General features: G+C 32.5%; 3 protein-coding genes across 5 annotated transcripts; 1 reads left to right on the top strand and 2 right to left on the bottom strand.

Moving 5' to 3' along the window:
* The first annotated feature begins 5,116 nt into the window (after positions 1-5,116).
* LOC107952747 (uncharacterized) lies at positions 5,117-6,948 on the top strand. Of its 2 annotated transcripts, none has more exons than XM_016887913.2 (4): positions 5,117-5,424; positions 5,526-5,729; positions 6,284-6,445; positions 6,545-6,948. In XM_016887913.2, exons 1-4 carry the CDS (start codon positions 5,419-5,421, stop codon positions 6,596-6,598), a joined length of 426 nt encoding a protein of 141 aa, XP_016743402.1. In that variant the 5' UTR covers positions 5,117-5,418; the 3' UTR covers positions 6,599-6,948. The 2 variants fall into 2 exon arrangements, with proteins under 2 accessions (XP_016743402.1, XP_016743403.1); XM_016887914.2 differs by having other exon boundaries at positions 5,231-5,424; positions 6,548-6,948.
* A 15,035-nt stretch (positions 6,949-21,983) lies between these two features.
* LOC107952746 (AUGMIN subunit 3) lies at positions 21,984-32,371 on the bottom strand. 2 transcript variants are annotated; one of them, XM_016887911.2, is made up of 18 exons: positions 31,867-32,371; positions 31,728-31,764; positions 31,544-31,647; positions 31,040-31,235; positions 30,713-30,779; positions 30,147-30,250; positions 28,701-28,785; positions 27,594-27,651; positions 27,090-27,221; positions 26,530-26,599; positions 25,133-25,190; positions 24,969-25,024; positions 24,353-24,505; positions 23,535-23,646; positions 23,288-23,429; positions 23,070-23,145; positions 22,825-22,920; positions 21,984-22,310 (listed from the first exon to the last, which is right to left on the bottom strand). In XM_016887911.2, the coding sequence occupies exons 1-18, from the start codon at positions 32,040-32,042 to the stop codon at positions 22,179-22,181; spliced, it is 1,854 nt and encodes a 617-aa protein (XP_016743400.2). In that variant the 5' UTR covers positions 32,043-32,371; the 3' UTR covers positions 21,984-22,178. The 2 variants fall into 2 exon arrangements, with proteins under 2 accessions (XP_016743400.2, XP_016743401.2); XM_016887912.2 differs by having other exon boundaries at positions 27,594-27,648; positions 31,867-32,236.
* An 11,407-nt stretch (positions 32,372-43,778) lies between these two features.
* On the bottom strand, positions 43,779-47,596 carry LOC121232282 (abasic site processing protein YoqW). The gene is made up of 7 exons (XM_041117976.1): positions 47,397-47,596; positions 46,775-46,860; positions 46,034-46,146; positions 45,706-45,771; positions 44,798-44,898; positions 44,619-44,684; positions 43,779-44,387 (listed from the first exon to the last, which is right to left on the bottom strand). The coding sequence occupies exons 1-7, from the start codon at positions 47,397-47,399 to the stop codon at positions 43,998-44,000; spliced, it is 825 nt and encodes a 274-aa protein (XP_040973910.1). The 5' UTR covers positions 47,400-47,596; the 3' UTR covers positions 43,779-43,997.
* Positions 47,597-72,089: the final 24,493 nt, after the last annotated feature.

The following is a 72,089-nucleotide window of genomic DNA, read 5'->3' as shown; positions in this document are numbered from 1 at the left end:
GCAATTAATTTTGGGTTTCAACGAGCTAGCGGAGGGACTGATTAGACATATGTAATTAGGGCTTAAATGATTTATAATTAAGTTTTGACTTTTCGCCTATTAATTATAAACTCATTTAGTCACGAAGTCATACCACTATAGTATTGTGACTAAGCTCTCTCTAATCAACATACCATTACGAAAGCAACTATTCAGTGCTCGTCCAATGACCTTGCCATAAATGTGTTACCCTTATAATATATCTTGATCTCTTTGGGATAGTATTCGTTCCCCTAATATGATCTTATTTTAACTCATGGTAACCATTATATATTCCTTAATAAAAATTTAATCACTATCAAATAGTGATCAAGTCATCCATCACAAAGACGATGACCCATGGCCAAGTTTACTTTTCATCAACCATGTAATGCCTATGAGAGAATATCATTTACCCATGTCTCGGGCTATGAATTCCACTATTTTGAATAATGCTACATACTACAGAAGTCGTACACCCAACGCACTAACTTTCAGTTCCTTCTCTATTCGAGCTCAGACTTTTACTTACATCAAAGTATACGAGTCATGCATACATAGTTCACCATCCACTCAGGATTTAGGTATGCCAGACTATGAACGTCACAAGTGAATTGCTCCATAAACGGATTTAGGATATATTCTACTTGGGTCCAGTCTGATGTACTGTTAGTCTAGTTAGTCACATCTATGTCTCTATCTTCGGGGAGTCATCCACTCTGATGCCTAAGACAAAGTATCTACCTAATTAGAGTTGATAGATGACATATTAGTCTTTCAATCGATTTGCTCATTTTCTATTAGACTAAAGACATGTTTAGGTTCGTCTACTAATACAACATGTCTTTCTATATTACGATCCGATCACATAACATTGTTAAATATTATTCAAACAATAAACAACCAGTGAGCAACATTTGCTTCCATTTTGCTTTGCATGCAAAAATCATGTCAGGACAATATACAAAGTATTAATGTAATTCATGAATAGTTTTATTAATCAATCTATTTGAGAAATTACAAGTGTACTTAGGCGAAAATACAAGACTTAGGACACTAGATCCAACACAAAAATCATTGGTTCGACCGGTGATGAGTCGTATCTCAAAAGTTTCCCTTATCTTGTGTTGGTGATATCTTTTCTGACTCAAGATCAAATGGGACTAACTCATTGTTACTCCAAGTTATACACTAAGAAATGCAACCATGACAAACACAAGTAAGGAAAATAACAAAACAAATGCAGAGAGAAGTACAAGAATAAGTAAAACGTTGTATATATAAATCTTACTTTCACTAATTATCTCTCTAGAAATGTATGCAAAAAAGTCAAAACAATTCAACTTATCACACACAAATCTTCCTGACAACGGTTCCAACAACTTGACCACCTCACGTCAGTGTACAAACATCGAGCAGAGATTTAACACAAATATAGATTTAAAAGTGGTTTTAATTGCAAGTGTGATAGGTTAATTGTAATATTTATAAATGTTACAATGGAACACTAAGAGTATTCCAACGATTGAACCCAAGATAGATCAAGTGATAAAGTGGATGGAAAATAATCAAGAATGCAAGTCTAGCTCACTAATAACTAAGTGTTATATTACAAAAATCCATAATTCAAGGTTGATTAAATTAAACTATACCTATAATGACTAAATTGAACAAAAGTCAAAATTAAAAAAGTATTAATTCTATAAAATAGTGGTCAATTGATATCCATGTTGCTAATTAATTATTGAATTAGGGATCTAAATTTTTTAAACTCTTAATTGGTCCAATTTTACCTTTCAAACACCATTTTATCTAATTAGATGATTTAGTCAAATTTATCTCTTGACCTTACCAAAATAAATCAGGAAAATCAAATTTTTTCACAATAGGATCTCCCCTCGATCCCACCTATCTAAATTTTCCCCTAGAACCATCAATCTTAAGTTTTGAAGTTTATTCGATTTAAGTTTAATTTTTATAATTTACTCCCTAACCCTAAAATTAATCATGCAACATCTCAATCAATCAACCACTATAAAGCTTAGTTCCTACTCATCATCAAAGCACAAAGCCCAACCAATTTTAAGCTTAAAATGAATCATCAAATAATTGTAAAAGACATAAGGGTTAAGAAATGTTTAGTGAATCTTGAAGATGTCCTAAATTATTTTTTCCTTATTTTAAGTCTCAAGACAAAAACCTTTTGTCTCGAGACATCTAAACAATAAAGTTAAAATAGGAAAACAAGAGAGGTCTCGAGACATAAAGAACCTTGCCTCAAGACACAATTTCTAATATCTCGAGACATGTTGATTTCAAATCTAAAATTATCAAAAATAAAATAAGGGTTGTCTCGAGACATGAAACCTCTTGTCTCGAGAAACAACATTAAAATTTGAAAAATGAGTTGGATTCGAGTCCTAACTCCGCTTTTGACCCCGTTTAATTCTAAAACACCATTTTTGAGATCATTTGATATGGATTATTCACGCTTGTTCATTAAATTAAGTATGTATGTTATGTAATGTGATTGAATGTCGTTATCATTGTTGAAATAATTTGAAATAGTCTTAGTTGCTTTGACAACGTAGTGTGATATCATGCAGTTAGATCCGTGATCGGATCGGATGCGGGGTGCCACAACACTATTCCTATAACATATACCCATGCAGTGACTTGATATCCCCTACCCATGAGAACATCTTGTCATCAATCAACCACATATTAAGTTCAATGTAATATTATTGTCTTAATCCACAATAATATTCGACTAAAGATAATTTAATAATAATCATATTATTCTAGGGATTTTGCTATTAATCAGTTTATTTAACACTCAAAAATAATGATTGAATATAATTATGGGAATGTCTTCTCAAGATTAGCCTTTGGGCCTAGTTCAACATGATTAGTCTCTTTACCCATCCCTCAAACTTTCTCCTTTATCATACTCTAGCATCTTGGAAAAAAGAGAAGACGTAGTCTATCAAAGCATGAGCCTTTAAAGGATTAAAAGAGAAGACTACTTTAACGATTTCAACTTTAATGATAGGTTGTAAGAGTTGTCAACTTAAACATTTGTTAGAGTGGTGGAAGGAGAGTTTGAGGGTTGGACATCCATTGGGGCTTTATCTTTTGAGGAAGAGAAATTGAAGTGAAATAATCATGAATGATGTGATCCATACTAGTTTTATCAGTCTTCTAACTTCCCTAGCTGTTTGATAATCCTATAATCTTATTAAAACTTTGTCAAGTCAAAGTAGTGAGAAAAAAATCTTTTATCTCTTTCTCCCTTGTTAAGCCAATTCGCCTAGATTTTATAACCCTAGTATCCCCTTTTTGTTTAAAGATGTCTTGATATTCCAAAATAAGGGATTTCTAAAGCTTAATGTTAAATCAAATAGCAAAATAGTTCTTATTAAAAATGTCATCCATTTTTATTATTAAAAATTAGCATGACTGATGGAATAATCAAACACTTGAACATGGTGTGTCACGTGTACATCATGTTGACGTACGGAGACCAATTTTTAATAGCAAAATTTGATGAATTTTTAACAGAATGACTATTTTCTATTTGATTTAACATACATGAACTAATTTATTTATTTTTTTAATAAAAAAATTTAATTCGACTTTTAATATAAAAATCTCTATGATACATTTATTGATAGATTCAAAATAAAATCAACTATTGTACTATATATTTAGTTTCATCTCTAACTTTATTTTTATTTTTATTTTTTGGGTGAAAGTGGAAATTGGGTAGGAAAAATAAACATAAACTAGTCGCTTACATGATTGCATCAAAAGGGAAAAAAAGAACATTAATAGCTTACATCATTAATAGATATATAGTTTTAAAAATTCTGATTCTTAAAGTTGTATGTTAATGTGAAGCAAAGAGTAATGCTAAGTCCTAGGAGCAAGCTTCTTAAATGTTATATTTTTATTTTCCTTATGTCATCAAAAAAGAAAACTTCTGTAATTGGTTATTGGTTTAAACATACCTGTCTGTGTCATATATGCTTTCCTTTTTTTCCCTCACGGTGTAAGAAAAGGATATATAATAGTTTTTTTCACCAAGGGTAAATAACAGAGTGTCTTCACTAAATTATGAAAGACAAAAAGAAAGGAAAATATTAATTAAAAGAGTTAATGAAATAGTAAAAGGTAAGTGGGGGACTTGTCTGCGAAATGCACATGTCCTTTTCCATTCAACTGCTACAACCAAGACGAGATAAATTTATTATTCTATTTCACTTTGTCCTCTGCAATTTTTTAACTTTAAACACTGTTACCTTGTACATAAGTATTGTGTCTTTCTACTATTAAAATTTTAAACTCGTATTAAAGCATGTAAAGAAAAAAAAATGGGTTCAATTTTGAACTTTTTTCATTATCAGTCACACTCTTCTGCACAAAGCACCAGGTTTTACTCGTGTGGGGTTAAAAAGCCCTAAAGAAAATAAATAAAAGAGAAAACAAAAGATTCAAGCATTGGTATATACGTTCATCAGCGACAAACCAGGATTGAAAAGAATTAAAAAAAAAAAGTTAAAAAGAATAATTTAAGGTTAATATGTAATTTGTCCCCTACATTTGTTTAAAATTACTTAATTGGTACCTGAATTGTATTCTGTTATATAAGTTACTACCTTTGCACTAACGCTATTAGTTTATACTGCTGTGGCATTGATAACCTGTCCGTTAATGATACATGTCAACCTCTTAATATACTACATGGTAGATATAAATTTCAAAATTTATAAAAAATTTAAAATATATAAATTAATAAAAATATATTTTTTTCCCACATCAATATTCAATTTAGACAAAAAAAATTATTCTCTTTTTATTAATTTTTTTAATACTAAGAAACTGTTACATGTTACCGTTAGATCGACTATCAATATCGTGTCAGCACATATTAATAGTGTTAGTGTAATAATATTAACTTAAATAACAAAATACAATTTTAAGTACTAAATAAATACAAAAATAATTTAAAAACAAATTAAATACTTTTTAAACAAGTAGACAATAATTTAAAAAACCCATATCAAAAGTAACCCTCACAGTTTCTCTTACTTGTCTTTTTACCTATTTGTCCTTGTGTTGACAACTGTGAAAACTCGTTGTCTGGGTAAATTTTCCTTTTACCCAACGCAAGGTTTTATTGCTTTCGTTTCCCTTACTCTTTTACCCTCTCACTTCTCCTTTTAAATTGGTAGGCAGGCAGGCCAGGCTCCCACGCTCACTCAACAAACAAACAAGGGAAAAAGAAAAGCTCTAATTTAGGTCTCTCTTTGCAGTTCTTGACCCTTTGAAAAATTCAGGTCAACCTTCAACATTCTTCCTATTTCCGACTTCTAACTCACTTTCCACCTCTGTCACAAAATGGATGTAAGTAAATTGAGTTTCTTTTTTGGTTTTGTTTTTGCACCTGCTGTGTTGTTGGTGATGATGAGATAACTTACTTGTTCTGGGTTTTTGTTGATGCACAGGATTACTATAGAAGGAGCCATGTTCCAGCTTTTGGTAGCTGGGATTGGAACAACGACCTCCCTTTCACTCAGTGTTTTGAAACAGCTCGACCAACTGGGATGCTTCGTTACAGCTACTCCGAGGATCGTGACTTGTACGTCGCCGGTGATCTTTATGAGAACGATGTTGTTACCCCTGCCATGATTGTTGTTCCTCGCAGAAGGGTAAACCACTAAGAACCACAAAATTTCTTATTCTTTAATTCCATTTTTTTCTGAGTTTTTCTTTTCCCATTTGTGCATGTGCATTTTAGATGCTTTTCTTCTTTTCTTTCATAATTATCTTTGGTGGTCTTTTTGATGGGAGTGAAAGGCTATTCATTGAATTCTACATGCGTTGTTTATGAAAAGCAGTTTCTGGCTTGCAAACAAAGGTTCGAAAATGTCAAAACGGAAAAAAAATTCATACAAAGAAGCTTACTTTGTGTTAATTTAATATTATTACCATAATCAAGAAAGAAGCTGACCCAAATAAAGTGAGAAATCCAAAATTGGGTATGCTAAATACATAGCAAAAACTGCTTTTTCCAGTGGGGACCATAAACCTTCTTTCTTTCTTTCTTTCATTTTTTTGTCATTTCTAAACTCAAATTAATGCGAGCAGATTCCCCTAATAACGCCATTTCCTTTTTCAAAGCCTAAAAGAAAACCAAAAAAAGATGGAATTGTGATGAGCAAATGATGGTAAAATTGGGTAATAGTGAGTGGAAATTTTGCAGACCAAAGTAGGGCAGACGCATAGTAAAGAGGGCAAAAAGCAAAGGTGGGAAGTGAGTGACGGGAAGGAAGCTCCTGAGCCAAGGCCAAGGCCAACGCCCAAGCCTGTTGATGAAGACCTCTACAAAATCTCCCCTGACCTCCTTTACGCAAAACCCAAAAAGGTACACTCCACTTTCCATTACCATTTAAAAAAAAAAAACCCACATTCAGAAGGCTTTAAAGTTGAAATTTAGCATCCGCTTTCTTTGATTTTGATGCAGAAGAGAGGGTTAAGCTTCTTCTCAAGCTGCCTACTGCCAACCTGCGTATCGTGAATCTTCTGCCATTGCCCATTGACAAGTGCATGCAGCATGTTTTATATATATATATTATGTAAATATTATAGTTTAAAAGAGTTGAAGAAGAGTCAAGGGATGAAGCATGGGATTTGTACTGTTTACCCTTCCCCTTTGTATATTAAGGGGACTATTGGGTTGAGGAGAGAATTAATATACTGATTATCAAGTAGAACAAAGGGGTTTTTTTTTTTTTTTGGTTTGGTAAAACCATTTTTTTCTTGGTAAGGCTATCTTTTGAAAGATCTTACAATGAAAATCGAAAATCTTGGTTTACTTTTGGAACTTGGAAATGGAATGAAAGAGAAAAGGAAAGTAAAATGAGTTTACATTTTGCTTTTTTTAGTTTATTTATAAAATGAGTAAAATAATGTCATCAAATAGTAAAATTTTATTCATTTTGATTGTTAATAATTATGTCACTTTTTACTAATACAAATGAATGAACATTTTAATTAAAATGTTCAATTTAACTTATATAAATTTAATTATTTATTTTTTAAAGTAAAAAAAAAAGCAAAATGTAATAAGAGTTTTAGTAGAAGATATTTTTATGATGCAAAAAAATGAGAAAATACCACTTTCAAGAGTTAGTAAAATAATTCTACTTACCTTATGTTATAGCACATTGGTTTTTTGTTTTAGAAAATATTATTAATGTTCATCATGAGAGATCACGTGGTTCCTTTGATTATTAAATGTATATTTTCAGGGCTTTTATATTTCAGTTTTGGGCAAACTCTTTTACCAGTTTTTACAATTTCAGCAAAAACCCAAGAAAAAGAGTATTGAGAGAGTGGTTGGAACTTGAAAAATATGGACCAACTTTCTCTCTTCTTGGTATATGGTTAGGGTACCATCTTTCACTGTGTATGGGACTCTTCTTTGCAATATTAGTATTATTATGATAAGAATGAGTTCATCACTCTTTGTTTTTCTCCTTTGAATTTTATTGTTTATATGTCTTTTTTTTAAAATAAAATAAAATGCATCAAAATATATATCATTAAATTCTGCTATTAATCTTTATACTTTATAAAAATTATGGATTTAATCACTATTTTTAAATTTGATAAATTTGTCTATGTAAATTAGTTAATTATAGTTTTGACTCATTTTCTCAAATCGCATCATTTTAAATCTCTATACTTTTTTAATATTTAAATTTTAGTCTTGGCAATCATCATTAATCCCTTACTTGAATTTTTAGTAAGTAATATATGAAAATAAAAAAAATAACATGACATGTTATGCTTGCTGCATCAGATTTTAAAAATAGCATAATTTAATTGAACAGATTTAACAATTAAATTTTTATTTAAAAACTAAAAACAACTAAATTATAGAAATTAAATTCATAATTTTTATAAAATACAGGGACTCATAATAGAATTTTAAATTTTTTCCTTGAAACCAAAATGTGCAGCATTGGGGCCGATAACACCGTGGTGTAGGTCCTAAGGTATATTTATTTTCAAGTTAAATGTGATTTGAATTTAAAATATTAAGATTTGCACATTACAATGGTCACAAGTTCTTCTGTTATTATATACCTACATATTGGTATAAAATATATTTTTAGACAAAATTAGAAGTAAAAAAAATTTTAGTTTTTACTAAAAAATATTTTTTTTGACCTAAAAAGACTATACTAAACCATAATAAATTGAAATGGAGAAGTATTCAAATTACTATTTAATTAAAAACAACATTTTACTTAATTTTAATTATAGACCACCCCCACCATTCTTAAATAAGGGGTTTTCGTCAATGTTCGAATCGTCGGCAACAATGCAAATTGGGATGAAAAAAAATAATGGAAAATATATGGATTTTCTGCCATAAATTTAAATCATGGATCTGGTTTGCACAGCATTCTAAACTTGATAAAATCAAATACTAATAATTTCAGGATCCAAGAAAAATGTTTCTTGATAGCATAAATTAGATGAATGAGCTTAAAAGGTCTTAATTCTTACTTTTCTATCATTTCTCCATTAAAATTTTATTTGAAAAATGTCCATTCATTCAATGCACTCCTTTTATCCTCGTCATGCCGTGTTTTATTTATATTTTTATTATTTAAGATCAACTGAAATTATAAACAAATTTATTAGTTTTATAAATTAATAAATATTATTTGGAGGATTTTTTTTTATCTTTTTATATAAAATCCAAAAAATGTGTGCATATCATTTAAACCTAAAACATCATAATCTTCACTATTTTTACTTTACTTTCTTAATTAAAGCTAGTCTTGGTTTGTCATAATCTTTATAATATATTTATATAATTTTTATGCATTAATAATTTATATTATATCTATGTTATTATTTAAATATCTTATTGTGTTAGGATTACGAGTTAACTAAACATCAACTCAATTAGGAAATGGCTAAAATTTATTATTTATACAAATTAAGTTATATTATTATAAGAGTGTTGCAATGCCCAAAAAATCATAGGGTAAGAATTAATAAAATAATCATGAAAGAAGTTTTAGTTTATGTGATTGAAAACTTAGGACATTTCCTAGAGAGCCAAGGTTCAAACCTTACTTTTTTTCATTTTTACCTCTTATTTTTCAGCAACTAGGGAACAAATTCAAACTAGTATATATATTAAATGTGGTAAAAAAATAATTAAGAATGTGTTTGTTGCTTTATTAGTTAAGTCTTAATATATTTCTCCCTTGCACCTAGATTTAAATCATGCCAACTCCTTTTCATTTTTATTAATTTCGACGTAATGGTTTAATTACCAAATCAGCCCTCTAAAGTTTGCTTAACCTAGCCATTTAGTCCATTACTAATCATAGTAGAATTTTGATTATCTTTTTTAACCTTATTTAGTATTTCTTTTCTCTCATTTAAATACGTCTTTTATATTTTATTTCTCACTTTTTCTTTTCATAAATTTCCATATTCTTTTGTAGGAAATTTATTTGTTGAATCCCAAACCCAAATTCCACCCCATTCAAACCGTTCTTCGCATCATTTTAACATAACACCGTCAAAATCCGTTTCTAGCGTAACACCGTCAAAACCCTAGAAATCTTGTATACTATCTTCCTCGCCAATTTTCCAAAATCAATTTTGAATCTTTTAAGAGTTTCCCCGAAAATCTTGTTAAACTCAATAAATTTTGAACATTGATAATAATTCTTGTGTTTTTGTCAATCGAAAGACCCATTGTAGGTATCTTGGATCAGATTTGGATGTAAAGATAGTCGAACAAGACCCCAGAAGTCAGGTATATGTTTCTTTATAAGAAAATCAAGGCAAATTCGAACTCAGTCCAGACCAAATGGGCTGCCACCATTTGAGAAGAAAAGAAAAAAATATGTAAAAGAGTAAGAGCTTCATAAAAATGAAACCACAAACATGAGAGTTGTACCCATAAACAACTTGAAAGAGAGGTAAAGCTCCATAAATATGATACACATAATCAACATGGTATTTGCATCTAAAAACAAACACGAAGAGAGCCAAAGCTCCATAGATATGAGACTTACAATCAACATGGTAGTTGTATAAAAAACAAAGAGAGCTGAAGCTCCCCACATATGAGATTCATAATCAACATGTTAGTTACATTTAAAAACAACATACAAACAACATGTAGATAAAATCCAACATAAAATGAGATAATTAGAATCCAAAAATAATATAGAATAAGTGAAATTGTTAAGGAACTAACATGGCAAAGATGTAATAAAAAGCAACCTAGTAAAAGAAGACCATAAGTTTAAGTCTAAACTTGATTTGTAGAATTTAAGGTCTATGACTACAATATCATGATTGTAGAATCTGAGTTATGTACATAGACTCAAGATTATAGAATTCAAGGTTTGCGGTTGGATAATTGTTACCAAAAAATTAGAGGTTTATGGATGTAGAATAGTGGTTATAGAATCGTTATTATAAAATTTGAGGTTCATGGTTACAAACTCATGACAATAGAGTTTGAGCTTATGGTTATGGAGTCGTGACTATAGAATCTGAGGTGTGTGGATATGGAATCTAGACTATAGAATTTGAGGTACAAAATATGAGTGTTAAAAGAGCTTTAAGAGACCTATAAATGAAAAAAAGTTAATGAAACCCAAAAATGGAGATGAAATGTGTTAGGAAAGCTTATTGAAACCCACAAATAGAGTCAGCTTAAAGAGACCAAAAAATGATAGAAACTTCAAGAATCCAAAATTGAAGAGAAAATTGTTGATAAAACTTCAAGATACCCAAATAATAGAAAAAGTTTCAAGAAAAACATAAAATAGAAAATGTTTCAAGAAATCCAAAAATAAGAAAAGCATCAAGAAATCCCCAAAACTACAGATAAATTTCAAAAATGGAGATAAAATATGTTAAAAAAGTTTTACCCAAATATGGAAGTAAGTTCAACAAATGGAGAAAATGCTAAGTGTAATGACCCGGTTTCCAGTAGTGTTAGAAAATGCAGCTTTGAGACCCCATTTTCGTAAACTGAGTCCTTAAATATTAAATAAGGGTATTTACAGAGTTAGGGTATAGGTGAACTGAAATTTATTTAAGCAATTTAGCTAAAATTGTGTTTAATTTTGGCTTAAGGATTAAATTATAAAAGTTTAATCGCTACAGATTTTTAATTAGATTAAGGCTCAGGAACTTAAATAGCAATTATCGAAAGGACAAAAAAGGCTAATAGCCCAATTTTAAGTGGATAATAGTGGGATGTGATGTTTATTATCATTAGCATAATTCAATTAAGGATTATGGTTTAATTAATTATGATTATGTAAATTAACTAAGTTTAATTAAAATTAATCAAACTATATAAGTTAATTAAATGGGAAAAAGATAACAAAGTAATCATTTTCTTCCCAAAAAACCACCATCCACCATTTGAGAATAAAAGAAAAAGCTTTCAACCTAGTTTCATATTCGACCCTTAATTTCAAGTAAATCTCTTGCCATTTTCCTTTTATTTTTGTAGATTTGAGGTTATGAGAGCTTGATTTAGCTATCCCATGTTTGTAAAACTGTTGAACTTTTTGAAAGTTTCCATCATTGAGAATTGAATGAAATTGGTGTGAAATTGTTAGAAATTAAGCTTAGATTATGAAAATTACTAAATTGTAAAGCTAAATTCTTAGTTTAGGACATTAGGGACCAAATCAAATTAAATAAAAATTTGTTATGAATTATTGGTAGGGATAGAAAATAGAAGGTCCCTAATATGGTGGAATTGGATTCTAATCTGAAGCCTTAAATTGAAAGTTATGCTTGTCCCTATTTTAGGGACTAAATTGAATAAATTGTAAAATATGTGAAATTTGGTATTTGATTCTAATTTGTCTGGAAATTGATAATTTGGTATGTTTTGTGAACAAAAACACCGAACAACTAAGACGGAAAGGAAAAGCAAAAATCGTTGACGCGAAACTTCAGTTTGTACTTTTATGATTTGGGATAAAATATTCGATTATGTATGCATTTTTATTTATTGATGAGTCGTTGGGATGATTCTTTTGTGAAAATATGAAATATTTTAATTGATTTGTTATGGTTGAGATTCAATATCGAAACAGGGACTAAATTGAATAAAATAGAATAAAAAGTAATATAATTTAACTGATATGTGATAATTGGTATGAAATTGTGTTGACATCGAAATACACCTAGACGAGGGGTGAATTGGTGCTTTTTAAAAGGTTTTCGGGAAATGGCAAAAATTAAACGACTCAAGAAATTATAGTGGTTTGACATCAATTGCCTGCATCCACTACCTTAGCTTTTTTCAACTAAGGATTTCCCAAATCCACTAGATTTGAACCTTTAAGGACAAGGTTTAACCTTACAAAATCCTATCTTTTCAAAGATAAGATAGAACCATTTCCTCTTAGGGTTTTTTACCCAAAACCTTAAGTAACACCTCACAAATGAGAGAAAAATAATGATGAATAAGATAATACCTCTAAAAGATAGATAATCAACAATTAAGTACTCTCACACAAAGTTACAACACTTGAAAGGATGATAAAAAAACTTAACCCACAAGTGTGTCTAAGAAATATTTAGTGAAAGATTGATAAAGATTGGAAAATTGAGTTCTTGGAGGTTAGGTACTTGTTTCTTGTCTTTGTTGACTTCAATGGGGAGCCTTGACCTTGTATTTAAGTCCTCTAACAACCTTGTGGACGTTAATAGCTGTTAGAAACAAAATAAAGTCGTTGCAACCATAAAAACCAATATTAAATGCAGTTTGCAACTTCGTTGTATCAGTAGAATGATTCTTGTATAGGTAGAAGTCTTTCCAAAATATTATCGTTGGGCTTGTTCTATCAGTGTAAGTTCCCTTATATCAGTAGAACTCTAAAGGTTTCATTTGATATCAGTAGAACCAATCAGAGTATCAGTAGAAATGCAGGGGATACTGAACTTTGGTTGCTGTCTTGACTTGTTTCGGTAGAAGTCCTCAAGGTATCGGTAGAACTCTGGTGATTTCAACTCGTATCGGTAGAAGACATCAGAGTTTCAATAGAAATGCAGGATAGGTTGAACCTTGACTACTGTTTTGACTTTTTACGGTGAAAGTCTTCAAGGTAATGGTAGAACTTTGAGGATATAGTAGATCTAACCAGGGTATAGATAGAAGTCCCAGGCCAAAACTACCTTGCTTACTGGAGTGTGTTCTATCGATAAAAGTCCAAGCTATATCAGTAGAACACAGAGTTGTTTTGGTAGAACTTCCAGTTCTACCGGTAGATTTCTATAGCCTTTTCAAGGTCATTTTCATCTTGATTTCTATCGACACTTGTCCACCTAAGTATCGGTAGAAGTCCTTCTGACTTTAAAAAAAACTTGTTAAAAATCAAGTTAATTCAAGGCTTTTTAAAAGTTTATTTTGTCGAACACTTTGAAAATAATTTTCAGGACTTATAAACAATTTTTACAGATTTAAGTAGGGGATTTTTAATTTTCTTTTTGTTATATCAAAATACTTGAAAAACTAGAGTTAACAAATTGAGTTGAAATATGTTAATGTTACATGATAGATTGATGATGAATAGTGAATAATGTAATGTGAATTGAACATTAATACCCTATTAACTAGTCAAGCTGAGCCGGATATAGTTGGCATGTCATAAGATTAGGTTTTATATGAGTTTATGTGCTTATGTGCTAGGATACACTTCATGTGTAACACCCATAACCCATTTCCGTCATCACAATAGGGTTACGCAGTATTACCATACAATTCGAAACATTCCATAACAAATAGCTTCCAAATCATCAAATTAATTAACAATATTCATAAATAATTCAGAATGAAGCAAGACATACATTCATGGGGTCTTAAATCAAGCCTACGAGGCCTTAAAAATAGTTTAGGAATAATCAGAGACCAACTCGAAACAAAACAATAGATTTAGGACAAAAATGAAAAATTTCAAAACAGGGGTTACACCGCCATGTGTCCAGGCCGTATGATAGAGCCCAGACTATGTAGCTCAAGACATGGCCATGTGGCTACTCCACACACCCGTGTACTCACCCATGTAACTCACTAATTTGGGTCAGGCGACTGTGTCGCAGGCCGTGTGCCAGCCCATGTGAACCCTACATCTAACACGCCTATGTGAGTTGCCCGTGTGTGGCACACAATCGTGTGTTAGCCTGTGTCCCAAGACGTGTATGCTAAAAAATGACTGAAAATAACTTGCATTCAATTCTAACATACCTTGCTTAATTCATATCAAAATTACCATTCCATACTTGACCACTCATGCTTAAACTTGGAACTTAACAAGCATACCACACTAGTTACTCTTTCCACTACATCAAAAGCACAACACATAACACATTGCAAAAAAAATTGTGAACCATACAATCATGACTAAATGATCATATTACATGCCATATAAGCCAAGTTAAATTCAAAATCTACCAAAGAGGTCCTCGGATAGTGTGATTCTTTGAGTTGTTTCGATCTCCCAATTTCCACAAAAATGTAATCTACAAAGAAGAAGACAAGGACACGAGTAAGCTTTCATAAAGCTTAGTAAGTTCGTCGATTAAATAATAAAGCTTACCAAATCAAACATAAAATACAAATAACAAGATTAATTAACATAGTTCCTGTCAACAAGGTTATAAACAGAATTCCTATCAATCACAGCTCTCAACAAGTGAGTAATGCTCAAAAATAAAGACAAATCAATTTTCCACATTTCAATAACATTTAGTAATATTAGACAATGCCCGATAAACGATATACAGATATGAGTATACTGTTAACCATCCAGAACACACTAAATGCTCATATGAGCTAATCCAACCGAAAAACACCCCTCAACACTAAGTGTCTAACTCGTAGGCCAACACCCACCCTCGTAACACATCAGAAACACTGTAATATAACTCAATAGTCCGCAATAAATGCAAGACTTCAGTATATTCAGTGAACAGAGGATAAATAGAAGTCATCATCACATCTCATACCAATCCTGTACCACGTGTAAATAACCTATTGACATGCCAGTCATACTTTATCCTATGTTATCTGGCTCAGGATTTATAAACAGAAAATAGTGCCATCGTTTCATCCCATTAGCTCTCATTTATAAGAAAAAAATTTGTATTAATCAACATTCAACAATTTAATTTCGTCTAATATACATTTAAAAATGAATTAGAATTAAACCGGTCGAACTTACCTGACTAAACTACAACACAATAAGGTACAGAGACTATTCCGCAATTTTCTATTTTCTGTGATTATCAGCTCATTCTTGATCTAATATGAAACCAAATCTTGACCAAAGTTTTCAAGCCCTAACATAAAAATGGCTATTTGGTTCTTTCCACAAGAAGAAGAAAGGAAAAATGATGATATTTACGTCAATTTTTTAATTTTAACCTACCATTTAATTATTTACAACTTTAACCTTTTAATTTTAACTTAATAATGTACTAAGACATGTCCATAAATGTCCACTATAATTACCTAGGGTATAGTTACCATTTAAGGAGGGTTTAATTGCACAATTAATTTTTCAATTATTTTAAATTAACAAAATAAGCTTAATTTCAATTTAACCATAAATTAATTAGGACTTAATAAGGAAATAGCCCAAAAGCTATTGGATCAATCATATCCACCACCGCTTGGACTTTTTGACCATGATTTAATAACCATTTTAGCCCTTTTACTATTTTAAATCTATAGCGACTAACTTTTACCTCTTTTACAATTTAATCCTTTTTAATTAATTAATTATCTAAACGATAAAATTTCTTAACCATAATTTAATATGATACTAATGACTTCGTAAATATTAAATACTTAGTATTTACAAGCTGACACGTCAGAGTTGTGGTCCCGAAACCACTTTTTTTGACACAAATGAAAAATAAGTTGTTACATCGTGTGCCAATATGCACTTTACGTTCTAGTTTCCCTTACTCGATTTTTCTGTTAATGCACTTCAGTGTCATTTGGTTGGATGATCCGTGTATTCGTCCAATTCCGAGTTAGGTTAATAGGGGTCATTAATGATAAGTTTGATAACTTATACCGAAATGAATTAATATGTTGCTTGATATTTTGAATATGTTCATATATGAATTGAATTGAGAAGTATGTATCTTATTATGTAAAGCAAGTGAAATCAAGCCCTAAGAGCCGAATCGAATGTGAATGAGTCAGTAGACTCTAGAATCGATAAAATGGTAAGTATAAGGTAAGCGAATTGAATTAGTTATACAAATTTGATAGAAGTGATGCCATTGCCATAGATGTATTGATGTTAATTAATGATTGTATAGAAGTTCTAAATGGTAGAGGAAAGGGAAGATGAATAGATTCGTTATGAACTTGTTTGAAATAATGTCAATGTTATTTATGCATATGTATTGAAATTTTATTTGAGTATAAGCACAAAATGTTCACTTGAAAAGTATGTAACAAATGATGGAAATAGTATGATTGATGAATGTCTAGTTAGGTTGATTTGTTAATTGGTATATGCATTATGTTGTAACAATGCAGCTATGTTCTTATATCTTGAATCATGAAAGTACTACTAATCCCTAGTGCTTATTGTATGGTTTGTTGTCTTCGTGTGCAGATGCAAGTTCTCTCAAAGTCCCAAAAAGGTGAAGTCAGCATCCAAACCACATCTATCGACTCAATATAGTTTGTATAGTTCTCATCTTTTAATCTAAGGGCATGTACTTAGGCTTTTATTGTTCAAAGGTTATAAATGGTCAAAATTGTATTATAGTGTTTTAGATATAATGTGATGGTTGATGTTTATGCATATTTGGCTTGGTTGTAAATGATAGATCGTTGAATTAGTTGTAAAGAAAGGGAGTATACATGTTTTTAGGTCGCCCAAACTTATACAAGTTGATTTCTCTAGAAACAGTTTGTCATGCCGCGACGTCAAATGATTGTCTTTGCAATGAGACCAGGTTTTCATGCCACAGTGCGACGTTGAATATTAAACGTTTTGACAAGGCTTACTCAGTATGTTGTATCGTGATGAGGAACCCCCTAATGTCGCGATTTCAACTTGATGTTTTAGAATTTTTAGAATTTGGTATTATTTCGGCCCTAGGTTAGAAAAAGAACTTTCGTAAGCTCAAATAAGACCCGAAATTGATACCATATTGTATTATACACATAATTTACTTATATTAAATGTATAATGACGTTGGTTTGAATATGATTGGTTATAGTTGCTCTTGCAATGAATATGATACCTTGTGACTCGGACCCAACGATAGGATCAAGAATTGGGGTGTTACATTAAGAAACCCAAAAATGGAGCAACAAAATTAGGGATGGAAAAATAACATAAAAGATCGATGAATTCTGACCAAATTTTACTCCATAGGGTTGGGTATTTTTTTTGTTGCTAAAATTGAGTTCAGGTTGAGTTGGGTTAATTTTAAAAACTAGTCGAGTTAGATTTAGGATAAACCTGCTCCACCTTGCCTCGAGAAATTTATAAAATTAACTCTATTTTAATTTTTAATTATAATTTAGCCCCAATCCAATTTTAATAGGAAAACTTTTTTGGTTGGATCGGGACCATTTCTGCCACCTCAGTTTTTCTTTACTCTGAAATGGTGATTTTCCCATCGAATCACCATCTCTGCTAAATAATCAACAAGTGAGTTCAATCCCCCCCCCCCTTTTTTTTCCCAATACCCATAAGATAAATGCATGAGAAATTGGGTTGGTAACTATAAATAAAAAATTGCCATACAAATTCCTTGTGTAATAGAACGAAGTACAAACGAAAGATTTGGTGTTTCTATAGAAATTTTCAAGAGCCTATTTGGTGTTTTATTATGATTCCTAGGGAATCAAAATAGACAGTCAACAATGTCATGCTTTAGATGTTGGCGACCATCTCTTATTTTCAAATTTTGGCAGCAACAAAAGTAGCAGAAAAGGTTAAAAAAAATTGTTTGATGTGATAAAACTGAAATAAGTTTGGGTGGGGTTGATTCAGTTCGGGATAGGGTATGGAATAAAATTTGGGGTTTGGGAATCGGGGTGGGTTTATTCTTCTAATGTCGGGTCGATTCGAGAGTCATGGGTCGGATATGAAAGTTCGGGTTGGAGTTGAGGTGAGCAAAAATTCATCCCGCCCCCGTTACCATCCCTAAATATAACAAACCCAATAATAAAATGAGAAAGATGGAAGAGGTTTGAGAGAATTAAGCCATGGGTTTTTACTAGATTCCCACAAACGACAAAAGCTTATTATGGATGGAGTTTAGAGATGGTGTTGAAGGAAGGTGAGATGCTCCTAGTTTCCCAAAAGACGAAGGTGAAATAAGGGGTGTTAAAAGTCAATTAGGTGTTTGGTTAGTAAAAAAGATGAATGTGAGAAAGGTATAATATGTTTAATACTAGGAATTTCTCTCTAACAAAACAAATAAAAGATGGAAAAAGGACTTTTGACTTTTCTACTTTGTGTTAAGTACATAAAAAGAACAGAATCATTTCAATATAAATTTAGTGTTTTAAAAACTACTGTAATATATCACAATATATATTCCTAATTACTACCTTCATTGCTTTATTTCATTCAAAATAACTCTCATATCAAATGAATAACATTTAAAATTTCGTTTTCGGAATAAGTTGTAAGCCTTCATTTGAATAACATAACGTATATGTGTATATAAGTAAAAAGAAAAAAGAAAAAAAGTGAGAACATTTTATATTGAAGGAAAAAGATTTGAATTGAAATGTCTTTGAAATTATGCATATATATATAAATTTGTGAAAAACTTGAAAAACTAATAAAGTGATTTTTTAGTTACGAGAAGTTATTTGAACAAGAAGTTTAAATAAGATTGATTTTTAAGTGGGTATTTTCTTTTTTTTAGAAATGTGGATAGATTTTTCTTTTAGAAGTAAATAGTTTGTTTTATATAAATTTCAAAGGAGATGGAAAAGTTTTTAATTGTCGGTTAAGTTGTCGTGAATAGGGACTTACAAAAATAATTTTAGATTGAAAAAGTAACAATTAATATAGATAATTGATTACGTAGTTTGAATCTAATCTAATTTTTATTAGATTTTATTTAGAGAGAAATCCAATTTTACTTTTTAAAGGCCTTAATCAAAGTAGAATCCACTATAATCTTCATAGTACAAAAAATATTTTAAGCTCAATGATGCTCGTATTCTTTATAGCTTCATTCCTATACTATTATAATGAAATAACCTTCCCACTAAAACTTTCCGCCCACAAATAAATAACACAGTTTGTATATATATATATAGTACTTTCACTTACTAATATTCCCCACACTAAATAGACTAAACTCTCTTAATTCCACACTTAAAATAGTGTGATCAAAATAGGTTTCAATCACATATTATGGAAAAGAATAATGTAGAGATATTGATCTGTAAACCTTTTCGATCCCATTCTCATAAAGAAAGAGAATCACACTTAATTTCACTTTGTTGCACGTGGTTATTATTATCTAAGGTTTTTTTTTTTTACTATAATTTGACTCATCACATTAAATTTAATGAAGTCTTTTATTATAATATTAAAAATCTTATCACATGCATATATATATATATGAAAACCACATATTTAGAATATAAATTTGTGTTTAAAAATAATATACAATAAATAATGAAATGTATGATTTGAAATTAATTAATTATAATAACATATGAAATATGTACAATATTAAAATAAAAAAATTATATTAAATTGTGAGTAAAATGAAATTTAAATACATAACTACATCACCTTAAAAAAAATACAAAAAATACATCATATTAACAATACTAAATGCACTACAATTGTTTATCATGGTATTGACATCAACCGTGAGTTAGTGTCAAGTTGACTTATTGCACCAACTCAATTAACAATATTATTAATATATATACAACTAATAGAGATAATAAATTGTGCATATTAAAATAAATATATTAAAATTAAGTTTTGGTTATGTGGTAAATTAAAGGTTTTAAAAATTCAATTGGTGTGGGTTCAAATTAGGACATATAAATATTTTAATTTTTATTGATTTTTGTTAAAATAAAAAGACTAAAGTACCATCAAATAATATAACTTAATTTAGTTACAGAATGACATTTTTTATAATTTATTTAATCGAGTTGATGTAGAGTTGACTCGTGATTCCAACTCAATTAGGGATTTGAAAAAAAATATAAATATATTAGTGTTGATAGTATAAAATAATAGAAACTTGTAAGGATTATGATTTTAATATTTTAATTTCATGAATTTGTTTAACTTTTATTGAACTTATAATAAATTTAATGTTCTGGATTATACCTTCACTAAACAAAAATTCTGGTTTATATTAAGGGTGAGTGTTTGAATAAATTAAGTGAAAAAATTTTGAGTTAGTCGAGTTGACGAGTTTTATTTTATCATCTAAATTCGATTTGAAATTTTTTCATGTCGAGTCGAACCGAGTGAAATTGTTTGAGTTAAATTAAAAAAAAATTAAACATATCAAAATATCTTGATAGAATATAACTAATTCCATATTAGAGCACATAAATTTAAAACAATATATATTTGAAAACTATTTCAAAGTAAAATAAGAGAAAATAAGATACTTTAGTATTATAAACTTGAATTGGTTATTTACTTGTTTATATATATATTTTTTTTTCAGAATTTTTAAATTATGAAATTTTGGAAATTTTTTTTTATAAATATTTGTATTTTTGAAAATTTGAAATTTATTTTGAACTTTTTTTGCATTTTTTTTTGTTGAAAGAGACCAACTTGTTCATTTTGGAAATTGAAAAGGACCAAAGAGATATTTACACCAATCCGTTATTCAAGTAATTTGAAATGTAAAATTCAACTTGACTCAAACTCAAAAAACCGAATTACTTATTCGAATTGACTCGAAAAAACCAAATAACTTGATTAACTCAAAATTCATAGTTTTTTTCAATTTTTTTAAGTTGAATCAAGTTTTACTCACCCTAATTAATACAAAAGGGAAGTTTAGGGAAAAAATTGTTTGCATATTCTTTCAACCACGTAGATAGAATTTGTGGCAAAAAGTTCAAAAAAGAAAGTAATTATAATTTACAAGGTCAGTACTTCTATCAAAGAATATGGCACCAGTATTGATTTTGGCTCAAAATTAGTCTGCTAAATTGACTCAAGTTTTTTTCCCTCCTTTTTCGTCAAGGTTTGTCAACATTTTATTGAACCAAGAAAAAGAATTTAGACATCTAACAATTTTGAAGTTCCGACCTGAAAATCTATAATTACTTTGCTCACCTCATTTGAAGATTCAATAAATGATCTTACCCAGACGAGAAGGTATGTGAGACCAATGACATGTGACTGCTTAAATGTGCTTTAAGTTGTAACTGTAATTGAGTAGTCACTAGGCATATTTAATGAAAATTCAGAGTGCAGCAGTAAATTAAATACAGAACGTAAGTGATATGCTTCTTCGGGCATTGAGTGTCAATAAATGTGGTGTTTTACCTCCCACGCCCACTCTAAATCTATTGAAGAACAGAGTGTCCAGCAAATCAGGGAGAAAAAATGGCAACTCAAAAGTCAAAACTGAGTCTGCAACAGTGCAACTCAGATCTAAGTCTCTTTGTCTGGTGGCCATCTACATCATTCCTGGTTGTAAAATAGCAACTGCTGCTCAATGCTCATTCTGTACATTCTTTTATTGAAGGATAAATTTGTCACAACACTTTTATTAGAAATTGAAATTTGGTACTATTATCTTCTTGTACTTTTGAGACTAGAACAATAAAATAATTATAATCAGAAAATAGATTTGTTATTGTAGAAGTAAAACTTTTTCTAAAGCCTTGCATATGAAAGTAACTATAATCACATATAAATTTTCAGATACAACATAGTTTCCTTTAAAAAAGGAAAAAGACTCAGTGATCATAAAATTCAAACCAAAAGGTGGTAAACTAAACATAGCAATCAAATTTTTACTACTCAAATTCTCATAAAAACCAAATATTATTCTTCATCTCAAATGCACCTTATAAGAGAAAAGGATTAGGAATCTTGAAAAGCTCGAACCCGAGCAGTCAATTCTCTTACTTGGCTCCTCAATCGCTCCGGATTGCAAAAGAAGTCCACAAACACCCTCCTTTGAAGTCCAACCTCTTGGGAATGATGTTTTACAATCTGCATTTCCCACCCATAAATTGATAAAAAGTAGATAATGGCTTGGGTTGGTATGTTTCAAGCTGAATGTTTGGAATGTTATGCCATAAAACATTTTATTAAAATAAGCTACATGCCTAACACGGATTTGCTCAATCTTTTTATATCTCTATATCTATTTCAGAATGTGATATACATAAGTGTTGGACTTAACCAATGCATATGATACTAAAATTTTCAGAGCTGCATATAATTGAGTTTAGCAAACAGCTGCATTTAAATTTTGGTGCATATGCAATACGACCACACAAATAAAACTTTCATTCAATAGGTTTTTGGTGCCAGCCTAAATCTTCAGACCATTGTCTGCCATCATGTGAATCTGGTCTATATGTTAAACTCACGTAACACTAACCTCAAAATGATTATATATTCTTGAGTAGATTGGAATGGGAACTGAAAAATGGTTGTAATCATATGAAGTGATATGCAAGAATTCATCCATGAGGAAAACTGCTTTAATAACTCCAATTACCTCATTCTTCTTGCAATGCTCAAGTGTAACTTCCTCTACTGCAGCAGAGAGTTTTGCATTTATCTTTTCCATTTCATCCAGCTCTTTCATTAGAGGCTAAAAGAGGGAATCAAAATGTTAGCAAAGCACGTTAATTTCATCATCAAATGAAAGACATAACAACACTATGATAATAACAGAACCATGCTTCAAGTGGAAATGAAGGGGAAAATGGACACAGCTTTTGCAGTAATTGTTGGATATACCCGAGGTGTCAATATTGGTTGAGCGGTTGTTGAAGATGCAAATAATAATTGCTGCAGACTTTGAATCAGAGTGCACCTGGCACAATAAAGAAAAGTTATGACTACCAGAAACTCAAGATTCATCAAACACAATTCTAATTCAGAATGTATTTAATTGTGTTTCCAATAGTAATGTTGAAGACAAATTCTAAAATACAAGCAAAAATAGAGCAACTCACAGCTCATTGATACATCTATTTCTGTCCTCTGGTAGAGAATTCTCAAGGTCAGATTGAAGAGCCATCAAGTCTGAATGCAGACCAGATATTTGCTGTACAATGCCAGGAGCAGATACGTATGTTGATAAACCAGCCTGTGCATCTAAAGGAAATGCCAAAAGCAACCACAAATCAAAATCCTCTCACTAAACAAAACCCCATATAAAAACAATAATCTGGTCTAAATATGTAAGGATGGGGACATTACTTGAATGGATACTTAAAAGATCTCTAACACCATGCAGAAAAGTGTCTCGATCATCCACGGCACCTTGCTCTTGGACCTCAGAGGCAGCTTGAATTAGTGCCAAGCAACGCCCCTAAATGATAATAAACAGCTTTCTAATGTTAGGATTTCCAAGGAAATCTCAAACAGTATCCTGGAAATAATACTATTCCATGTAGCTTTGAATCAGGATGCAAAGCAAATGGATCCAAATAGAACATCTGAAAAAACAGTCTCTAGATTCAATATCAAAGAACTTTTTAACTAGTAGCTGAGAATTAGCCTCGTTAGCAACACCTGTAGTGTACTAAATGAGAATGTCCAAAGTACTAATCTCCCTTCAAAACAGTAATAAAACTAAAGACAAGAAAAACAGAGGAAAACAACCAATTGACCAAGAAGCTAAGCACCGTATAGGAATTTTAATGAAACACCTTTTTCTTAATTCCGTCTTCATAATAATGCTAAATAATTTGGAGCTGATAGTGCTCTTTCCGTTTTTCTTTCGAATATCAGTCAAAGTAAAAAATTAACTTACCCTGTCGGTAGAATTTCAACCCAGTATGGACCAACAAATAGAGATTTCAATTCAACCTCTATCACTCAAGGTTAGACACTAACATGGATCAATAGTGTAACATCGCAATTAGTAGAATTGCAAAGTAGGAGAGCAGGAAGTTAGAAGTGATAGATGTATTCCCTTTGGAAATCATGATATATATACGCATACATATGAACACTGATGGAAATATAAGGTGCACATAAACAAAACACAGACCACCACATAAGTTCCAACATACCACCCGGCCTTTGGTTGCTGACAGGTATGCCTGAAGCTCTGACTCGATAACTTTAAGCAATGAATATGCTCCAAGCATATTCTTCTTTTCCAATTGACAAGCTATTTTTAAGAGCTGATGCCTTGTAAGATGATTGATCAGATGATTGATAAACTGCAAAAGGAAATTAAGAATGCTATAAATTTGGTGATGAACTTAAAGTTTGAAAATTTTCATTACTTCAAAAACCATGTATAACTAAAAAGAGTGAGGAGGGATGGGCCAGCTTTAAACAACTCATGATAGTTGCTTCAAGTGGTTGTGACGCTAGTAAAAACCTGAACTTTATACTCGTCTGTTATCACAGTAACATTTCAAATCTAACCCAACAGTTGACATGATTGAACGCCACTGACATGTCAAAGGAACATTTTCTTTTGTTAACAGGCACTGTAAAATGGTGATTATTCTACATGAATGTTCTTAGTTTCTCACCTTGCTAAATGCATTATATCTCAAATAAAAACTAAGAAGCATGAGATCCATGGCCATAAAAATTTGGGTTATGCCTTTTTATGGAAAAAAGTCGAAGCAAGATATAATTAAATTAAAACCTTTGCAGAGTAGCCAAACATACCGCCTTTTGTCTGCTAATATAGAACTCTTGCCGCATAACCTTTAGATCATAATCACCTAAAAGCGGATAAATTTACCACAATATTAATCGACAGGGTGATCACAGTGACGCAACCGTTTACCTTCTGCTTTCAGTTCTCAAAAAGAAAGGCAAGGAAACTATACCTTGCAAAATGTATGTGTCCTGGAGTTGCGCCAGCTCCCAGCAAAGATCTGGAATAGTCTGGATAAGGAAGGTGGAAATGAAAAATAAGAGTCGACTTAAGTAAATACCTGAACTCCAACAAAGTGATTAGCACATATAGAATATATATAACATCATCTATCTTTTACCAGTACAACACCATATTTTAGCTCATGTTCTTGAACATCTCAAATGGGGCACACTAATATCACACAAGATTTAAGTCTATATATAATTAAGCATCAATATAATACCAACAGGCAACACAAAGCGGCCAAACTTGATTATAAAGTCACAACCAGCCCAAAACATATCTGATGACAGATAACACCACTTAACATCTCATGAAACCCCATATTCTGAAACCACTGCCACCAACACCAAAAACACTACTGATCTTGACATCCTTCTCATCATTACCAAAGAACCATTACTTGAAGTTTTATTAAACCCTTCAGCACTACCTTAAAACACCAAAACCCTGTTTCCAAAACCAGTCAAAAAACACTTGCTAACATATTAATCATCATTTCTACTGGATGCATCATTACTATCCTAAATTTCATAACTTGCCATTCCATCAGACCGTAAAGACTATTCTCCTAGTCTTGCATACAATCATAATAGTTGCATAAGCCAATGCAGAAACAATAATCAGAGTAATAGCAACTTTCCTATTGGTCTCTTACCAAAATACAGTTTCCCCAGAACCAGTTTCCATCTCTAGCAACCACAAAACAGACCATTAATTTTTATTCCATAACAGTCAAGCCTCACATTTCTGATTCCATGCTCAGGAATGGACATTGCCATAATCCTAAATTTCTAAACTCCACATGCAATTAAAAAGACAAGAAGAAAACCATCCTTTCATCTAGCATTCTGCCTCTATAAGGATTTCTCTAAATCAGCTCAGATTAATAAGTATCAAGTACATCAAGAAAAAGCACAAATCAAACTTAAATCTTCATTTATTAGGGTTTTTAGTAGCATAGGACGTTTAATATATTTATTGGATAAGGATTTTGTTTATAACACCAAAACACATTTTAAATCTAGTGTTTTCAGGAAAGCAGCATGACTAGACAATCCCACAAAAAGGTCCTTGATGAAAACATTAATAAATGCCTTAATACATTCCAAAGTCAACTAAGGGTGTTTTGCGGATAATATTTTGGTATCAGCATCATGAAAAATTTTAATGGAGAATTCATGTAATGAAATTGGAATAAACATGAGTGAAAACTTGACAAAAATGTACTCTAACCAATGTTATTCATTGGGAACACAGGTATGGCAGGGAACAACTACTTATGTAAAAGATTTAGGTAAAGTGAAGAAATGCAAAAAAAAGGGAAATAAAAATACACAAACAAACCTCAGTTAATAACTTCTCTTCTTTGTGATAAAGGTTTGAAACCTCTCCCACCAATTCAGCATGCTTTCTTCTGCATATCATAATCAACATAACATAAGAGTACGTAGCATCATAATAAGTAGGAACATTTCTATAACTCCTTCCAGGGATGATGACCCACAGCCTTAAGAAACTTAAGCTTTTAGAAGCAAAGCTACTTTTAAAAAGGAGAATATTTCTTAGCCGTATGATAATAAAGTAATTAAGTCCATATAAACATTTGATTATAATTTTAGGGTTGGGATGGATAGTTTAGGACAAAATTTCTTTTTAAATGATTTTCTTTTTTACCAAATCTTGCCGTGACCAGCATCTGGATTCCCTTAAAACAGATCAAAGGCATTTCTCAGTGCAACAAAGTTCATTTGAAGACAACAAAGGTGTTGTTTTACAAGGTCACTTGCACAGCATGATGGATGCACTAATCAATAATTATGGTTAATGAGAACACAAAGTTCTGTAATTTGTACACTATGCTTCTATAAAAATAATGAATTAACTCATGAAATGTAAAAGCTTACCTAAGGGAATGAAGATCAAGATGAATATGAGCTTCATCTGATGATATTTGAGATTTAAGCACCATGAGAATGGCTTGCTGCTTGGCATTCTCAACCTGGGCTTCTACCCATTGTCTTTCACTTGTTCCGAATCTGTCAAATAATGACCAATAAAATTAAATTAACATCACTGCCACATCAATATGACATGCTACTGAAGAGCTCATCTCAACTGCTATAACCAAACTTGTTTTTATCTGTTTATGCTTTTTAACCTCTATATAACTTGGTGCAAGTGTAAGAAAATAATTTGTCGCAATAATCATTCTACTTTTTATTGTAGTAAGAGCAAATGCAATATGGAGAGGAAAAAAAAATTCCCCTAACTCCTATGAACCAAAATTTCCTCCAGCAATCGCTAACATTCAAATAATTAAATTAGTTGAACAGCAACAAGTTAAAAATCAAGATTAAAAAAGAATATTTAGAAAGCTATAAGGCTTAAAGAAAAAGGAAAGGGCATACATGGAGCGAAGCCTCTGCAATTCAGATACACGTTGATGATGGGACTTTTCTAGATCTGCTGCATTTAGATAATAATAGAAAAAAGTCAAAAAACTTGTAAGTTCACCAGTTCATGTGTTACTAAATAAAACTAAGACTACATAATCTGGCACAGCTACATTAAGTCAATACACTGCTATCTTTAACATATAGTATGTGTGCATGACATCATTTTCTTCATACCTTTGCATGTACATCATTTTCTCAAAAGTTAAAAGTACAATCTAAAAACATAAGCTAGTACATTTAGCATGACTTGCAAAGCACATAACAGAATACTATCAAATTCTTCCTTTAATTAAGCTTTTGCATCAAATCATGTATAAGAAATTGAAAGAGGCTTCCAAATGTTCTACTTAGATGAGTAGCACAGGGAATAATACAACAAACAAGCAAGATGTTAGAAATAACAGATGTGTATATATACATTCAATGAATCATATTCCTCTAACAGAAAGTTTAAGTTAAAACAGAAAAATAACTGAAGGAAATTTTTAAGAAGGTAGAACCTTAAGTTACATATATAACCCCCACCCTTTTTTAAGAAGAAGCAAGCCATTTCACAAAGCCGGTTGTTACTGTTTGTACAATGCTTTTGCTTATTTTGTAATGAGATACTTATAAGTTTTACCACTCAAAGAGACTTTAAAAAAGCAGCAGCTGATACTCATTATAAACATTAGTCTTTTTAACAGAAAAAGGATATGCTTCATCATTTCAAATAAATACTAGGAACATACAGTAAAAAGAAAGACCCCTCTGGTGAGATGAGTAAAGACAAAAGAAACAAGAAGACAAGGACAAACGAATTAGATTAAAGGCACTACAAGACAAGAGAAAGACTTTCCCATTTTCCACTAGAAAGATTATCCAGGAACAGGTTCTGATGATTATTCATTCAACAATAAATTTATGTAATAGCAGTGAATAGACAAATAAGAATAAACAAAAGAAATACTTATTCCTTGAATCTAAAGTAAACCATTGCTGTTGGCCTAAAAAAATGAGCATACCATTTGCTAAAAGGAAACCAAAGAGCTTTACTCTAAGAGCAACAGTACGGAGTACCTCTTACTAAGCTGTTTGAGACATCATCAAGACTAACCCAGGAGCATTTTGATTTACCCTCTTCAGCAACTAATCGAAAAGGAACCTGAGTTTAATTACTAATTGAGTCAACAAAATTAATAGAATAAAAATATAGAGGCCTCCATATCTAAAGACAAGATAAACTGTTGCAAAAACCCTTGGTAAGCCACAGTTTAACTTATATTAGTTGGAGGATTAAGCATTGCTAGGAAAATGAAACTTAGTTACAAAAAAGCATATAAAGCCACAGTCAATGACTACCAAGAATCCAATGGTATTCCATAATATGATAAAAAAAATGCAAGAAAACTTAAACCCAAGTAAAGACATAAAAAGTAGCAAGACACCTCACAGAGATAGTAACCCACAAAAAGAGCTGTAGAGGAAATATTGCGTTGCTAGAATTGAAATGAGGGCAGAGGTCCATAGTATCAAAAATTGAAGTCACTAATGCCCAATCCTAGGGCAGCTCCAATGCCTAATGAAGGAGACGAAGAGAGGATTTCTAACATATTAGATGTTTGCTATCCCATTCTCCACAACTTTGGGTTTAGCTCTTCTAATGTGCACATCAGATAAATTTTAGACCAAATAGTTTACCAAATGAATTATTATCACAAGTAGCAGCATGAAGACTGAATACAGCCAGTCAGCCCTCAAGACCAAAAGTAATAAAAACTATCAGCAGCTTCGATGCCCTCTGACCACTACAAGCTCACGAGAATGAGTGATGCATTCTAAGAAACTAAACTCCTGTAAATTAGCAACCGATGCTTTGCCATATTCACTAATCAACTCCTAGTGCAAATGCTTCAGAAACAAGAAGGTAACCAGCACTAATTTGGCATAAGCGCGAAAGGTAGGGATACATCATATTTATATGCAGGTGGCCAGAAATAATAAAGTCTAAAGTACAAACTAGAACTTTTTTTGCCATAAGGAGACAAGAGGCTGATGGAAATGTATATGCAAGCGTTTCAGTTTGTGAGCTGCCCCACTATATACTTCACAGAGCTGTGTCCATGTACATATATTAGAGGAATTAAAATTAACATCATTGCTATAGAACGTGAGAAAACTCGTGATAATCAGATATTGAGTAAGCATAGTCACATGAGTAAGCTTACAGTATAGTAAAATGCTTGGGTGAACTATTAAATACAATCTAAATAATCTGGTAATATATATGCAATCTGCTCAAAATGCCACATTTTGTTACTCTCCTTTGGGGTGAGATTTCTTTTCTGCCTCAAACTTTTACATTATCTCTCCCAAAATCTTTTTCAAAGAAATTTCTTCCCCTTAGTTTTATACTTTAGGTAAAAATTGGTGCTTAACAGAAACTCTTAAAGGTCAATGATAAAATTATTGAAGACTCTGCAGCAGAAAGAAACGAGATTTAAAAATGGCGTTTCCAGATCATACCGTGTCTAGTTGCTTAGCAAACCACTGGTTTAACTCCATTATGCAGGATGAATCTCCAACCAAGTACGGATGGAAGTCAGAATAAGCTAAGTAGATGCCTTCCTCTGCATGTACACATCATGAGTAAATGTTCATCAACAAGGTGCAAGCAACTAAGAAAAGTTTCCCTCCACTGTTACATTCCCCTAATGCTAGGCACACATTACCTCAGGCTCCTATATCTATTTGTTATTTGACATAGTTTTTGAGAACCAACAAAGGCTAACGTTCATTTATCACCATGGAAAGAACCAAATACACACCAAAAGTTACAAACCTAATGCAGCAGGCTAATGATATTCAAAGTAACCCATGCAAAATGATAGGATTCCAAAATGGGAAAAGGGGAACAGGGAGGAGGTTATTGACTAGGCTGGTTTAAGATCAGTCTTTCTTCATCCAAGTCAAACCCAAAGCTGGCTAACCCTCTTACACAATTGGGTAAAAAGAAATGCATTGTTTTGAAAAAGAACATAACAGCATAGAATCTAACATCTCAGATGGAAAGAAAAGAATAAAAACAGTACCATCTCCAGAATGGTAATGCGCCAGCTCTTGTGCTGTAGATGCTATTTTTCCAAGAACTTCGTTCATCTAAATCACACACACAAAAAGAAGACCACTCCTTCGATGTTAAAGCAGATAAACAGTATCCTCCAAGAAGAAAGCAATGTAAATAAAAGGACAGCTTTTGATATTAAATTTTCATGTTATTCCTTTTATACTTGGTGCTGTGCAGCCATGTAATGCAGCATAAACAACTCAGAGAAATACCTTCCACCTCACTTTGATCAAATTTGAACATAACATGTTTCAAACATTTAAAGAATTAGAGATTCCCTAGATTTACTTACCTGCAAGTTCCTTCCCGAGAGACTATCATCTATGGTTGTAAGGTGTCCATTAGCAGCAGATGTTGCTGCAACCCGTGCTCGTCTGCCTTGGATCAAAGCTGAAGCCTGACCTGTAAGCATGTCAAACTGAGACTGCAAATGCCTAAGTTGTTTCTGTAGCTCTAAAGCTTCAGCTTTATATGCTACAGTTGCATCCCTAAAGACAAAAAAGAAATCCATCAGTATAACATGCACCATAATTAAAGAATTCTTTCGCTTCCTGGAGTATGCACATAGAATCCTCTCTAAAAAAGCTATATCAAGAATGATGCATTCAGACTATCCAAAAATATCACACAAACACTATTCCCTAGCTAAACGTTTTCAGGGTTGTCAGCTTAAGCTTGAGTTGTATTATGCTTAACCTCTTTAAATAACAGGGAAAAAAAAGGATGCTAAGGAAACAACAATAATGAGGCAATGTGAAGCATGTGTGCAGTGCAGAGAGAGAAAGTGAAAGAATACCTAATATCTTTCAATCCTTCTTCAGCTCCAAAAACCGCCTCCTGGTTGTCCCTCCTCGACGAGAAGGCCGAAATGCTATCATAAGCAAAGTCCAAGTCTTCCCCCTATTTCATTATAATAAACCGATATTAATGGCTAAGCCCGAAATTTGCAGAAAAAGAAGAGGAAATGAAGCAAAATTTACCTCCAACAGCTTCCCTTCTTGTACGATTTGCTCATACCTGCACAAATTGAAATTGATCCCGTGAATGATAACCTAAAAGAAGGTTTAATCAATCGATGCTTATTCCTAAAGAAAAAGGAGAAATATAAAGGGAACTGACAGGGAGAGTTGAGAGAGGGAGAGGACATTGGAAGGGCAGAGGGAGGAGCAGATCCAGTCAAGAATGGTGCGGGTGTCGTCGTATTGGAAAGGCCATTCGAAGCTATCGGGGTCCAATTTCTCTGCCCCTTCGTATCCCAAATCCGCAAGTAATGTGCATAGTCTCGCCCCACTCATTTTCACTTCCTCTCTCACACTCTCAGATCTTTATCTTCATTTCAAAAATGTTGTTAGTTTCAAACATTCCTTTAGTGAGAAAGAGAGAGAAGGGTTGTTTTGGCGCCGGCCTCACTGAAAATCCTAAAAATAAAAATAAAATGAGAACCATTTTAGGCTGTAAGAAAGCATTTTTTTTTTAATCCCCACTCGCATACTCATTTTTATGAAACATATTACGTTATTACTTTATAGAAATTTTATATAATTTTATATAATTTTATGTTAATTAAATAATTACTTATTTAGTTGAATTATCTTTTCATTCTTCTTGTTATAGAGATATACCAGCAGTTAAGCTAGTTGGTTACGCTTACATTTAGCTTGTACATGAGTTCATGATAGTATCAATTTCTCAGCTTCATTCTTGTTCATCTTTAGTTGTTTTCTTTATGCCATTCTTTGTTATTGTTTGAGGTTCTTGTTATTCCTTTTTCTTTTGAATTAGGTAATTCTACATTATATCTTGTTTCTTTTTTTTCTTCATTTATTTTCAATTTTGTTTTTAACTTTTTATTTCAAACTTGTATTATATTTATTTTTTAAGGCATTTTAATTGTTTACTCATTCGATTAAATTGTTAATTAATTTAAGGTGTAATATATTTATTTTTATATTCTCGATGTTGCGTTATATATGTTCTTGAATGTGCATATTGATTTTTTTTTTAATTTTACATTTATGTATTAGATGAAATTAAAATAGTAATCTACACATGTTGGTATGAAGTCTACATTTTTAATATTTGTACATAATACCTCTTGTAGTTATTCATCATTATTTTTTTATTTATTTTTCGAATGGTCATTTCGATAATCCTGAACCTTTTATAAGCTCTTGAATATTTTTAGTGCTAACTTTTATACATTTTAGTAATTAAGTTTTATTTATTGAAATTTTATTAACTATGTAATGTTTCATATTCTAAATATTGCTGTTGTATATTAGGTTGAATCTTGCCAAAACCTTATTTGTGATTCTTGATATCTTAGCTAAAAATTATTTGTCATGAGTATTGGGTGCCGAAATTTATCCAGATGCTAAAGGCTCAAGGAATACAATTTTAGAATATGAAAAGGGCATCTAATCAAGATAACTAAAAAGCAAATGGATTTTATCTGTCATTGACCTCCTCCAAACATGTGAACATTTAGGCTCCGTTTGTTTGCAGGTAAAATGTTTTCTGGAAAATGATTTCTGGAAAATAATTTCTTGAAAAATGATTTCTGGAAAATGATTTACTTTTCTGGTGTTTAGATGAATTTGTGTAAAATATTTTCTGTTGTTTGGTAGATTTCCTGAAAATATTTTCCTGAAAAGCTGTTTTAATAAAAATTTATATATTTAAGAATTTATTATCTTTTCCTTATTTGATTGAGTTTACTTTATATATATATATTAATAAATTTATATTTTAAATTGTTTTTACATGTATTGCAATAATTTATTTATAAATAAATAAATCATTTTAAATATATAATAATACTCAATTATTAAATTAGAATATTAACCGTCATAAATTGAAAACAACCAAAGTCAAATAAATTATTTGTAATTGTGTTATAAAAAAATAAAAAATAAAGATTGAATAATTATAAATTAGCTTCCAAACTACAATTAATACTAGAAATTAATAATATTATCCAAATACATAATTAGTATTACACCACATGATAACAACAACATTATCCAAATACAATTTTAGAATATGAAAAGGGCATCTAATCAAGATAACTAAAAAGCAAATGGATTTTATCTGTCATTGACCTCCTCCAAACATGTGAACATTTAGAGTAAAAATTGTGTAAATAAAAATATAAATATTTAAGTGCGGTATCTACAATCGTACATGTTAAATTATAATATAGATTTATGTTACAACGGAACATCGTTAAGTATTCCGAAGATTATTACCAATGGATTGCATATTGGAGAAACTATTATTAAATTAATTATAGAAAATAATTACTAATCTAATCAAGTCACGAATTAGTAATGTGAATCAAAATTAATATTTTAATTAAACTAATTAAATTAATATACCTAAACTAACCTAATGGAATTTCCTATTCCTAGTGTTGACAATGCAAGCCTTTAGCCTAAGATTGATTAAATCCCTAATTATCTAATTAAATAATTACTTATCCTCGATTAAGTTATTTATCACCCTTAGTTAAGAATACCTTTCCGGCCTCATCTTCACTAAAGATTACCACCTAAGTTACCCTTCTGGTCTCTTCCTAGGCATACGAATACCCTCTCTATCTCACCACTTGGCACAAGTTATACATGACAAGGCACTCTACCAGTTTCACCTATCTAAATATTCTATCAGGGGGCATCACTCCCTAATATACTAAGTACTCTTAACTAAATACCTAATTTCAGATCAATAATTACTTAACAGATAAATTAGTTTGTTAACCGAAACATGCAAGATATAAATAAAGCGCAAGAAATTATTCAAACATTCATATAAATGTTAATTGATCAGGTTAACGAAATATAAAAAAAGAAAGATATAAGAGAATGCTTGTGAATATATGTTGAAGCGCGGGCTCGAAGGAAACTCCGCTCGTAAATGTCTTCACATTGGCATAGAGAAATTCCGACTAAGCGAACATAAAAAAAATTCAAAGAAAACTGAATAGTAAAAATTGTCTGTCTAAGTCTGTACCCCCAATTTCGATGACCCTAAGGTTACTTATGTAAGCTGCGGGTTACTTAGTGCCTAGATACATTTAGATACTAATTAATACAATATACTCTTAAAGTTTTAGGGTCTAAATATGGAAATATCCCAATAGTGTTGTCCAAAGAGTCAACTCATTTTGGCCTACCTTCGTCATGTCATCATGACGTGGAAAGACTCCTCATCACGACGTTGCCACCGTGAACTCATTCCTATAATCACTGCGTCGTCATGACTAGAGGAAGTTCCTCGTCATGACGTTAAGTGATTTTCTAGCCTTGGCAGCTTTGTTGATCTATTTTGCAACATGGCCTTCCTTGTATTGTGGCCCGACGATCATTTTTTGTATTCTTGGACCTGAATTGACATCCTACACACTTAACTACCCCATTAGTCACTCTCGATCAAGTTGGCCTTCCGGGTCATCAAAACAGCAAAAAATGTGTAAAAACACTTATTTTATTAATATTTCATTCCCAACCTACTAATATAAAAAATGTAATAATTAATTATAAAATGCCAAGAAAACAATCTCGTTAAATACAGATAAAATTTTAACGATTTTACCCTATGTAAAATTTCGAGAAAATCCATTCAATATGTCACAACTCAACATGTTCACTATGACCAAATGATTTATTTTCATTTAATGGCTTCAAAACAGTCCAAAAACATAAACTCATTCTTTCATCGTTTTTTAAGTAATCCTATATAGGATTGCAAGTTCCCATTTTTATTTTCATTTCTATTTTCATTTTTGGAAACCTACATTCATTTCCAAATGATTCCATTTCTCCATTTCAGAGAAAACATAATCATTCATGAATGTTTCCCATTTCTTTTTTTCTATTCATTTCGTTCATGTCTATTTAGATACGCAAATCATTTATGGTTTTAACAAGCTAATGGAAGGACTGATTGGACATATATAGTTGATGCTCAAATGATTTATAATTAACTTCCAACTTTTTGCCTATTAATTATAGACTCATTTAGTCACGAAGTTATTCCACTATAATACCGTGACTTAGCTCTCTTCAACGACATACCATTACTAAAGTAACTATTCAGTGCTCGCCCAATAACCTTGTCATAAGTGGGTTACCCTCATAGGATACCCTTAATCTCTTTGGGATAATATCCGATCTCCCAATATGATCCTATTTTATCTTATGGTAACCATTACATCTTCTTCCTTGAAAAGCCAATCACTATCAAATAGTGATCAAGTCATCCATCATAAAGACGGACGACCTGTGGCCACGTTTACTTTTCATCAACCATTTAATGCTAATGAGAAGATATCATTTACCCAATATACTTTTTGGTGGACAAGTCGGTTTTTCAGGATCAATTACAGCACCAGCCCTCCGGCACATCTTCGTGATTAGGTGCGAGTATGTGATTCCTCGTGTATGCCCTTCGGCACATTGTCGCATGTTCACGAAGATCTAGTCTCCCATGTTGACCTACTAGCCTTGCAAGATAACGTACAAAAAAAGAGCATGATTACGGATAACTTCTATGATGTGCTGAGTAGGGAATAATTTTGTGCCAATAAAATACATCCACATATTGGCTTCCAAGGTCATAATTGATTGTTGAAATCGTAATGGCTCCTAGGTCACCTATTTTCGGACCCAATGGTCTCAACCCTCAGTTAAAAATTTAATTATTGCATCATAATCTACCTCGTCTTCATTTAAATTTTAGTAAAAATCAACAGCATAGTGAGGTGTCTTATGAACAACCTCAACTGCTATTTGAAAGATGTCTATGCACACGCTTTTCACAAAGACTTTGTTCTCTTGGGTTTTAAGAAAATTTGCGTATAGTTCCTGAACGATTGATATTACAATCGATTTGAGTGGTTGTCGGCAGAATGTATTCCACCATAATCGATTGACCTTTGTAATTATTGGGTCGTGAAATGACTGCGTGGTGAAATCGAAGCCACATTTTGGGATCAATAGTTTGTTGAAATTTTTTATTCAAGCAACAACATTATTGGAGACGAACTGTCTCCTTGGTTCATTCAGGACATCGCGTTCCTCAATTTTTCAAGATGCTAGTCATTTATAATGGCAACGAATACAATTCTCACAATCAATCAGACAAATTAATTTCAAAAATCCAGGTTCTCTAATCCATCGTTCAAAATTCAACAATAAAGTAAACAAATTAGAGAAAGATGTCACCAGGCTTTTCTTATTGCCGATATGTCTATTTTTCCTCAGCCATCGTGTTTGACTTTGTTAGAGATTGATTGCCCTTTAGAGGAGAGTTTTCGAGTGGGAGAAAAGGAAAAAAAATTGAAAAATTAATGTCTAAAAATATGAAATACACAGAGTAGTGGTTGATTGAGGCATTGGAATAGAGGAAAATGATGGAAAATGGAAAAGGAAATCGTTTGGGTGCAGTTGAATTAAGGCTCGTCATGACGAGGGCCCTTTTATAATCATCACCTCATCACAACGTGGCTTTTTGGTTCGTTACAATGTTGCATCGACGTTACAATTCCCAAGGTCGTTACATGTACGTTTCTTCTCATTGCGACGTGGGGCCTCACATTGTGGCAACGCGATGCTTCTCGCCGTAACGACACAGGCTGTTTGTTTCCTTATTGTGAAGTTGTAGAACCACGTTGGGATGTGGTTGGTACCGTCAGGATGATGCGATTTTTCCCATCATGACAAAGATGGCTCATTGTGAAATCCCGATGGTGCTCGTCACGACGCCTCGACTATTTTGGCCTCCTTTTTACGCGAAATTCCACATTCTCAATTCTTCTATTTCCCCCTCCCCCTATTTTGAGCTTAAAAACCATTAGTAAAACACATAAAAATACCTTAATTAAAGATTAAACTCAATAATTAAAATATTTAAATGAAAAAAAGAATTTAAAATTAAAAGAATTTTAAATAAAGTATTTTTTTATTAGGACGATCCGTATTTCAGCTAGCCTTTGAGACTTTGATATGTATTTTTTCCCTCCATCGAGATATGTAAACCAACACCTTCTGCCAATACCATTGTCGTTGCCTTATCTTTCACTGGCGTGACATCCATATTACAAGTCAGTGCCGAATCCGAGCTAACCCTAAAGTATTTTTCATGGTATTATTGTCTCGAGCTTCCTCCCATCCATGTCACAAGAAGCTTTGGTTTCCCGAGCTTTATATTTATCGACAAACGAGAATGAGATGAACTCGTCTATTTCTTTGGTTGGCACCTTCTCGGTTATGGCTAAAAAATATATCGTCTCGTCTACACTTTTATTCAGAAACGATTGAAGCTCCTCTACCTCTAATTCTATTGCTAAATCTACTACTACATCTATATCTAGGTTAGTTGGATCAGAGGCATCTACGATTATATTCAATTCATTCTCGTCTCAGTTTCAAACTCTTGTTGACTTTTAAAATTTAATTTCGGATTGTTGTTGGTAATGCATTGGTCCTTTGGATCAGAATTGGGGACATCATGTTCAACCACTTTCAATGGAGTACTTGCTTTATATCTTTTCTGGAAGAATTCCTCTAGTTGATCCAACTATTTTTGGATTCTCTTTTATTTAGCTTGGAATTCTCACTCACAGCTTTCTTGTTCGGACATATGGTCATACAAATCACAAGGAGTTTTGGTTAAATACTCGGATACCCCTAAAGGTTGCTCATGTATCTCTTCCATTGTTTTATTTCTTTATTAAAGCAGTTCTATCATAAGCGATATTTGGTTCTCCATGATCTCCCTTTGATTGTGTACTCCTTCCTCGTATACTTCGTCTTCCTTCCATGGGTTCGTCGAAGCTCCATCCGTTTCAGATGTATACTTGTTTGAATTTTGTGGGAGCTTTTTCTAATACTGAGGCTACTCATATTACTAATCGTAAATCCATTGGTTTGTCGAAGCTCCGTACCACCAATTCGATTGAGCTTGTTTATACACATCCCAAAAAAAAATCACCATCCATGATTAAATTTGATAACCAACAAGATAAATAAATAAAATTTAAAATAAAAATACTTAATTAACTAAAAAAATTCAAAATAAAATTATTTAATTATGTACAAAAAAATTAGAACACTATCTAGCTCGTTCTTCTTTCGACTAATATTTATTCTACAATAATCAATCTAACAAAAGTTTCACTATCACAATCCCCGGCAACGGCGCCAAGAACTTGACTGTCTCCAAACATGCGAATGTTTAGAGTAAAAATCATGCAAATAAAAATATTAATATTTAAGTGTGGTATCTGCAAGCATATGGGTCAAATTGTAATATAAATTTATGTTACAACAGAATATTGGTAAATATTCTAAGGATCGTACCCAAAGATTGCATATTGCAAAAACTATTATTAAATTAATTAAAGAAAATAATTACTAATCTAATTGAGTCACGAAGTAGTAATGTAACACCCCTAACTCGATGGGAGGATGTGGCGTATACCATTCAGCCAGATAGTCCCCCAAAAACACTGAGGCGTTACTGCCAGTTTAAAAACCCTTTAACTTAGATTAAAATTTTTAGAATGATAGATTTAAAGAGTTCTCTTTACGTTAAATTCTATTATTTTTCTTTCCTTTTTGTAATATATTCTTTTTTTTTAAAGAAGGTTACGATTTATAAAAGAAGAATCTGTTATCCATCTATTGTTCAACTATGGTACATACATATAGGTGTTAAAACTTCATAATCAACAAATCACTAAAATTATTCATGCACGTCCAGAGTGAGGGTAATTCACTTTTAAAATAGAAATGACAAAGTTAATTACAAAATTTAAATTCAATATGCATGTATGTGCCATCCTCCAAATTCCCATGCATGATACAAAAATAAATAGGTGGCTCACTCGCAAACACAGCTCTGGCGTTGCCCCCTTCAATTGATCATTCTTCCACTATCAAAATGCCTAAGAATGAAAAGTAACGAAGTAAGTTCAATTGAATTTAGTGAGTTTCAAAAGTAGACACAATAAATTTTACAAGAATTTCGATAATCAATAAGCATCAGTACTCGTAAGAAAAGAACAACAGAATTTTTCGTGAGACTTTGTCACGCAGACATAATACATCAACTTATACACATAAAATACTCAGATTTTTCAAAATTGGTGTTGGGTGTATTTTTTAAAAATTTTCTCATCAACTTTTTATAATCTTGTTCAAGCCTTCTTCTCTAATGTCAAACTCAAACATGTTGAGTCTAACAATATCGTTATTGCCATCACATCCTTTTTTATGAACATCCCCATTCGTCTTATGTTGGAAGAGTTTGGAAATTTGCTTCATTTGCCTCTCGGAGGTAACTCCGATGAAAAGGGGTTGTTCAATTCCACTTTCTTTATTGAGTTTGGACATTCAAACTCAATATCTATGATCATGTTCTCTATCTAATTATCATTTGAAATTTGCGTCCTATCAAGAAACATGCCAAGCTTCATCACACCGATTATTAATGGCTTGATTCTACCCATTCCGATAAGAATCCTGACCTAGCCCTTATTATGTACAATGACATAACTAAGGCTATCGAGAGGGCGATGTCTCAAACCTCACCCTTCCCCATGGCACTTATTTGTCATATATTTTTAGGAAGTTAGGGATTAGTACCCTTGGAGACACCCCCATTTCCTTTAATTAGCCTATTAGTTATGGGGCACTTCACCATGCCGGTTATCATTATGATGCCAACTCCGGTGAATGGATCAAGAGTGGTCATCTGAATGCAAATGAAAATGACAATGTCAAAGGCGCATTTGAAGATATTCTGGCATCCAAGCATGTTCCTCCTCTGGGTACTTTATCTCAGGTTGTTCAACCTTCTTCAGATATTAATATTGTCATCCTTTATGCTCTACACTCTTTGAGTAACGATGTTCAAAGAATTAGATATGAGGTTAGATCTCATAGAGATGAGGTTAGCTCTCGACTATTGACTTTAGATATGCAAATGGCATCACTTTTAGCACATCACCCCCGACTCCTCTATTTTCCCCTAGTGATGAAGATTAGGATAGCTTTGATACATTCATATCATTTTCATGACACTTGCATTACTATTTTTATTGCTTTCTATGTTTATGGTTTATTGCACCTTATTGCTTAATCAATATTTAAAGAAACTTTGATTTTTTTATTTTTTATTTTTGAAAATATTAGTTCATTCTTTCTTTAGTTTTATATATAATCTTAAACTAACCGTCTTTTTCTCCTAAAGCTTTATTTTGATTTTTTTTATATCACAAAAATGGGGGAAAGTAAAGGTAAATTTATTGATATTGTGCTAAATTAAATTAACTTTATGCAAATTATTTGTCCATTCTTTTCAAAGTAAAAATGAATGCCAAATTTTTTATTTTATATCAATTTTTTATTTAGAACTTAAATTGAAAATGAATTTTATTAAGGGGGAGCAATTTATTCAAAAACAAATTTACCGAATGTTTAAGTTAAAGTTGAACAAAATTAATAAAATGATTTCTCAAATGAAGTCTAAGAAATAAAATTTTGAATCTTTTCTTTGAACTCTTAGAAAATTTTTGAATCAAATTTAAAATCAAGTTAAAATTATTTTAGTCAAGTAAGAATTCTTTCAACTAGTCAAATTATTTTTAAAACAAGTCAGTATAACTCTAGGCTAAAAAGTACCGATACTTTTTGGCCAAGTATCGATAGTTTTTAAAATATTCTCTAGTATCAATCCGGTATCAATACTTTTTCATATGGTATCGATAAAATGTTCTCTGGTATCAATATCTTTAGCTCCAAAAGTCATTGAATTCTGCATTTAATGCAAAAATTACTAATACATTTTTAGCAGGTATCGATACTCGCGGTTGCAAGTGGATTAAATGCACTGGTTTTCACATCACTAACGGCTCTATTCGTATCTCCAACAACCACAACAGTTGGAAATCAATTAGGGGTATAAATACTTGCTTCCAAAGATCCTACAACAACAAGAGAGATAATTCAAGCCTAAAAGATCAATCAATCAACCTTTGTGCTCAACCTTCCTACTTTTCTTGTACACACTTGTGAGCTTTCATTGTTATTCTTTTAGCTCAAATGTATTCTTGTTTATTAGTGCTTAATTGGCAAATAATTCAATCTTGTAAGGATTTCTTCTTAGTTTGCTATTTGTATTTACTCTTTGAGAGGGTTTGTATCTTAAGGTTCGGGTGGAAACCTTAAGGGAGTTTGTAAGGTTAAAATTTGTCTTCAAAGGTTATCAAATTAGTGAATTTGGAAAAATTCTTAGTTGTGGAAAGCTAAGGTAGTGGAGTAGGAAATTGGGGTCGAACCACTATAAATCGAAATGTTCATTGTCTCTATCTTTCTTTTTAGCAACATAAGGGTCATTGTCTCGAGATGATTGACAAATTGTTTCGAGACATTCAAACATCAAAGATAAAATAGTTTTTCAAGAGAAGCATGTCTTGAGACATGAATCCATTCTCTCGAGACATGGTGTGCAACTTAATAGTTTGGCCCAAGGTTCGTGTCTTAGCCCCGAACTTTCACAAGTAGGCCAATTGATCATGTCCACATTCAATTGCATAGGATTACTCAATTATCTTTGAAATTCCATGGCATGATTGTTGTCTATTGCTTGATTGAGTTCCTCTAGCAACGAATGTGGTATCTTGCATTCAAATCCACCAACCAGTTTAAGTAAAAGGTGTTATAGAAAAAAAATGTAGTCAAAATCATCCTTCAAAGTTATTGAAAACTTATGCTATTAATATGGTATGAAGGGGCATTTGTCACGTGCCTGACATACATCTAAGCATCTAGTGAAATTTATCAAGCATCCATTAAATGGAATGATAGAATATTGAGATAAAATTTTGCATTCCAAAATGATGAAATGAAAGCTAATTTTTCTGCAAAAAAAGTAGAGTTTTACTACGATGCTAAAGCTAACCATGCTTCTAATAATTATGATTTTCATGAGATTTCTTTGAAGATCATAATGTGAAAAATTAGAATATTTGATATTATCTTAAAATTATGTTTTTCTTGTTTTTATGTTTTAAGTATTGTTTTATTTTTCTTTCTCAGTTATATATATATTTTTTATGACTATTTTCAATATTTCTTATAGTGTATTTTATTTATTCATCATAATTTTATTGAATTAAAGATTGATGGAGACATGTCTTGCAAGTAAGTGCCACCACACATACTATACTGAAAGATAAGAAATTAGCCTATTTATTTTGCATCGCTAGTAAGGTGGTTAATGAAAAATGTAAGCTTCCTTTTCGAAAGTTTACAAGTACAAATACACATCCAAGTAACCTCCAAGTGTAAAATCAAACTATTACAACACAAACAAAAATGGCTTGAGAACTGGAATAACGAATCAAACTACTCCAACACAAACAAGCTACGAATTGAAACAATCTGGACTATGAATTGATTAAACCTACACATGGCACTAGCATATGACACACTTTGTGTATGGTGGGTCTCGAACCTAGGCACTTAAGACCCAAGACCTCTACTTTTTCCAATGGCGATTAAATTTATTTACTCATAGATTCTAGTACAAACAAACACATTTTCTAAATCAATTTTTCCATCACACCCTTTTGCAATGATCTCTACAATACTTATTTGAATATGTTTAGGAACATAATTCCACGAATTTTCGATACCTTGGATGTTAGTAAAGGAATGTATAGTTTGCTTAGAATTACATGGCAAGGAGAGCAAGAAATGATAATTCAAGTTTTAGTTCTACATACATTTTCTATTTAGGTTATTCAAAATTTTTCTTCTTGGTATTATTCATGTTATGGTTGCAAATATATATATATATATTCGCTGATTTATTTGAATGCTCTGCTCTGTTTCGGTGAAAATATATGAACCATGAAGATGTCTGTTCTTATTGAACTCTGGGATTGTTAGAATGAGAATTTCTTTTTCACATTTTGTGATGGGAATTGAGATCGAGTGGACTAAATGCATTTCGGATTAAGCTACTGAAAAGAAATATAATCATCTTAGCCAATTCTGAAGTTAAAGAGTCCTACATCCATTCCCCAGGCAAAACAAAGAGCTGAGGGAACCTCCAAACTACAATTGCAAAATGCAGATTAGTATTTGCCACAAATCCTACATGCAGAACCTGCCGAGCATTCAAAACACAACCTAGACTTCCTATATACACATGCAGTTGCCATATCGATACTCAAGCAGTAGCTATTTTTTCCCGAAGTACGAAAATAGTGTTGGCTGCTTATCACCACCACCTTTGATGTTTCCCTTTTTCCTTGCAGGGCTTGTTTCGATTTTATCTTTAGATGGCTTGGTATCAGCTAAAAGCTCCTCGTAGTCCCTTTTAACTTGGCTCTTCCCTACATCCCCAAGGGATGGAACAGGAACATTAGACTTTGAATCATGGTCCTTATCTATTAAGGATGCAAGTCTATCATCTGTGCTTCTAGGATCCTCCTTTAAGTTATTCAGCAAATTTGTTTTGACAGATTCATCACACACACTTTGCTCCATGTTTGATTCTTGTTCCTTTTCAACTTTCCTTGTTGAGAAGAACTTTGAGATAGAATTCTTTTCTTGTGTCTTCAGTGGTACCTACGAACATAGTTGAAGAAGTAATTAGTGGATTTCTTGGAATAAACCCTGACGCCATGAAATTTTAGTTAAATGCAACCATTTTTCTGTAAAAAAGCTAAGCAGAGCTAGACAATGAATCCAAGTTAAAAATCATTGAAACCAAACAGAAACTCATTCTTGGAGTTGTATCTAGACCAATGATATCCCTAGATTATGAAACCAAATAACATAAATTCCTGCTGGCACTACCTCTTTAACGCACTCAGGTCCTTCAAAAGACAGCTTACCAATTGCAGGCGTTACTGGATACCACACCTGAAAGTCAAATGTTAGCATATAAGAAAAACAAACTCATATCTTCATTATCATTCAGCATATCTAAAATGCAGTTGTACCCTTGTGATTTCTCAGATTCAGAAAGCTCTTACCAAATCTGGATTTTCATACGGTTTAAGCAGCATATCAGTTTTAGAACCATTTAGCCATGCATCTGTTGATCCCTTGTCACCCAAAATTACCGGCATCCTGTCTACATAGACATTAATTGAATGTGTTAATACAAGGATTCTTAAATTTCCAACGATTAATGGCAGGAAAATCAAATTATTCAAGAACATATTAACATAAACGGAAACAGATAAAAAGACGGCCAAAACACTGGCAAACCTGCATCTGAAAACTGATCCGACTAAACAAATTTCCTCATGTAGTGCTTAGCAGCATATAGCAACTCACTATCATCAAAATATATTCGCATATGCAAATCTCAAGAACTTATCATGATTCTTTGGAATATCAAATAGTAATCATACATTTGAGCCTTTTTCTTTATTCAGGTCATTAACATAACTTACTATTCTCACATTATTGTAGATGAGACATAAGCATATTCATCTATAGTCTCCAATTAGGTGATGCTTGCATCCAAGCAGATTCTAGGAGATGGTGGTAGCTAGTGGAATAAATTATGTACAGATGGAAAGAAAACAATATCTTCCTCCGACTTAATAATACTCCTCATTGATTGCTTATCTTAATTTTGACATTGATTTAGGGGAAAAATTAAGGGAATACAACTTCACAGCAATAGCTCAATGTGACAAACCTTATATGGAAAATTTTACTCCTAAAAAGGACCACCTCATATTTATTAAAAAGAAAGAGGGCCTATAACTGTCAGAGTTAAGGAATATTGCACTGCTGAAACTAATAAACAAATAATTCAACAAACGAAGTTTCACACGGAAAATATTTGACTACATGGGTCATATGTTCATAGTTCAATATGTTGCTGAAAAACTCATTAAGCACAAAATAAATTTACAGTATAACTCACCATGAAGCCACTGAAAAGTTGACGACGCGGAAGTAGTAAGTATGGTAAAAGTGTGAAGTTTCTCACCTGCAGGAAGACAATACACTAATGTGTTATTCACTCTAATTATAATTTCAGAAGAAAAAAGAAAACCACATCTTGAATCTTAACAAGAGGTATCTTATTTCATCATTACTAAATTTAAATCAGCATAGCCCAAAATAAGTCATTGTCTAACCTAAATGAACAAGCAGGGAACCCATTAAATTAGCAGAGATAATAAAAATAGGGGAGGAGAAATTTAGTTACTTCAAATTATAAAGACCGGAATATGAAGAAAGGGCTTCACCTTCAGAGTTCTCCCAAGAATCATAAAGAGCAGCAAACACTAGAGGCCTACCATCCTTGAAATGAATGTAGTATGGCTGTTTCTTCGAAACATCTTTCTTCCACTCATAGAACCTGACAAGAGTAACTGCTTCTTTATTGAACAAGATGGAAATAAAAACAAGAAGGAAATTAGGAAATAATGACACAAAGGATGAAAGAGTAAGTTCTTCTGGTAAGATCACTTGCACAACTACAAGAACAGAGCCTTCATGAAAATAGACCAACTTCAGATGAAGGGAAAAGAAATACCACAGTAATCTTTTTTTTTTTTGGCCAGAGTAATCATTTAACTTAGAATTACTAATTTCCTTTTAGAAAAAGTTTTTTTACCCATACAGTCTTACAATGTGGCATAAAATCAAATACATTTTCTATTTTCTCTGCTTAGAAAACAACCAACAAGAATTAGTTACTCTAATTTCTAACAAGCAACTACAGGAGCTTAATCTCATCTATCACACCATGGAAGATATCATAAAGAAACAGAGAAATTCTATTCTGTAACATCTAGTATCAATTCTCAGTTCAGTTTTCAGAAGCACGCGAGGTATTATTGCAGTTTTCAGGCTTCAGCTACGGCATCTTCATAAATAAATCAAAGGGCTTCAAAATCTGAATTTTCAGAGCATAAGAACAAATGCAGCAACAAAATATGTGAATTTTTCATAAATAGATCAATGTACCATTCTTAGTTCCATACCCTTCAACTGCCACTAAGCACCGGCTTTTGGGAAGGAGGCGCCGGAAAGAAGCCTTTTCACATACTGATTCTGATCGAGCGTTGAACTGTGGATTTGAAAAGACTCACTTAGCAGAAAAGATTTCCCCACTTTGTGATGTCAGAAGGTATATAGAACTGTACTTGTTAAAACTGGTAGCAATTTTTGAGCAAGGATAGACATTTAAAGGCAAAATTAACTTAAAGCAGCAGTGACAGTATCATCGGAAGATTTCGGTAAAATGTTTTTTAGGTGTGTCTGGTTGTTTCTTTTAAAAATGTATTGGTTTTTACTTCTTCAGAAGTTCAAAACTAAAAGTAGAATCATATCAATGAAATAGGTAAAATACAGAAATATAACAAAACATTCAATCATATTTATTCCCACATAAGAGAAATATGCATTCTTCGACATATTTTCATAAACCTTCAACCTAAGCTCTTTCTTTCAAAAGCAAATTGCAAATAAAAAAGATGTTTGAAACGAACGCCTAAATAAATAACAAGAGAAACTGTCAATAAATTCAAAAATGGATTTAAATTGAAGACTATGCAAAGTTGAACACACTTATTGGAATAAGAGAAGCTTAAATAAAAAGATTACCATCTTGAAAATGTCAGGCTTATCGGATTTCTTAGTGAAACTAGGGATTAGTTGATAAAGGGACGCACGCGGACCAAGATCGAGTTGCCAAGTCACGAGAAACTCTTACGAAAGATCCTAGACGAACAGATCTGAAATCAAAAACAAAGAACAAGATTAAACCGAATCAGATTTGAATTTAAAATTCCCAAATTCAATTAAAAGAGCAGCAAGAAGAAAAGAAATAGAATCGATGAATCAAACGAAATTGAGAAGAAAGAAAAGATGCGAATCTGCCAAGGGATTGATTCGGCCAAGAATGCCCAATTTCCAGCAATCAATTGATTCCCAAATTGAAAGAAATCCAATCGGCCAAACCCTAGGAATTGGGGATTTTTGGGTTCGAATGGGTGCTGCCAATAGAAGAACAACTTAAACGATGAGATCTTGAGTTTAATCAATGCTGGAAAACAAACAAGAACAGCAAAATATTAGATATAGATTCGGCATCAACAGAAATAAAGAAAAGAAATTGAACAGCAAAAATTAAAGGATAAGTCCTAAAGATCCTTGAAATCCCGAAAGATTTCACAAATCTCTTCAAACGGCTCTAATCTCCCCTCCAAAGAATATCGATGGCAAGAAGAAGGTTGAAGATGGCTCCCACAATCAAAAGATTGTTAAAACAACTTCTAAAGAAAGCTCAAGAGAGAATTCTTGGAGAAAACCCCAAAGAAAATTTTGCACTCTAACAAACTGAAATTTAATATATTGAATGATAATAAGATGTTTTTACAAAGGGTGGCTGGCCAATGCTTATATAGGCTTCCAACAAATCCTAATCTCACAAGTAACTAATAAAAATTAAACCTAATTAATAAAATAACAAGGTAAATTCAGCCATGCACTTATATGGGCTGTTTTGGGCCGAATTTTACATGTAATGCTCCTAAAGATTAAAAAATTAAATTAAACAAGTAAGATGTTTACAAATTGGGCCCTTTGACATTTTGACCTGATTTTCAACTAAGTATGAAGAAATTTCTTGATTGGGCTGGATTTTGGTTATTGGGCCTCGCCTTCAAGAATTTGGGCTCGTGATCCATCTCCTACCAAAATTGGGTCGTTGACGCTCGTAATGGAGATCCAATGCGTTTTGGCTGCAAGATTTGGTTTCTTGGGCCAAGATTTCCAAGATTTGAAATCTTGATTTTCTCTTCGAACAGCAAAATTGGGCCAAGATTCGATTTCTTGATTTTCTTGAAAACAAGAAAGTGAATCTTGATTTTCTTGTTCTCTCGTGTATGCATCTAAGGCCTTGCTAACAAGCTCTTGAATGGTCCCATTTAGTTTGGACCGCATTTGTCGGGCCTTTGATCTCGTTATTGGGCCTTGTGGCAATTTGAGCCCATCACGTTCTTGAACTTGGATTGGGCCTTTATGACTCGTATCATTCCCCCTTCCTTAAAAAGATTCGTCCTCGAATCTAAAAAATCAAATGGGGACAAGTCCGCCACATTAAAAGTAGAACTTACATTGTACTTACCAGGTAGATCAATTTTATAGGCATTATCGTTGATCCGCTCGAGTACTTGGAAAGGCCCATCGCCCCTTGGGTCCAACTTAGTCTTCCTTTTTGTAGGAAATCGTTCTTTCCTCAAATGGACCCAAACCCAATCTCCGGGTTCTAGTACAAGCCGTTTGTGCCATTTGTTTGCTTTGTTGGTGTTGGCGTCATTTGTTTTGGCTATTCGCTGTCTAGCCTTCTCATGTAAGGATTTCACCAACTCAGCTTTCTGTTCGCCATCTAAATTCATAACGTGTTCAAGAGCTAATGACGCAAGATCAAGTACTGTTAGTGGGTTAAAACCATAAACAAGTTCAAATGGGGAATAACCAGTTGTAGAATGAATAGATCTATTATATGCAAATTCAACAAATGGTAGGCATTCTTCCCAATTTCTAATGTTCTTTCCCAGAACAGCTCGTAATAAAGTCCCTAAGATTCGATTAACTACTTCAGTTTGACCATCAGTTTGGGGGTGACATGTAGTAGAATAAAGCAATTTAGTACCAAGCTTACCCCACAATACCTTCCAAAAGTGGCTAAGGAATTTGACATCTCTATCAGAAACAATTGTTTTAGGGATGCCATGAAGTCTTACCACTTCTTTAAAGAATAAGTCTGCCACATGTGTAGCATCATCTATTTTGTGACAAGGAATAAAATGTGACATCTTTGAAAACCTGTCAACAACAACAAATATACTATCTCTTCCTTTTTTTGTTCGAGGCAAACCTAAAATAAAATCCATGGATAAATCTACCCAAGGTGAAGTAGGAATCGGTAGAGGAGTGTAAAGGCCATGAGGCATTACCTTAGATTTTGCTTGTTTGCATGTAATGCACTTGGAACATACCTTTTCCACATCCTTCTTCATATGTGGCCAATGGAAGTGTTCTTGCAATATGTCTAGTGTTTTGGCCACTCCAAAATGTCCCATTAATCCCCCACTATGGGCTTCATGAATCAACAATTCTCTCATGGAACACTTTGGTATGCATAACCTGTTTAAACGAAAAAGAAAGCCATCGACAAGATAAAATTTTTCAAAATCAGTATGTCCACAATTCTTATAGATATGGCTGAAATCAGTATCATCATCATATAACTCTTTAATATGTTCAAACCCTAAGACTTTAGCATTCAATGTAGTTATTAAAGTATATCGTCTAGACAAAGCATCTGCGACTACATTATCTTTACCTGTTTTATATTGAATCACATAAGGGAATGTTTCAATGAATTCTACCCATCGGGCATGTCTTTTACTCAACTTACCTTGTCCCTTTAACCATTTAAGAGACTCATGATCTGTATGTACGACAAACTCATTAGGCAACAAATAATGTTGCCATACTTGAAGTGCACGAACTAATACCAATAGTTCTTTGTCATAAGTCGAGTAATTTAACTGTGCACCGTTCAATTTCTCACTAAAATAAGCAATAGGTTGCTTATCTTGCATTAAAACGGCGCCGATTCCAATTCCTGAAGCATCACACTCAAGTTCAAAAGTTTTAGCAAAATCAGGTAATTTAAGCAAAGGAGCAGAACATAACTTAGCTTTTAGAGTTTGAAAAGCTTTTTCTTGGGTTTCACCCCATTTGAAACCCACTGATTTCTTTATAACTTCAGTCAATGGGGTAGCAATAGTAGAGAAATCTTTCACAAATCGTCTATAAAAACTGGCTAAACCATGGAAAGATCTCACCTCAGTTACCGATTTAGGAGTCGGCCACTCCTTAATTGCCTTAACTTTGTCCTCGTCGACATGAATACCTTGAGCACTAACTATGAAACCTAAGAATATTAGTTTATCACAACAGAATGTGCATTTATCAAGGTTGGCAAATAATCTTTCAGTTCCTAGAATATCCAAAACGGTTCGAACATGGAAAACATGATCATCTAATGACTTTGAGTAAATTAAAATATCATCAAAGTAAACTACTACAAATTTACCCAAATGTAGCCTCAAAACATGATTCATTAATCTCATAAATGTACTAGGTGCATTAGTAAGGCCGAAAGGCATAACTAACCATTCATACAATCCAAATTTTGTTTTAAAGGCTGTTTTCCATTCATCCCCTTCCCTCATTCGAATTTGATGATAACCGCTTTTTAAATCAATTTTTGTAAATATTATTGAACCATGTAATTCATCAAGAATATCATCAAGTCTAGGGATTGGGTGTCGATACTTTACCGTTATCTTGTTGATTGGGCGACAATCAACACACATACGAAACGTACCATCTTTCTTTGGCACCAATAAGACAGGAACAGCACAAGGACTTAGGCTCTCACGAATGTACCCTTTGTCTAGTAATTCCTCAACTTGCCTTTGCAATTCCTTTGTCTCCTCGGGATTGCATCTATAGGCTGGTCGATTTGGGATTGAAGCTCCCGGTACTAAGTCAATTTGATGTTCTATCCCTCGTAAAGGTGGTAAACCTTTAGGGGCCTCACTAAAAACATCCTCATAATCCTGCAAAAGAGATTGAAGCACACTAGGCAAATTTTCGTTAATGTTAGATAAAGATAAATAATTTTGCCTAAACCTCACAAGGATACAAGGCTGTTTATTAAGTAGGGCTCTCTTCACATCTTTTTTTGTTGCCAAAAGATTTTTTCCGCTCATTTTACCACTAGAGGATTCACTCACCTTTGGGCTTTTTAAATTTTGACTTTTTCCACTACTATTAGCCTCTTTTCTCTCTGTCTTTTGTACTTGCTCTTTCTCCCTTACCCCCTCACAAAATTTTATCATCCTCAATTGATCTTTATATACATCAGTAGGATTTAAAGGAGAAAAAGTGAATTTCTTGCCTTTAAATACAAGGGAGTATCGATTAAGTTTACCTTGGTGTGTAACATCGCGATCAAATTGCCAAGGTCGTCCCAGGAGCAAGTGTGCCGCATGCATGGGGACTACATCACACCATACGTCATCCTCATAATTGCCGAGTTTAAAAGTGACCAAGGACTGTTTCGTAACTTTAACTTCGGAACATTCATTAAGCCATTGAAGGTGATATGGCTTAGGGTGTTTGGTACAAGGCAACTTTAAAGAATCCACCAAATAACTACTCACTACATTCGAGCAACTCCCACTATCAATAATGAGTGAACATAAGTTACCTTTAATAAAACACCGAGAATGGAAAATATTGGTCCTTTGGCTCTCATCATCTTTCATTTGAATGTTAAGGGTTCGATGAACTACAAAGCAATGGAAATTAGCAAAGTCCCCTTTTTTGGTGGTTCGACCAACTCTTCGCCATTATCACTGTCATCCACAAGTTCTGGCATATCTGGATCTGTTTTATCAGAGTCGGAAGTGTACTCACCATTATCTTTCAGAAGAAGTAATCTCGTGTTAGGGCATTCCCTACTATAATGACCACGCCCTTTGCACTTAAAGCACTCAATCTCACGAGTCCTCTTCGCACTCGAATCTCCTAAATTGGGCTGCTTAGAAGGTGTTTGCGTTTTAACAGGAGCCCCTTTTTTCCAATCTGATTGCTTGCTTCCATTACTCAAAGAAGGCTTGTTAGTAACGAAAGGTGATTTTGAGCTCTTAAAATCAGAATTGGAATTGTTACCTCGGTAATATTGCGAAGGCGAGAAGGAACCAAACCTTTGTTCCTTTAGTTGTTGCTCGATCTCAATGGCTTTATGAACTGCTTCTTCCAAATCAATGTAAGTTTGTAGCCTCAATGTATTAGCTATCGGCCTGTTCAAACCATCAATAAATCGAACCATAGTTGTTTCTTCATCCTCCTCCACATTAGCTCTCTGAATGAGCATCTCCATCTCTTTAAAATATTCATCCACTGTCCTACTACCTTGGATAAGTCTTCTCAACTTTGTTTTAATTTCTCTATAGTAGTGAGGTGGAATAAACCTTTTACGCATAATCTGTTTCAACTCATCCCATGTCGAAATCTCACCTTCATAATTCCAATGGCGGTTTACCCCAAGTTGAGTCCACCAACTTAATGCATAATCAGAAAATTCCAATGTTGCTAACGCTACCTTTTCATCATCCGGACATTTATAATACCGAAACATAAGTTCAATCTTAGATTCCCATTCACAATAAGCGTCAGGATCATTCTTACCACGAAATTGGGGAATTGTGAATTTCGGTTTTGCCAAAGAAGGTTGCCCACGATCATGAAAATCATCATCCATTCTAGTGACACGTCGAGGGCCGCGCCTCTGGGGTTGGTTATCCCTATCTTCTTTGATTGGATCTCGATATTGAGGTTCTTGATTCAATCGCACCTCATTGATGGTAGCAGTCAAAGCTCGAAGAGCAGCAGCCTGTTCATCCAACTGTTGTTGGAATTTTTTAAATATGTCACTATTATTATCACCTGTAGACATTTTTTTTAAAACCTGCAAAACACTCAACACTCAAAAATAAAAGTTATCAAACCTCACCGTTAATCACTCAAAAGAAAAAATCAAATTCTCAATGAGGTCGAATTCAATCTTGTGAGTTCTTTATCAGAGTTTATATCAACCAATTAGAGAGTGTGAACCAAACTACCAAAGAATCCTAATTTGCACTAGGATGCCAAAAACTGACGAGACACCAATTGATTCGTGTTGCACCGAGGAAGAAGTTGTGCACACGTTTAAATCCTACTAACACAAGAAACAAGAAGGTGTTAGATAACGTAAAGGAAGAATAAAGGTAAACAAATGAAAACCTACAGCTAAGAATCAATAAAAATTGCTGAAAACAGAAAACCTGAAAAACTGCGGAGTAACTTGACAACTTCGTTCGAGGTGTTACCGATCTCCAAAAATCACGAAATTAAATCTGGAGTGTCCTTATATATTTAATTTTTGATCTGGAAATTTTGGGCACCAAATTCAACCCGCTGAATCTTTTTTTAAATTTTTATTGAATTTTGTATTTTTTTGATTTTTTTGACTTTTTTGACTGATTTTTTTGCGGGAATAATTTTTTATATTCAATCACAGTGCCAAAAATATGTATGTAAAATTTCAGATCAATAGGACAACGTTTACCCACTCAAATGAATTTTTTTTGAACAATTTTTCTGGGTAAAACTGCTGTTTATGCTTTAAAAAATAGAGATCAGTTTAGAAATCAACCAAGAACACCCAAAACGCCCAAAATCTGATATCAAATGATAAAGGGACGCACGCGGACCAAGATCGAGTTGCCAAGTCACGAGAAACTCCTACGAAAGATCCTAGACGAACAGATCTGAAATCAAAAACAAAGAACAAGATTAAACCGAATCAGATTTGAATTTAAAATTCCCAAATTCAATTAAAAGAGCAGCAAGAAGAAAAGAAATAGAATCGATGAATCAAACGAAATTGAGAAGAAAGAAAAGATGCGAATCTGCCAAGGGATTGATTCGGCCAAGAATGCCCAATTTCCAGCAATCAATTGATTCCCAAATTGAAAGAAATCCAATCGGCCAAACCCTAGGAATTGGGGATTTTTGGGTTCGAATGGGTGCTGCCAATAGGAGAACAACTTAAACGATGAGATCTTGAGTTTAATCAATGCTGGAAAACAAACAAGAACATCAAAATATTAGATATAGATTCGGCATCAACAGAAATAAAGAAAAGAAATTGAACAGCAAAAATTAAAGGATAAGTCCTAAAGATCCTTGAAATCCCGAAAGATTTCACAAATCTCTTCAAACGGCTCTAATCTCCCCTCCAAAGAATATCGATGGCAAGAAGAAGGTTGAAGATGGCTCCCACAATCAAAAGATTGTTAAAACAACTTCTAAAGAAAGCTCAAGAGAGAATTCTTGGAGAAAACCCCAAAGAAAATTCTGCACTCTAACAAACTGAAATTTAATATATTGAATGATAATAAGATGTTTTTACAAAGGGTGGCTGGCCAATGCTTATATAGGCTTCCAACAAATCCTAATCTCACAAGTAACTAATAAAAAATTAAACCTAATTAATAAAATAACAAGGTAAATTCGGCCATGCACTTATATGGGCTGTTTTGGGCCGAATTTTACATGTAATGCTCCTAAAGATTAAAAAATTAAATTAAACAAGTAAGATGTTTACAAATTGGGCCCTTTGTAATTTTGACCTAATTTTCAACTAAGTATGAAGAAATTTCTTGATTGGGCTGGATTTTGGTTATTGGGCCTCGCCTTCAAGAATTTGGGCTCGTGATCCATCTCCTACCAAAATTGGGTCGTTGACGCTCGTAATGGAGATCCAATGCGTTTTGGTTGCAAGATTTGGTTTCTTGGGCCAAGATTTCCAAGATTTGAAATCTTGATTTTCTCTTCGAACAGCAAAATTGGGCCAAGATTCGATTTCTTGATTTTCTTGAAAACAAGAAAGTGAATCTTGATTTTCTTGTTCTCTCGTGTATGCATCTAAGGCCTTGCTAACAAGCTCTTGAATGGTCCCATTTAGTTTGGACCGCATTTGTCGGGCCTTTGATCTCGTTATTGGGCCTTGTGGCAATTTGAGCCCATCACGTTCTTGAACTTGGATTGGGCCTTTATGACTCGTATCATTAGTCCCCATTTCATGCAGTGAAGAACGACTCCTGCTACATCGGTATTAGATCCATCGTCCCGTCGAACAACAGGAATATTCATTCCCGGGCCAACATTATATGACGGACGGTACCTATATGGTTTTCAAATCAAATTCCAAAATCGGAAAAAAACAGAACGCACCCGCGAGAGGTAGGGAGGAAAAAAAAGTAGAAAAATATTAAAATAGAGAACATTACCGGTCCATGTTAACATGGCGGATGGGGCCATCATTGCGATGGCAAGCTCTGGGAATGTCATCGGCGCGAAGAGTACAACGAGCTCTTCCGCACATCTCTGTTTGCTTTGAATTAGACTTGTGTGAATTTTTTTTTTTAAGTGATGAATTATTGCTAATATTTTTATGGGCGGGTAGCAAGTGCGGGAGTGAGTGGGAGTGGCCAGTGGGGGTGTGTTTTCTCTTTATTTTTTACCGCTTTCAAGCGAATGTTGGAGAAACCTTGTCAGAACCGTTGGATCTCTGGGTGCCTAGAGATTGGTGGTTCTAGTCCAACCAAATTCCTTTCTGGTTTTGGTAAACTACAATTAATAACTTATGTTTTATCATTTAGTTTTAAAGTTACAAAATGGTAATTATTGAATTAAGTAAATGTTTTCATTAAAATAATTAAATTAGTGGAAAATTTTTATTTAAAACATTGAAATGTTAAAGTTTTTTTTATTCTAAATCATTTAAACAACTTCAAGCAACGATGGAATGATCAGTACGGTAGATTAATACTTATCGACAAATAGAAGAACATATTTTAGATTTAAGTCGATGTGACGGTCAATACCGAAAATCAAAGAAGAAAACTGTTTGGATTTTGCTTCGTAGATTCGTGACATTTGTAGATTGACGCAGGCTGTACGAGCAGAAAATGTTATAAAACAATAATTTTAATAATTCAGTGACTTAAATAATTTTTTTTGAATAATTTAATAACCATTTTATAACTTTTTAAGTTAAAGGACTAAAATGTATTTACTAATAGTTTAATCACATAGTTTTTTTTCAATTGTGTTGTTTTCGTATTTCTTTCTTTTTATACACGTTTTCTCATATTTCAAATTCTCTTTAGGGTAAATTGTATAAATGGCCATTCAATTATGTTTGCATTTCTATTTTGTTCACTTAACTTTAAAACTTTTCAATTTAGGCACTAATGTGCCTTTTTATAACTGGTATAATAACACAATTAGTCCTTAATACTTAAATATTCTACCAATTTGATCCTAATTCTAAATAATTCAATAAATTTAACCCTTCACATTTTCAAGTTCCATCAAAATGATCCTCAAACTTCCTAACCAAAGGTTTCAACTTAAAAAAAAAAGCATTTCACATCTATAAACTAAGAGATTATTATGTGTTCTATTTTTTAAATTTTTAAATTCACAATAGATAATATGTATCACTAATAATCTGATTTAGTGTCAAATCATTTACCGAATTAATTAAAAACTAAAATTATGTCCGTCAGAGTGAAAAATATTTTTAAAAATATTAAATTGTTTATATAATTTTATTATATATTATATTTTTAAAATTTGTATTTTTTTATTATTTTTAATGGTGTTTAATTAATTTCTAACACTAACTTCTTAAAAATATAAACAAGGGTTATGTACCGAATTGGATAATTTCAACCATAAATAAAATAATTAGTAGATGTGGAATGCTTTTTTTTTTAAGTTGAAAGCTTTGGTTAGGAAGATTTGGGATCAAATTGATAGAATTTGTAGATGTGAAGGTTAAATTTATTTGAATTATTTAGAACTAGGATCAAATTGATGGAATATGTAAATATTGAAGACTACATGTGTTATTATACCAATTAAAAAATAATTTCTGTTATCAATTTAATAACATATGACTAAAATAGGCCGGATTCAATGTTAGTGTCTAAATTAAAAAAAAATAAATTAAATAACCAAAACATGAAGCTGCGCATAGTTGGGTGGTGATTTAGTTTACCCTTCTTTTTATAATATCATTAAGCCAAATTAAATAGACAGTACTTATAAAGTAAATTTAAAAGTAGATTATCTTTATGGTTATATAGTTAAAATTTTATATAAAAGATAATGAAAAATAAACGTGAAAAAAAATATTAATTTCCTTTCAATGGTATGTTTTAACTTTTTAATTACATGAATAATTTTTCACAAAAGACTCATATTTAAGGGAAATTAAATCTCAAATAAAAGTTGAGAATTGAGTTTTAATTTGATTAGTATGAGTACTATTATCAATGTAGGAGGACGTAGGTTTGAGTGCATTGAAGCACATTATCCTCTTATTTATGGGTTAGGGAGGGACTATAAGTAGTTCTAAATATTGTGTAAAAAAAAAGAATAAGAGATATGATCAGAACTTATAATGAAATTGTTTAAAAAAAATTTCAAATAAAAATTAATACTTTTTATGGTACCAAATATAGAAATCATTTTTCCACAACTTCCCAAAAAATAAATAAAATTTCCATCTATTTTCAGGATTATTTGGCATTTGTGTAAACTTTATGATCCTCATGCTACAAACCTATAATATATTATTAAGAGATTTGAATTTCAGTAAAATATATTGAAAATTAAGTCAGGTGTTTAGCTTATAGAATGAAAAAAATTATTTTTGGCAACAAGATTATTTAGTTGGTAATGAAATTATTAAAATATAAGATTATTTATCACATTATCAAAAATGTTCCATTATTCTATTTGAGCTGAATTTATAAAATTGTCGTTCACCTGAATTTGCTTTTCTTTTTAGTGTATAGTAGGATATTTTAAAATGTTAAATGCAAATATCACCAAAACATAGATATTTTAAATTTTATCTTAATTATTAAAACAACTGTAATATTTATCCACTCAAAAATAAGAGAAACACAATTTTTTTTCTTTTTAATAAAAATTATTTTTTATTTGGTCTAAAGGATAAAATTGACTAAAACTAAAAAAAATAAGGATAAAATAGTCATAAAATGAAGATTATTCTCAAAATTTAAGATTACCTAACACATGATATTGAGATTATCCTTCTATATTATTAATAAAATTCTTGATTGAGTTAGTGTCATGGGCTAATGGGTACTATCTTGTTTAGTGAATGACTAATAAACCATTTTATTAAATAACTACTACTATTACTTTAATGACCTTTTTGTCTTTCCATACTTTTATATAGTTTTTGAATGAAAGAACTTTGTTTCATTGAAAACTTCTTTCGAAAAATAATTTCTAAAAAATAGTATGATTTCTTGAAAAATTTTGTATTTTTTAGTGTTTGGATGGTTCTAAGTAAAATATTTTCTTATATTTGGTAATTTTTTCTAAACTCATTCGAAAGTTGTTTTAAGATAAACAAACAAATTAAAAATGTTTTATAATCGAAAAATGATTTTTAGTAGTAAAAAATAATTTTAAGTGAATTAACATTGTTTTAGAAAAACAATAATTTGAAATTTTTTTGTAAGAATTTCATTGAAATATATACGCATAATAATAAATTTAGCCCCTACCATTTACTCATTTTGTCATTTTGGCCTTCAATTTTTAAAATTTAATCAAATTGCTTGCTTTTAGGTGAAAAAACATACTAACTGTTAAAATTTTAACAAAATTGATGTGGCCACCAGTGTGTAGTCCACGTATAATTCATAAAATTTTAAAAAAATAAAAATATTTAAAAAATCAACAAAGTTCATAAAAAAATTTTAGAAAATTTATCCATGACAACAGCAAAGTATACATAAAATGCCACGTGAGCTATCACATTAATGTCATTTAAAATTTTAATAGTTCAATCAGTTTTTCTATAAAAAAACAAGCAACTTGACTAAAATTTAAAGGTTAAGGGCCAAAATGACCCTAATAAAAGGAACAGATGTATCATCCCTAATGCCCCTGAGATGAGAATAATGTTATTTCAAGATTTACACATGTTAGAATTTTTGAAGTATATAAAATAGGAATAATTAGTGTTAGTAGTGTAACAGCCCGAGTTTGGAGCTAGTCGGAATAGTGGTCTCGGAACCACAAATCTAAAGTCAAATAAATTATTTTATTATTATTTTTGAGTCATTGCATGTTTATAAGAGAGCATGAAAAATTTAATGGTCTAACTTTAGCGTTTATAAGCCCAATTGTGAAAAAGGACTAAATCGCATAAAGTGCAAAATTCTTGAATTGATAGCTAAAGGTGTTAAATAGTTAGAGAGCTAAAATTAGGTGTCTTTAAAAGGAAAATAGACCCTTGGAAGAAGGCATAGCTGGCTATAGAGTCAAAGAGGAGACAAATTTGTCAAAATTAGGTGAGTTGGTGACCAATTTTGACTAGATTAAAAATAAAATAAAGGGAAATGATATCATATTTTTTTTCCATCTTCTTCTCCACTTAATTTTCAGAAAAATTAATGGTTTGAAAGCTTGAATTTTTTCAGCAACTTGAAGCACTCACAAGTAAGTGATTTTAATTAGTTTCTTGAAGATTTTTATATTTTTGGACCCCTTGAAGCATGAGCTTTCAAATGAGGGTACTATTTTGCAAAATGGTTGAAAGTATAGGGTTTTTCCATAAGATCATCTAGGGTGTTTTCTGAAATTTTATGGAAGAATATGAGTCTTGGGTGTGATATAAACAACTTTTGTGAAAGGTGTTAGCATGAAAACACCTAAAGGGACCATTTTGCATAAGTTGTAAAATAGGTGAAAAATGTGTGAAATAGTCGGATTTTGGAGTTACTATAAAGTAAAAAGGTTCGGCTAGGCTTAAGGTGTGAAGAAATTTGATAAAAATCAATTTTCAAGCTTAGGGGTAAAATGGTCATTTTGCAAAAGTCTAGGGGCAAATTGGTCATTTTGCCCAATTATGAATTGTAAAGTGCCTAGATTGATAAAGTGACTAAATAAGTGCATTTTTTATTATAGATCAAGAAATACTGAATCCAAATCCAAACTAGGGGAAAGCCAAGCAAATCGACTAAATTGACTAGTCGCCACATTTTATAATTCGAGGTAAGTTGTAGGTAAATAATACAACTACAATGTTAATGTATGTGTTGAATTGTATTTGAGATTAATATAGCATGAATTTCTTGATTGTGAAATTGAGAAAGCATGATAGTAATAGAGATAGTAGAGTTCTCATTTGAATTTAGGAAATAAATCGGATATTCATGTCATAACATATGGATTATTGTGAGCTAGTTTAAGACATGTTTGGGACATGCATTGGCCACATTTGGGACATGCATTGGCCACATTATGAGAGCCAGTGTAAGACCATGTCTGGGACATGGCATAGGCATTGAGATGAGTGCTAGTGTAAGACATGTCTAGGACATGCATCGGCCTCGAGACGTAAGCCAGTGTAAGACATGTTTGGGACATGCATCGGCTACGAGATTATAGTCAGTGTAAGACCCTGTTTGGGACATGGCATTGACTTGAGATATGAGCCAGTGTAAGACCATATCTAGGACATGACATAGGCACCTTACCCCACGTTTGAGGCTATGGAAATATCCGATAATGTTCCAAATGGTTTAATGGAGAAAGTATGATCTCAAGTTAACGAGGAAAAATTTTAACTGCGTTGTGAGTGGAACAGGTACCTATATGATATGTATGAAATGTGAGCTCAATATATGCTATATAAGGTGTATTGAATATTGATGAGTAAGTTTTGCTTTTTTCCACTTGTGTATTATGATACTTGTTTATGAATGGTAAAGTTATGTTGTATATTTATTTATGTGCAACTTACTAAGCTTTATACTTACTCCCTCTCCTTTTCCATTTCTTATAGTGCTGCCTATCTAGCTCAAGGATCAATGGAAGTCAGAGATATCGATCACACTATCAATTGAAGCACTCGGTATAGTTTGATCTATATTTTTGAATATGGCATGATAGGGCTTAGACTTTACTATTTTTGGTGTCATTGAGAACTGGCCAAATGTGTTGGCTTGGGTTGAAAACCCTTCATTTTGTATTAAGCCTCAAATGATGGTAATCATTCATTTTGATTTGTATGCAAAGATGTTAATTTCATAGATGAGTATAATGCACCCATGGAATTTTGTTCATTGTGGTTGATTTGGTTGCTTGAGATAGCCTTGTATTGGCTTTGGTTGTTAATGTGCATGTTGTGTAGGTAAGGGTGGCAAAGAGGCTTGGTAAATAGCCTTATATTGTCCACACGGGTAGACACATGGGTGTGTGTCTAGGCCGTGTGTGACACACGGTCTGCCCTACGGGCGTGTGGTCCGACTGTGTGTCCCCTGCAGGTAAAAATTTCAAGTCAGTAAGCGTGGTAGTAAATACACGGGCAGAGACACAGCCTTGTGTCTTAGCCGTGTGAAGGACACAGCCTAGCACATGGGCGTGTGCTTTGGCCGTGTGACATTTTGGGGATGCTGAAGTCAGAAACAAAATGTCCATGTTTTTACACACGGGCTAGGACGCGGGTGTGTCAAGGACGTGTGAAGCACACGGAGCTGTCAAGGCCGTGTGAATCACACGGGCCAGGGACACGGGTGTGTGCCAGGCCGTGTGAAAACCCATGTAGGTATGCAATTAGAATTAATTCCACACGGGTGGAGGACATGAGCGTGTCCCTGTATTGCTTAGGCCGTGTGAGCCACACGGGTCATCAACACACCCATGTTGAAAAAGGCCACACAGGCATGTTGTCCTTCCACGTGGGCGTGTGTTTTCTTTCAAAGTCAAATTTTCTATATATGGATTAAGGGCCCGGGTTGATCCTAAATAGTTCCCAATGGTTGATTAGGGGCTCGTAGGCCCATCATAAGAGGTTTAAAGTAGAAATTGAAAAAGTTTTAAATTGGACCTAGTCTGGGTGACTTGTGAAAAGTTGTGTGCATAAGATCGAGTTAAGTAATACCTCGTATTCCGCTCTGGCGTGGGTTACGGGTATGGGGTGTTACAAGTAGAGAAGGTAATTAGATATCATAGGGAATTAAAAAGACTTGTGAATTGAGGGAAATTAATTCGAAGTATTAACTAAATCATATTAGTGTGGAAAGTGTTGGGAAAAAGTGTGAAAAAAAAGTATAAATGGTTGATAGCAAGATAAATTTGTATTTTTAATGCATTTAAACAAATTGGCGTGTTCAGGTGGGAAAAGTCAGTTGAATTCTGTCAAGGGAGATAATGATCAGATTTAAACAACCTACATGGTTGAGGCTATTAATTCGAGTTGGGCTTTTCAGATCGCAAGATTATCGAAGTCTTAAATTACGGGCACGTGTCACGTGGTTAGAAATTTAACAAGGGTCGATTCGCAGGTCATACCGAAACCTACTACAAGAGGAAAAGCTAGTGATTTCAGGTGTCTTCAATCGCTATAACCAATTTACCGGTTGGAAGGAAAAACCTTCTTTTAAGGATCGGTTCAAGTTCGGGGTGTACCAAGGCTAAGGCTAAGTTTTAAAATATTTTATTCACTCATTTATTTTATTTGTTTAAATTTATTTTTGCAATTTCGAATCTGTTTTTATTTTTATTTTATTACACTACATATTTACTTATTTTATTATCTTTATCAATTAAAACCCCCAAATTTTTTTTACAGCTTACAACGCACAGGTCATGGGTACAACTGTACCGCGACAATAATTCTGGTCACAGAAAAAGGTGAAATTGGATAGCCAATCCTTGTGGATTTGACCCTACTGCTCTATATTGCTATTTAGTGTTATCTTGTCATAGGAATTTATATTTGGTGGTTTCGATGCCCATCAAATTTTGGCGCATTGCCGGGGATTGGTAAAATTTTCTATTTTTTGTTTGTTTTCTTTATGACCATGTCAGAACCAGGGACTCTAGCATTTAAACCGAAAATAGAAAAGTTGGCTCGAACACTTCGGTAGTTTTTCGGCACAATAAACAACCACAATCCGGTTTTGAAGTAGAATTTTATACTGAAGATATTTTTTCATTTGACGAACCAGACGAAAGGGCAGATCAAACTATACCCCAACTCGTAATAGCACTAGATGAACAATAGCCACTATGCATAACTTACCCAGTGGGTGAAACATAAATAGAGTTAAAATCGAGATTAATTTATTTATTGCCCACTTTTCGCAGTTTGAAAAATGAGAACCCCCACACTCATTTGAAGGAATTCCACATGGTTTGTTTAAGCATGAAACCAGAGGGAGTAACCGAGGATCAAATTAAACTACGAGCTTTTCCTTTTTCATTAGTCGATTCAGCTAGAGAATGACCATTCTATTTAGCTCCAGGATCTGTTAATACATGGACTAGTATGTCTCGGTTATTTCTTGACAGGTTTTTCCCAACAACCCGAGCAGCGGAATTAAGGAGAAGAATAGTCGAAATATAACAAAAAGAAACAAAGTTACTTTATAACTATCGGGAGCGATACAAGAAGTTGTGCGCGAGTTGCCCACAACATGACCTATCTAAACAATCGCTGATGTGTCACAAAACTAACTAAAAATACGACAAAGGCAAGTACACCTATCGATAAATAGTATAGCTATGGTGAGTAGAGATATCGTATCCATAATGACTCAAAGTATTAGTAATTATCATTTTTCTATTATTTAACTGACAATTTGGAGTGATGGGTTTTAAACTAAAATTACTAAACTAATTTAGCTAAGAACTCAATAGAGAATAAATTAGGAAAATAATTGAAGAATAACAAATGAGAGAGACAATACCCAGGAAAGAATCCACCTAGACTTCATCTATTATTATGAATCTGAATTAAACGATTTATTCACTTGGTAACTTGATTCGTAGAAATTCCTAAATTATGCTAATATCTCTTTCGAGAGTAAGAGCAACTGACTCTAGGTTGATTAATTAAAATTTCTTTCTAATTAAAACCCATATTATCGCATTAACTCGATCTATGGATTCCCTTATTAGATTTGACTTTGATCCGGTAGATTTATGCCATCCTATTTCTAGAATAGCTTGCAACTCCACACAATTATGCTAGATATACTCTTAAACAAGAACTTTTGCTCCTTTGATTTAAGCACATTAAACATGAATTAATATCCCGTAAATATTAAAACAAGAAATTAGCACACATAACTGAGAACAAGAACCAATCATTTATCATATAAAACAAAAATCAAATAATAAAATTCATCATAGGGTTCATCTTCCCTTGATATCTAGGGAATTAGTTCAATGGGGTTCACTAAGGGTTAATTTAAAAGATAGACTTTTTATCGGTTAAATGGGTTAAACCTAAGCGCCTTTATCATCCCAGTATATCAAATCAAATGTGTGGTCTCGACATGCATAATCGAAGTAAGTTCTAGAATAACAAATCAAGTTGACACACTCATAATCAATAATATAATGAGCATGAAGAATGTATGCTCTAAAGGCTAAAAATCTCACAAAAAAATTATGGTTTTGATGTTAAACTTGCAAATTTAAAACTTCAAGATAATACCTCAATTCAGGGAAACAACTTAAAATTTTTAATTCTGAAAAAAAAACTTATCATGCTTGATTCTTTCATGTCTTAGAGTTTAAATCAACCAATGCACAAATATCTACAAATTAATCCAAAACACATCAATAACAATGTAACATCCCAAAATAGGGCCTAAACGAAACAATGGTTGCGAAACCATAAATTCGAGGTAGAAAAATTTATTTTATTATCATTTTCAGGTCTATGGCATGATTGCATGATTGTGTGAAAATTTCGTTTAGAAATTTTATCGATAGAGGGTCCAATTTGATATTTAAGACTAAATTGCAAAAGTTGTAAAATGTGTATTCTAGTTCACAAAGGTACTAAGTACTTGTGAGTAATGGGTTTTTAAAGTGGAGGTCCTTGGATAGAATTAGACCATTATACTGGTTTGGACAAAAATACCTAAAGGAAGATAAAACACCATAGTTTTTAATTAAGGGCATTTTGGTCATTTAGTTATTAAAATGAATTAAAAACAAAATTAAAAGCCAATTTTTTGTCCATCTTCAACCCCTTGGCCGAATTTCACATGAGGAAGACATAGCTAGGGTTTTTCAAGCTTCCAAGCTCGATTGTATGTAACACCCCTCACCCGTATCCAACGCCGGGACAGGGTTCGAGGCGTTACCGGACTTAAACATTTACAACATGCAAAATCGGGCCACAAAATTTTTTCCAAAATTTAAATATCTTAAGCACATGCATATCGTCCCTTATATAGGCCTTTGAAGCCTATAACACACATGTTATAAAACTAGGTCCCTATACATGACACTCACTTGATATTTCTAATATTTGAATTAATTCTCCCAAAAGTGATAGCTTGATAGTGTGATTCTGCCTTCGACGATCTCCAACCCCGAGCCGACCTGCCAATACTAAAGAAATGGAGAGGAGGGGTAAGCTTTACGCTTAGTAAGCCCATATGAAATTAATAAGCAATTACTAACATGCTTTTCAAGATAAAACACTATAATTGTACAATTACACATGTTTAGGTTAAGCTGTTTTATTGAGTTAAAATTACTAAATCATTTATATCTGGATCTACGAAACTCCAAATTAAGTTCTGTTAATTTTCCTTGAAAGTAAACTCATATACCTTTCTCCCATAAAATTTTCAGAATTTTTGACTTAGCCAATTAGTACAGTTTATTCATTAAAATTTCCCCTGTTTCAGTGTTAGTCTACTCTGACCTCTGTTTACTACGAATCAATTTTCTCTCTGTATAGAATTCAAAGAGCTATGAAATTTATTTATATTAAAAATATACTCAATAAGGAATCTATATATGTAAATTATAACTCCTAATTATTTTTTCAAAATTTTTAGTTAATTTCTCAAATAGGAACAGGGGATCTCGAAGTCATTCAGACACTGTCTCACAAAAATTTAAATATCTCATAACATAAAATTCAATTGCATGTACCGTTTCCTCTATGTGAAACTAGACTCATTGAGATTTAATATCATATTTTATTCATCCCCTAACTCAATTTTCACAATTTATGGTGAATTTCCAAAGTTGCATCACTGCAGTAACCCAAAATTGCCAAGGCTAAATTTACTCAATCACAACTATTATTCACTAAATCCATACAATATCATTTCATCCATCATGGAAAAAAACACATAATTATGCTTCATAGGCATAGATCCATAATATCAATGTCATCAAGTATCAAGACTTATTCCTCATCATGTCATTTTCATAGTATTCACCAATACTATATACATCATATATCAAGGCATCACACATAAGTTTAGTGTACATACCTGTACAACTTGCAATTTAACTTAAGAACATACTCACCAATGGCTTGTCTCATTGGGACCATTATCAAATACTCCGTCAAATTACCCGTTGAACACTCGGAATATAATCGGATACACGGAATGCATGCACATAAGTGCCACGCCCATAGCTAGACAAACTCAATAGCCTGCGGAATATGTGTAGCCAAGCTACCATGTAACCCACCCATAAGTGAACTCGGACTCAACTCAACGAGCTCGGGTGTTCGCATCCATAAGTGAACTCGGACTCAACTCAACGAGTTCGGAACTCAAATATCCTAGTGACATGTCACTTGTATCCTAATCTATTCCTAAGGTTCAAACGGGATTTTACCTCGATCATATGCCTTTTCCATCTTTCTCATGATGTCAATATCGATACTCCGGTGGCAACTCATATTTTTCAAGTATTCCACATAATTTGTATAATAATTCAACAATAATCATAACATGCAACAATTCGTAAATAATAATCATCATACCATTATAAATACATGAACAACATATAGTAATGTTACATCATTTACATAATATCAAATTATTCACATATATGTATACTTACTATTCATATAATATCATAACATTAACATTAAAATACACATTGCATTATTACAATCATATGAACTTACCTCGTATGCGAAAATGATTATTTTTATCATTTTGTCCACAACTTGGTATTTTGCCGATTTTAGCCCGAATTTCGATTTTCCTTGCTCTATAATTTCAAATATAGCCTAATTAGGACTCATATTATTCAAATCGACCCAAAATCATATTTTGGAAAAATTATAATTTTGCCCTTAAACTTTCACATATTTACACTTTTGCCCCAAATCTCGTAAATTAAACATCACCCTATTTTCTTATTTTTTATGACATGCTGATCATTTTTCCCTTCTGTAACAACATCCAATTCTCGCTCTAACATGTATTTATGAACATTAGGTATTTTTACCGATTATGTCATTTTACTCGTTTTCACGTAAAATCGCTTAGCAAAAGTCGTTTATCTAACACCCAACCTTCATTTTCTATCATTAGACATCAAAATACATGCATATTATTCATGGTTAAATTTTTAGACATGATCCTTAGCTCAAATTAATGGTAGAAATAAGTAGAACAAGTTACCGGGATTTCAAAAATACATAGAACATTAAAAACGGAGCTCGGAATCACTTACTATTAAGCTTGGAAGCTTGGCCAAACCCTTAAGCTTGGAAGCTTGGCCAAACCCTAACCATAGCTGCTCTTGGTACATTCTGCTGTAACAAGAAGAAAGGGACACATTTTGGGTTTAAAATTTGTCTTTTAATTCATTTTACTTCTAAATGACCAAAATGCCATTTTTACTATTCTTTCAAAATTTACCCAAACAAGGCCATTTTTGTCCAAAAAGTTATACAATGGTTTAATTATCATTGAAGGACCTCCTATTTAAAATTTCATGACAATTAGACACCTCTAACATATAAAACTCAACTATTGTACTTTTTACAATTTAGTCCATTTTACTAAATTGAGTGCCCAAACATCGAAATTTTCGAACGAAATTTTCACGAAATCATTTCGTGAAATCGTAGACGATAAAAATATAATAAAAATGAAATTTTCCTCATCGGATTTGTGGTCCCGAAACCACTGTTCCGACTAAGCCCAAAATCGGGATATTACATTGTAAGTCTGTTTTAGCCCCATTTTTAATGTTCTTTACATTTTTGGAGTCCCGGTAACTTGATTAAGCTTATTCTAGCAATAATTTAACCTAGGGTTTATATTTGGAAAAATACCCATAGGTGAAATGTGTTTATTTTGATGTTTTAGGGTAGAATATGAAGCTTGAAATTGTGTTAAACAACTTTTGCTAAGCGATTTTACGTGAAAACGAGTAAAACGATATAATCGGTAAAAATACCTAATGTTCATAAGTACATGTTAGAGTGAGAATTTGATGTTGTCATAGAAGGGAAAAATGATCAGCATGTCATAAAACATAAGAAAATAGGATGAAGTTTAATTTCTGAGCCTTGGGGAAAAAGTGTAAATATGTAAAAGTTTAGTTGAAAAAATATAATTTTGCCAAAGTTTGAGAATGTGAGTATTAAATAAGCTAAATTTTTTTATTATAGATCAAGAAGAACGAAATCCGAAGTTAGACCGGGGAAAGAAAAAGATAGTGGACTAAATCGATATAGTTGATCGTATTTTGTTTCGAGGTAAGTTTGCGGTAAATAAATGCAATATTCTATTATTTTATGTTAATGTTGTTAATTTCCAGCATGTGTATATTTATTTTATGAAATTATTCAAAGAAGACTCAAGCATGAATTGACGGAGAAGTAATTTCAGAAAGCCCCGATTGAACCTTAGGAATGTGTAGGATACAAATGTCATGACATTAGGGTTTAAGGATACCATGTAAGACCATCCCAAGGCATGGCAATTGGTAAGGTTTCTAAGGCAAGGAAATCATGTAAGACCAAATCAAGACATGGCATTGATAAGTTACTATAAGGCAAAGGTCCCATGTAAAACCTTGCCAAGGCATGGCATTGGTGAGTTCATAAGGTAAGGATACCATGTAAGACCATGTCAAGACATGGCAATGGTAAGTTTCAAAAGGATACCATGTAAGACCATGACAAGTCATGGCAATGGTAAGGTACCCGTGTATCCTTAGTATTCCAAGTGGTTCAACTGGAAAATTTAAAGAGAATGTCAAGGTAAGGTAAGGTAAGATGAGTTATGCTAAAAAGGTAAGACAAGTTCATGCTAGAAGAGAAAAGATAAGTACATAATGTTCATGTATGATTGATAAGGAAAAAGGTAAGTAAAATGTATTAATAAATTTGATTAAGTAAGTATTTAAGTAAGTGAGTAAGTGAAGAAGTTTAAAATATGTCTATGACAATTAATGATGTTGCATTAAGTAGTATCATGCCAAGTAGTAAGATAATTCTTATGAATGTTGTTATTTATTTGCATGCAAACTTACTAAGCTTAATGCTTACCCCTTTTATTTTCCTTCTTTTTCTAGTTTTGTCAAGCTAATTCGGGGATCGTAAAGTATGTCGGAGGTCTGGGCACACTATCACAATGATTATTTTGGTATAGCTAGACGTTTCATTTTGAGTATGGCATGTATAGCATCGTAGCCATTTTGTATGTATGATCTTATGACATGGCTGATGAATGGTATGTAAATGCTTGATAATGATTAGCTGTTGGAATGGCTAATCAAGGACATGTTTAGTGTTATGTATGCCTAAATGCTAGTTATTCCATGGAAATCATGAAAAATGTGAAATTAGCTTTAAAACAGTATCGGACAGCAGTAATGATGTGAATTTGAAAAATCACTAAAAATAGTAGAGATAGATTTAGATAGTGAATGAGATATATAATTAAATATTATTGAGTCTATTTTCATATGAAAGAAACAGAGTAAATAAAGGAGTTGTATTTTACGAGATATTTGAATTTTGGTGAGATAGGGTTAGAATGATTTCTGAATCCCCTATTCTGACTTTAGAAATTCACTAAAAATTGTAAAAATATAATTAGGAGTTATAATTTATATTTATAGATTCATTATTGATTCTAATTTTAAATAAAATAAATGGCATGGTTATTTTAATTCTTTACAGGGAGAAAATTAATTCGTAGTGAACAGAGGTCAGAGCAGCCGAACACTAAAACAGGGGAAACTTTAACTAATAAACTGTGCTAATTGGCTAGACCAAAAATTATGAAAAAAATTTAATAAGAAGATATATGAATCTAGTTTCAAAAGAAATTTACAGATTTGGATTTCGAGTTTCGTAACTCGAGTTATGATTTATTTAGTGACTATGACGCAGATGGACAGTTTATTTATGAAAGATGAAATAAATTGTTTTGATTTGTTTAAATGATCGGAAATTTTTTATTGATTCCGGTTTGTTCTCGAACAATTTCAATTTCATGTTTTAGGGTCTCGGGGACCCTTTTTAAGGACATATTGAATGAATGAAACTAAATTAATTTTAAAAGCAAATTTTTATGCCCGAATTAGTAAGCTAAGTCAGGTAACGCCTCGTTTTCGACTCCGGCGATGGTCTCGGGTAAGGGGTGTTACAAACAATCCCAAATAAAAAATAATTCACTCTAATAGAAGCATGAGAATAGTACTTAAACACAAGAAATGATTCATAGATTTTCTAATAATTAAATGAATAACCTCCCCACACTTAAGATGTACATTGTCCTCAATGTACAAATAGATATAAGCATGGTATAAGTAGAATATCATAAGAGAGAGAAAAAAACTGAAATTGCCCTGAATATGGATTAATTTACCAAAATAGTGAAAATCGAAATTGTAGGCAAATTTAAATGTAGGGCATGATTCCGAGCAAACTGATAAGATAATAAACACAAATAATGAAGAGGATTAAGAGGTTACAAACTTGATTAAAAATAACCATAAAAACAAAAATATAGTTCAAAAGATAATAAATGAAAGAATTCTAAGAAAATAAAAATAAAAAATAAAAATAAAATAAAGATAAAAATAAAGTTGAAAAGAAAAGAAATCAAATCAGTGATCTTCATCATTAGAGGCATAGGGATCATGAGGTGTCTGTGCTGAAGAAGATATATGGAGGTGCTGACAGATCTACTACAAAGTTATATCAATACCATCGGACTGCTCAAAATAGTGCCGCTTGAAATGAGTGGACCGCTCGAAGAAGTCCGCGAGGGTAGCAACAGAAGTAGTAGTATAATGATTCTGAGATGTATGATGAGGTGGATCGTCGTGGTGGAAAGAGACATCATCAGTGAAGTCCCCATGCTCATCCTGTGGGTCAGAATGAGATTATCAATGTTGAGAAGGATTCACTCCACGCAGTCACTCGATCATCCTTATGTGACTCATGCTTGATAATCCCTATGGAGACATCTGTCCAAATAGTGTTATAGAGGAGGACTAATCCGGAGTGTCGAGGAGACCAAAGTGTCATGCGATTCGAGTCACGTAAGGGCCGAAATAGATAGGACCCTTCCTATTGCGTTCTGTCTGATGGCTGCAAGCTAGGACGATGAAGTAGGCAAGATCAAAGGTGTGCCCCATGGCTATGCTCCATAAAAAATAAGCGTCGAATGTACCGATGACTCTAGTGCTCTTTCTCCGACTGGTCAATGTGTGAGCCAAGATGGCATGAATATAGCGCAAAACCAGAGGTAAGGAAGTCGCCTTCGACTGACTCGGATCATAGGATGTTGTACTAGCCGT

The sequence above is a fragment of the Gossypium hirsutum genome, chromosome A07, assembly GCF_007990345.1.
Source record: "Gossypium hirsutum isolate 1008001.06 chromosome A07, Gossypium_hirsutum_v2.1, whole genome shotgun sequence".
Taxonomy (NCBI): Eukaryota; Viridiplantae; Streptophyta; class Magnoliopsida; order Malvales; family Malvaceae; genus Gossypium; species Gossypium hirsutum.
This window is presented reverse-complemented; position numbering and strand designations above follow the sequence as displayed.

What these genes read in the sequence shown, in the direction of transcription:
- LOC107952746 (XM_016887911.2), bottom strand. Translation starts at nt 32,042, where the DNA reads ATGAGTGGGGCGAGACTATGCACATTACTTGCGGATTTGGGATACGAA. An exon ending in TCTCGGGAAGGAACTTGCAG is followed by an intron (nt 30,780 to 31,039) that starts GTAAGTAAATCT and finishes TGTGTGATTTAG; the next exon opens with ATGAACGAAGTTCTTGGAAA. An exon ending in TCTTTTAAGTATCCATTCAA is followed by an intron (nt 23,430 to 23,534) that starts GTAATGTCCCCA and finishes CATTTCCTTTAG; the next exon opens with ATGCACAGGCTGGTTTATCA.
- LOC107952747 (XM_016887913.2), top strand. An exon ending in TTGTTGTTCCTCGCAGAAGG is followed by an intron (nt 5,730 to 6,283) that starts GTAAACCACTAA and finishes GAAATTTTGCAG; the next exon opens with ACCAAAGTAGGGCAGACGCA. An exon ending in TTTACGCAAAACCCAAAAAG is followed by an intron (nt 6,446 to 6,544) that starts GTACACTCCACT and finishes ATTTTGATGCAG; the next exon opens with AAGAGAGGGTTAAGCTTCTT.
- LOC121232282 (XM_041117976.1), bottom strand. An exon ending in TGCTTAGTGGCAGTTGAAGG is followed by an intron (nt 46,147 to 46,774) that starts GTATGGAACTAA and finishes TACTCTTGTCAG; the next exon opens with GTTCTATGAGTGGAAGAAAG. An exon ending in AACTTTTCAGTGGCTTCATG is followed by an intron (nt 44,899 to 45,705) that starts GTGAGTTATACT and finishes ATGTCTATGTAG; the next exon opens with ACAGGATGCCGGTAATTTTG.